This window comes from Poecilia reticulata, chromosome 21 (genome assembly GCF_904066995.2).
Source record: "Poecilia reticulata chromosome 21, P_reticulata-male-v2, whole genome shotgun sequence".
In the NCBI taxonomy this organism is placed as follows: Eukaryota; Metazoa; Chordata; class Actinopteri; order Cyprinodontiformes; family Poeciliidae; genus Poecilia; species Poecilia reticulata.
The window spans coordinates 432,501-485,000 of NC_088850.1; the positions used below are offsets into that span (position 1 = coordinate 432,501).

At 51.6% G+C, this 52,500-nt stretch overlaps 3 protein-coding genes across 4 annotated transcripts in view; 2 read left to right on the forward strand and 1 right to left on the reverse strand.

Moving 5' to 3' along the window:
- nkx2.2b (NK2 homeobox 2b) overlaps positions 1–474 on the forward strand; it is a 1,953-nt gene extending 1,479 nt beyond the window's left edge. The window contains exon 3 of the transcript XR_001776083.2: positions 1–474. This exon is cut by the window's left edge and continues 383 nt beyond it. The gene's annotated coding sequence lies outside the window, so the exon portion shown is untranslated.
- A 17,469-nt stretch (positions 475–17,943) lies between these two features.
- Positions 17,944–20,166, forward strand: nkx2.4b (NK2 homeobox 4b). Its single transcript, XM_017302092.2, has 2 exons — positions 17,944–18,644; positions 19,194–20,166. Exons 1-2 carry the CDS (start codon positions 18,299–18,301, stop codon positions 19,817–19,819), a joined length of 972 nt encoding a protein of 323 aa, XP_017157581.2. The 5' UTR covers positions 17,944–18,298; the 3' UTR covers positions 19,820–20,166.
- Positions 20,167–43,519, reverse strand: xrn2 (5'-3' exoribonuclease 2). Of its 2 annotated transcripts, none has more exons than XM_008396956.3 (31): positions 43,288–43,519; positions 42,827–42,954; positions 42,633–42,744; positions 42,450–42,561; positions 42,010–42,068; positions 41,852–41,941; positions 41,708–41,780; positions 41,350–41,400; positions 41,120–41,277; positions 40,965–41,039; positions 40,742–40,875; positions 39,257–39,314; positions 39,079–39,186; positions 32,013–32,057; positions 31,798–31,941; positions 31,204–31,248; positions 30,872–30,963; positions 30,196–30,331; positions 28,641–28,748; positions 28,471–28,560; positions 28,320–28,392; positions 28,130–28,213; positions 27,254–27,351; positions 27,103–27,182; positions 26,974–27,030; positions 25,401–25,469; positions 25,127–25,255; positions 24,395–24,510; positions 22,666–22,732; positions 20,966–21,152; positions 20,167–20,364 (listed from the first exon to the last, which is right to left on the reverse strand). In XM_008396956.3, the coding sequence occupies exons 1-31, from the start codon at positions 43,360–43,362 to the stop codon at positions 20,311–20,313; spliced, it is 2,907 nt and encodes a 968-aa protein (XP_008395178.2). In that variant the 5' UTR covers positions 43,363–43,519; the 3' UTR covers positions 20,167–20,310. The 2 variants fall into 2 exon arrangements, with proteins under 2 accessions (XP_008395178.2, XP_081458477.1); XM_081602351.1 differs by having other exon boundaries at positions 20,966–21,145; positions 22,665–22,732.
- Between the last annotated feature and the right edge of the window lie 8,981 nt (positions 43,520–52,500).

Sequence of the window (52,500 nt, forward strand, 5' to 3'; positions counted from 1 at the left end):
ATGATTGATTATTGAACAGGCCTAGTTAAAGTACGGGAGCAGGAAAAACAATAAATTCTGTTTTACTTTCTGCAGATTAAATTATTTCTGCTTTAATCCAAAATTATTCTGTCCAACCGGTGAAAATTAATTAAATAATTAATTTCTACACTTGTTGCTGATAAAATGTACAGATTTAATTTTAGGGGAAATTTGATAATTTTTATTTGAAATGTTTTAATTTGACTCTGGTGTCGCGTTCAGCGCAGCCAGCAGGGGGCAGCAGCGGCCCGCTGCAGCCGTTTCAGGTCCCGATAATCGATGATCTTCAATCAATGGCGGAAACTTTCAGATTCCCATAAATCCGGGAATATTTTTCCTCCCCAGATTATAATCCGGAGCTAATAGGATTTAAGAATCGCAGCGATTCATCCAGACAATAATTTATTAAATATTCAGATTAAACAGATTAAATTAAACCTTAAAGATTATATTAAATTAAAAAACATGAAGATTTAAATTAATGTAAATCTGTGATTATTTTTTTGTGGCAGCATTTCAGCCTCAGGATTTAAAAAAAAAAAAAAGTATTAATGTTTTAAGTTTAAATATTGTGTTACATCACTGACATGTTTAACAATAAGATATTAATAATGGGTAAATTCAGGATGGGATAAATTAATAATTATATTTGTTTTTTCCACCATTGTCTCTGAATGTTTTCCACCTGTTATGAACATTTACTTTATTAAACATTTACATTTAGAAAAATAATGACTTTTTCTTAAAAAGAGTCCGTTTTACTAAATAATATGCTTTATTTTTAAATTGTAACATCATGAAGTTATGAATCATTTATGACTGAATTGTGAAGAAAAAACAGTTTTTTACTCATTATTACTGACAGCATTGAAAATATTGGTAATTTTAAAAACTTATATCAATATTTACATTTATTGGTCTTTGATTCCCAACATGGCTCAGAAAAATTCACAGGATTTAAAGTTTCTGTAACAATATTTAATAAAAACATGTGGAATGGAGCATAAAGGGTGGGAATCAAAGTCCTGACGCAGGATTGGCCCAGTCAAAGTACAGGCGGAGTGTTTGTCCTGGTTCTGTTTGGGAAAACAGGTGAAATTCCTGTAGTGGATTTTCCAGGTCAGGAGCTCGTTGTTCCCCTCAGGAGTCAATGGGTTAAACTCTCTGACTTTATGATGGACAAATAAAAATGTCCATAATCTGAAATGTTTCTATTTGACTTATAATTATTACTTTTCACCCTAATTTCCACCTTATTTGGTTCATGAACTTAACAGGCGGAACTTTTCTAACTAATCTGCCTGAAGCTCTTCATGTGGTTTAACTAGTGGTTTAACATTTAACTAGTGGTGGTCAACATTTAACTAGTTAACCTTCAACAGGATAACTGACCTTTAAGGACTAAATATAATATTAGGTTTTTTAAATTCTGCTGAATAAACATTTTCCACAATCTTTCCTAACAGGTGGAACTTTAAGCTTTACAGGTTTTACATGTTTAAATTAATAAAAAGTACAGAGACGGTGACAGTTGAAGCTTAATTTGTTTTCCATGGTTGAATTTAATTTATGTCCATTAAATGGTTTTTATGGATTTTAGACGTTTTAAAGGCAGAAATGAATCATAACAGGGTGGAAAGTTACTGGGACATGAATAATATGAAGAAAATATCAAATGACAAAATAGTTTCAGTAGATTCATTAAGATGCATATTAAAATAAGGTTTAATCCAAAAAACATATATATATATATATATAAAAAAATTCCCTTCTCACCCTCCGCGGGTGGTCTGTTTCATCCTCTGAGCTCGGGTCCTCTACCAGAGGCCTGGGAGCTTGAGGGTTCTGCGCAGTATCTTGGCTGTGCCTAGAACTGCACATATATAAAAAAAAAATTCCCTTCTCACCCTCCGCGGGTGGTCCTGTTTCTCCTCTGAGCTCGGGTCCTCTACCAGAGGCCTGGGAGCTTGAGGGTTCTGCGCAGTATCTTGGCTGTGCCTAGAACTGCACATTTCTGGACTGAGATGTCTGATGTTGTTCCTGGGATCTGTTTGAGCCACTGCTCCAGTTTGGGGGTGACTGCCCCGAGGGCCCCGATGACCACAGGCACCACTGTGGTCTTCACCTTCCAGGTCTTTTCCAGTTCCTCCCTGAGGCCCTGGTATTTCTCCAATTTCTCATGCTCCTTTTTCCTGATGTTGTAATCACTTGGTATTGCTACATCCACCACAACGGCTTTCCTCTGTTCTTTATCCACCACCACAATGTCCGGTTGGTTCGCCATTACCATCTTGTCTGTCTGGATCTGGAAGTCCCACAGGATCTTAGCTCGGTCATTCTCCACCACTTTTGGGGGTGTTCCCCACTTCCAGTCCATATTCTGCACAGATGTTCCTGTACACTATGCCCGCCACTTGGTTATGTCGTTCCATGTACGCTTTCCCTGCCAGCATCTTGCACCCTGCTATTATGTGCTGGACTGTCTCAGGGGCCTCCTTGCACAACCTACACCTTGGGTCTTGTCTGGTGTGGTAGATCTGAGCCTCTATTGCTCTGGTGTTTAGGGCCTGTTCCTGGGCGGCCAGGATGAGAGCCTCTGTGCTGTCCTTGAGTCCAGCTTTCTCCAGCCATTGGTAGGTTTTCCTGACATCAGCCACTTCAGTTATTTGTCGGTGGTACATCCCATGTAGGGGCTTGTCCTCCCATGATGGTACTTCCAGCACCTTGTCTTCTGTTCCCCATTGCCTGAGACATTCGCTGAGCACATCGTCCTTGATGTATTTATGGATCTTGGATGTTTCATCCTGGACAGTGGCTCTCACACTCACTAGTCCTCTGCCTCCTTCCTTACGGCTCGTGTACAGTCTCAGGGTGCTGGATTTGGGGTGGAATCCTCCATGCATGGTTAGTAGCTTCCTAGTCTTAACATCCGTGGCCTTCATCTCTTCCATTGGCCAGCTAATTATTCCGGCAGGGTATCTGATTACTGGTAAGGCATAGCTGTTTATTGCACGGATCTTGTTCTTGCCATTGAGCTGGCTTCTCAGGACTTGCCTTATTCGTTGGAGGTATTTGGCTGTGGCTCCTTTCCTTGTGACCTCATCGAGGTTGCCATTTGCTTGTGGTATTCCCAGGTACTTGTAGCTGTGCTCTATGTCTGCTATTGTTCCTTCTGGGAGTGAGACCCCTTCTGTGTGGGCGACCTTCCCTCTCTTTGTAACCATCCGACCACACTTCTCTAGTCCGAATGACATCCCAATGTCAGTGCTGTAGATCCTGGTGGTGTGGATCAGTGAGTCGATGTCTCGCTCGCTCTTGGCGTACAGCTTGATGTCATCCATGTAGAGGAGGTGACTGATCGTGGCCCCATTCTTGAGTCGGTATCCGTAGCCAGTCTTGTTGATGATTTGGCTGAGAGGGTTCAGGCCTATGCAGAACAGCAGTGGGGACAGAGCATCTCCTTGGTATATGCCACATTTGATGGACACTTGTGCAAGTGGTTTGCAGTTGGCTTCAAGGGTGGTTTTCCACAGCCCCATCGAGTTTGCAATGAAGGCTCTTAGAGTCCTATTGATGTTGTACATCTCTAAGCATTCAATGATCCAAGTGTGTGGCATTGAGTCATAGGCTTTCTTGTAATCAATCCAAGCGGTACACAGGTTGGTGTGTCGGGTTTTGCAGTCTCGGGCAACTGTGTGGTCTACAAGGAGTTGGTGTTTGGCTCCTCTGCTATTTATGCCTATGCCCTTCTGTGCCTTGCTCATGTATTTATCCATGTGCCCGCTTATCTTAGCCGCTATGATGCCTGACATGAGCTTCCATGTTGTAGAGAGACAGGTTATTGGCCGATAGTTGGATGGGACTGAACCCTTCGAGGGTTCCTTCTGTATCAGGATTGTGCGCCCTTCAGTTAACCATTCAGGGTGAGTCCCATTTTGTAGCAGCTGGTTCAGTTGAGCTGCCAGTCGCTCATGGAGGGCAGTGAGTTTCTTAAGCCAGTAGGCATGGATCATGTCAGGTCCTGGTGCTGTCCAGTTTTTCATACCCGAGACTCTGTCTTGGACATCTGCCACAGTGATGGTTACCGGGGCTTGTTCAGGGAGGTTGCTGTGGTCCTCTCGTAGAGAGGTTAGCCACTGTGCATTGCTGTTGTGGGACGCCTCCCTTTCCCATATGCCTTTCCAGTATTGTTCAGTCTCCAGCCTGGGTGGGTCTGCTCTGTTGTTATTACCCTGCCATTGAGAGTACACTTTAGCTGGTTGGGTGGCGAAGAGCCGGTTAATCCTCCTGGCTTCATTCTCTCTCGTGTATCTCTTTAGGCGGCTGGCCAAGGCTTGGAGCCTTTGTTTGGCAGTTTCGAGTGCTTCAGGTATGGGCATCTGGCTGTACTTCTTGGGTACTGATCTTTTCATTGCACCCCTTTGGAGCTCTGACAGTTGACTCACTTCCCTCCTTGTTGTCTTGATCTTAGCCTCTAACCGTCTTTTCCATGGTGGGTATTGGGTCTCATGGTTGCTCTTATAAACCAAGCATCTCAAGGATCACTGATGCTGAGTTGTATATCAGCTCATTGGTTTCTGTTATGGTGTTGGTAGGGATCGTTCTCAATGCGAATTCACATCTTCAATGAGACTTTCTGATGGTACTTCACTCAGCCGTTGTAATTGGCGTCGGGGTCGTCTGGTGTTCATTCGGGCCATGATTCTCTCTCTCAGGTCAGTTGCTGCCTCGTTCAGCTCAGATGGTTCGTTCATTACTGGGGCTACATACCCAGTCTCTGGGCGGGGAGTTGTAGTTGACTCCCTTCTGACCTGGCATCCTGGCTCCTTCCCGTAGCACTTGTGTCGTACCTCGTCAATCTCCAGTTGTGACAGCAGTTGCCGTTTGCGGATGTTGGAACACTGAGCTACTAGTTGTTTGGCAGTTAGTGTTGACTGGGGATGTCGAGCTAACCATTCCTCCCACAGTCTTTGCATGTAGCCCCTCTGACTAGGATTACTTGAGTAGTAGCATTCCAACAGATCCATGTTTTCATCTCTCGCCCATTTCCGTCTTGTTCCAGTAGCCCACTTTTCATCAGGGTGCTCTGGTCCCCCAGCACCTGACGCAGACCTTGTTTGACCGGGCGACGTCTGAGCCGGCATGTCATGCTTATTTGTGTCTCTCATGGTATGAGGTAGGCTATATAGCTCCAAGGGTCTTGCCTAAGGACCCACACTGACAGCTCAATGTCACCGTTGTAACTTTTTGCCCCAGCCCCCAGCCTGGCCTCGAACCCGGGTCTCCCGGGTGGAAGACTGGTGACTTACCTATTGAGCTATACAGTCAGCTATATATATATATATATATATATATATATATATATATATATATATATATATATATATATATATATATATATATATATATATATATATATATATATATATATATATATATATATATATATACAGTTTAAACGTGATGAGGAAGTTTATTACGCTGCACTGAAATGAACATGTTGGTCACCAAAACAAACATTTCATTTAAATTTGAATAATTACAAACATTTAAATGTATAATTAAAATACTTTGTTGTAAATATTTTGCACATTTTATAAAAAATAATTGTAAGCAGAACATGGGGACATGAAATGTAAAAGAATCACCTGATAATGTAATAATTACTGAAGAGAAAAACACAAAATGCTGAATAAACACAAACAGAACAGAAATATTAATATTAAATTAAAAACAAATTAAAACTGTTAATAAATGATATTTATTTTGTTTTATTGAGTTTCTCTGCAGATTCAACTGGAATTTTCTGGAGATGTTTTAACATATTTGATTCTTTTGATTTTAATAATCAGTTTCACCGACGCTTCATGACGGAAATGAAAATATTCTTTCATAACTTTTATTCTTTTACACAAACTTTTGTCTCTTTTTAAACCTCAGAAGCAATTTAATAAATATTTAATTAGATGGATGACAATAATCTCATGAATTTGTTATTGTTTCATGTGAAATGTGGGGTTTATGTTGGTTTTGTAAGATTTTTCCCTCTAAATGTGGAAATATAGTAAAACATGTTTCATTCAGAAAATATTTAATTTTATTTAATGTTACAATAATTCTTGACATTTTAGCTTTTCACTGATAATTTTTATTGATAATTTTCTGCAATTTATTGTCACTTCTGTTTCAATATTCTTTATGAGTTTAACTTGTTGCTGCAAATGTAGTTTTGACATATTTTAATAATCATTCATGTTTCTGTGACACTTTAATATTTAAAAGCTGCTCCGTTGCCAGGTGAACTTCCTCTCCTCACATTTAGATCATAACATCTTCAGTCGTCACAAATTTACCATTAATCTTTCAAGATGGCCGCCATCTTTGAACCTTTAAAGTTATTTTTATAAAATTTTACCCGTTTTGTGACTTGGATGAACTTTATGCTCCATTCGGTGTTTTTGACTTTGGTCGTCGCGTTTATTCAGCTTTAAAGTGATAAAATGCAGCAGAATCAGAAACAGGACTTTGGGTGAGTTTCACACCAGAAGGAGAAGAAGAAGAAGAAACCATTAGCATTAGCTTCTGCTAATGGTTTTATGCTTAGCAGCTAAATGTTTGCATCTGCTTATTAGTTTTATCTGTGTTTAGCAGCTTAGCATTAATTCTACTAGTTATTTTTAGGTGTTTAATTGTTTAGCGTTAGCATAGCTATGACTCTTGTTTAACGAATTAATGGCTAGTGAAGCTAACCTTTTGGTTGATATTTTCTCCATTACAACCATGGCAGCCATTTTGAAAAATGTCCACCAGAAAAGTGAAACACAAAATCAAGAAAATATGAATAATTTCTGTGGTTCAAAATATGTTGGCTAAAATGTTGGTTAAAATTTCTGCAATTTTAAAATTTTGTGCCAAAATAACAACCGTGGCGGCCATCTTGAAAAGTAAAAAATTATCAGTAAATCTGATTTCTATGGGTCTGATTATAATTTGACACCAAAAGTATTCATTTGCGATAACAACTATGGCGGCCATCTTGATTTTTCCGGTGGCTAATGCCATAGACATAATATAAGAGTAAACCCGCATTGGCTGCTCCGGCGCAGGAAATACGGCGGCCATCTTGGAGAGGTCGTCCCTCTTACTTTGGACCAGAACCAGAACCAGAACCAGGACCAGGACCAGACCCAGAACCAGGACCAGGACCAGGACCAGGACCAGGACCAGAACCAGAACCAGACCCAGGACCAGAACCAGGACCAGAACCAGAACCAGAACCAGGACCAGAACCAGACCAGAACCAGAACCAGAACCAGACCCAGGACCAGGACCAGACACAGAACCAGAACCAGACCCAGGACCAGGACCAGAACCAGAACCAGAACCAGAACCAGGACCAGGACCAGAACCAGAACCAGGACCAGAACCAGGACCAGGACCAGGACCAGAACCAGAACCAGGACCAGACCCAGGACCAGAACCAGAACCAGGACCAGACCCAGGACCAGACCCAGAACCAGGACCAGGACCAGGACCAGGACCAGAACCAGACCCAGGACCAGAACCAGAACCAGGACCAGAACCAGAACCAGGACCAGGACCAGGACCAGGACCAGAACCAGGACCAGGACCAGAACCAGAACCAGGACCAGACCCAGGACCAGAACCAGAACCAGGACCAGACCCAGGACCAGACCCAGAACCAGGACCAGGACCAGGACCAGGACCAGAACCAGACCCAGACCCAGGACCAGAACCAGAACCAGGACCAGACCCAGAACCAGGACCAGGACCAGGACCAGGACCAGAACCAGGACCAGGACCAGAACCAGAACCAGGACCAGACCCAGGACCAGAACCAGAACCAGGACCAGACCCAGGACCAGACCCAGAACCAGGACCAGGACCAGGACCAGGACCAGGACCAGGACCAGAACCAGGACCAGGACCAGGACCAGGACCAGAACCAGACCCAGACCCAGACCCAGGACCAGAACCAGGACCAGGATCAGGACCAGGACCAGGACCAGAACCAGGACCAGGACCAGAACCAGACCCAAGACAAGGACCAGGACCAGAACCAGAACCAGAACCAGGACCAGGACCAGGACCAGGACCAGGACCAGAACCAGAACCAGACCCAGACCCAGACCCAGGACCAGAACCAGGACCAGGATCAGACCCAGGACCAGACCCAGGACCAGAACCAGGACCAGAACCAGACCCAGGACCAGAACCAGAACCACAACCAGAACCACAACCAGAACCAGAACCAGGACCAGACCCAGGACCAGGACCAGAACCAGGACCAGGATCAGACCCAGGACCAGACCCAGGACCAGAACCAGAACCAGAACCAGACCCAGGACCAGAACCAGGACCAGGACCAGACCCAGGACCAGAACCAGAACCACAACCAGAACCACAACCAGAACCAGAACCAGAACCAGGACCAGACCCAGGACCAGGACCAGAACCAGGACCAGGACCAGACCCAGGACCAGAACCAGAACCAGAACCAGACCCAGGACCAGAACCAGGACCAGGACCAGACCCAGGACCAGAACCAGAACCAGGACCAGACCCAGGACCAGACCCAGAACCAGGACCAGGACCAGGACCAGGACCAGGACCAGAACCAGACCCAGACCCAGGACCAGAACCAGAACCAGGACCAGACCCAGAACCAGAACCAGGACCAGGACCAGAACCAGGACCAGGACCAGAACCAGGACCAGACCCAGGACCAGAACCAGAACCAGGACCAGACCCAGGACCAGACCCAGAACCAGGACCAGGACCAGGACCAGGACCAGGACCAGAACCAGGACCAGGACCAGAACCAGACCCAAGACCAGAACCAGAACCAGAACCAGGACCAGGACCAGGACCAGAACCAGAACCAGACCCAGACCCAGGACCAGAACCAGAACCACAACCAGAACCACAACCAGAACCAGAACCAGGACCAGACCCAGGACCAGGACCAGAACCAGGACCAGGATCAGACCCAGGACCAGACCCAGGACCAGAACCAGGACCAGAACCAGACCCAGGACCACAACCAGAACCACAACCAGAACCACAACCAGAACCAGAACCAGAACCAGAACCAGGACCAGACCCAGGACCAGGACCAGAACCAGGACCAGGATCAGACCCAGGACCAGACCCAGGACCAGAACCACAACCAGAACCACAACCAGAACCACAACCAGGACCAGAACCAGGACCAGGACCAGACCCAGGACCAGAACCAGAACCAGAACCAGACCCAGACCCAGGACCAGAACCACAACCAGAACCACAACCAGAACCACAACCAGGACCAGAACCAGAACCAGGACCAGACCCAGGACCAGACCCAGAACCAGGACCAGGACCAGGACCAGAACCAGACCCAGGACCAGAACCAGAACCAGGACCAGACCCAGAACCAGGACCAGGACCAGGACCAGGACCAGGACCAGAACCAGGACCAGGACCAGAACCAGAACCAGGACCAGACCCAGGACCAGAACCAGAACCAGGACCAGACCCAGGACCAGACCCAGAACCAGGACCAGGACCAGGACCAGGACCAGAACCAGGACCAGGACCAGGACCAGAACCAGACCCAAGACCAGGACCAGGACCAGGACCAGGACCAGAACCAGGACCAGGACCAGGACCAGGACCAGAACCAGAACCAGACCCAGACCCAGACCCAGGACCAGAACCAGAACCACAACCAGAACCACAACCAGAACCAGAACCAGACCCAGGACCAGGACCAGAACCAGGACCAGGATCAGACCCAGGACCAGACCCAGGACCAGAACCAGGACCAGAACCAGACCCAGGACCAGAACCAGAACCACAACCAGAACCACAACCAGAACCAGAACCAGGATCAGACCCAGGACCAGACCCAGGACCAGAACCACAACCAGAACCACAACCAGAACCACAACCAGGACCAGAACCAGGACCAGGACCAGACCCAGGACCAGACCCAGGACCAGAACCAGGACCAGAACCAGACCAGGACCAGACCCAGAACCGGGACCAGGACCAGAACCAGGACCAGGACCAGGACCAGGACCAGAACCAGAATCAGACCCAGACCCAGACCCAGACCCAGGACCAGAACCAGAACCAGAACCACAACCAGAACCAGAACCAGAACCACAACCAGAACCAGAACCAGAACCAGGACCAGAACCAGACCCAGGACCAGAACCAGAACCAGGACCAGACCCAGGACCAGAACCAGGACCAGACCCAGACCCAGGACCAGAACCAGAACCAGGACCAGACCCAGGACCAGACCCAGGACCAGGACCAGGACCAGGACCAGAACCAGACCCAGACCCAGGACCAGAACCAGAACCAGGACCAGACCCAGAACCAGAACCAGGACCAGGACCAGAACCAGGACCAGGACCAGAACCAGAACCAGGACCAGACCCAGGACCAGAACCAGAACCAGGACCAGACCCAGGACCAGACCCAGAACCAGGACCAGGACCAGGACCAGGACCAGAACCAGGACCAGGACCAGAACCAGACCCAAGACCAGAACCAGAACCAGAACCAGGACCAGGACCAGGACCAGGACCAGAACCAGACCCAGACCCAGACCCAGGACCAGAACCAGAACCACAACCAGAACCACAACCAGAACCAGAACCAGGACCAGACCCAGGACCAGGACCAGAACCAGGACCAGGACCAGACCCAGGACCAGACCCAGGACCAGAACCAGGACCAGAACCAGACCCAGGACCAGAACCAGAACCACAACCAGAACCACAACCAGAACCAGAACCAGAACCAGGACCAGACCCAGGACCAGGACCAGAACCAGGACCAGGATCAGACCCAGGACCAGACCCAGGACCAGAACCACAACCAGAACCACAACCAGAACCACAACCAGGACCAGAACCAGGACCAGGACCAGACCCAGGACCAGAACCAGAACCAGAACCAGACCCAGACCCAGGACCAGAACCACAACCAGAACCACAACCAGAACCACAACCAGGACCAGAACCAGAACCAGAACCAGGACCAGACCCAGGACCAGACCCAGAACCAGGACCAGGACCAGGACCAGAACCAGACCCAGGACCAGAACCAGAACCAGGACCAGACCCAGAACCAGGACCAGGACCAGGACCAGGACCAGGACCAGAACCAGGACCAGGACCAGAACCAGAACCAGGACCAGACCCAGGACCAGAACCAGAACCAGGACCAGACCCAGGACCAGACCCAGAACCAGGACCAGGACCAGGACCAGAACCAGGACCAGGACCAGGACCAGAACCAGACCCAAGACCAGGACCAGGACCAGGACCAGGACCAGAACCAGGACCAGGACCAGGACCAGGACCAGAACCAGAACCAGACCCAGACCCAGACCCAGGACCAGAACCAGAACCACAACCAGAACCACAACCAGAACCAGAACCAGACCCAGGACCAGGACCAGAACCAGGACCAGGACCAGACCCAGGACCAGACCCAGGACCAGAACCAGGACCAGAACCAGACCCAGGACCAGAACCAGAACCACAACCAGAACCACAACCAGAACCAGAACCAGGATCAGACCCAGGACCAGACCCAGGACCAGAACCACAACCAGAACCAGAACCAGAACCACAACCAGGACCAGAACCAGGACCAGGACCAGACCCAGGACCAGACCCAGGACCAGAACCAGGACCAGAACCAGACCCAGGACCAGACCCAGAACCGGGACCAGGACCAGAACCAGGACCAGGACCAGGACCAGGACCAGAACCAGAATCAGACCCAGACCCAGACCCAGACCCAGGACCAGAACCAGAACCAGAACCACAACCAGAACCAGAACCAGAACCACAACCAGAACCAGAACCAGAACCAGGACCAGGACCAGGACCAGAACCAGGACCAGAACCAGGACCAGACCCAGACCCAGGACCAGAACCAGAACCAGGACCAGAACCAGGACCAGAACCAGGACCAGACCCAGACCCAGGACCAGAACCAGAACCAGGACCAGAACCAGGACCAGACCCAGACCCAGGACCAGAACCAGAACCAGAACCAGAACCAGAGCTGCGGTTAGAAAGTTTTCACACTGCTCAAACTTTCCCAAACTTTTAATGTCATAACTGTGAAACTGGAGAAAAAATGATTCCTCAGCCAGAGAAAGATCTGGGTTCAGGTCTGGACTTTGACTAGACCATTTCTGTGCATTGTCCCATGATGCCTCTGGGGTTGTTTTGGTCGGAGCTTTGAGGAAAAGTTTCCACGGTGGGAATATTTTAAGGAAGTTTCCCAGAGTTCTGGGTGGCTTCAATGTTTGGTCGCCATGGAAACACAGATCCTGCTCTCTGCGCTGCGGGGCCCCGCCGCAATTTAACTGACCGAGAGTGAAGGAGAGGCAGGAAACGTGGAGCGGATCAGAACCTGGACTCTCCTGGTTCTGGTTCTGCTGGAGGTTTCATCTGTTAAACAGGTTTTCCTCTCCACTGTCGCTATGCATGCTGGGTAGCTGCAGACATGAAGCTGGATGGGATTTAACTTCTTTATTCCACTGAATTATGAAATCAAATGAAAAATAAATGTGTCAAAATGAAATATAGAGTAAAACGTAGATATAAAATAAAACATTCAGTCTGACCGGAAAATGATTCTCAAACTCATCACTACGTGACGTCACAGCTGATGACGTCTCGTCAAAATTCAGGAAGTTGAACTTTGATTTAATCTGATATCAGAACGTTCGGTTCGGTTCGGTCCAACAGTATCTGACTATAAACACACACACACACACACACACACACACACACAAACACACACACACACACACACACACAACGTGATGCTGCAGGTCAGCAGCTGATTGGTTCTCCAGAGCGCATGCGCGTCGTACATGACCAAAATTCAGAATCGATCAGTTCCGATTTAAAAAGTAACTTTGAAAAATAAAAATCTAAACTGAAATTAGAGTAAATCTATTTTAAATTTACTTCACGGTAAAAGACATAATGTTCCAGAAAATCTGATCAAGTCTGAATAAAAAGCTTTTTGTTTGGATCTTATTTTATTTTCTTTACAAACAGATACATGTTTACTGATTTTATTCATTATCAAGACATTTTTAATTCTCCTGTTATCCTGATTATTACAATTATTTTCATGTTATTAAAAATGTTAAATTAAGCAACAATTATTAAAACACTCCAACAGTTTGGATCCGTAGAATCCTGATCCGGATCAGTTTCTGGATTATCCTGGATTATTTAGGAAAACTGATCATTTTCCCCTTCGGAACCAGAAAAACGTCAAGGATGGATATGGAGTGAAAATAGTCTCAATATCTATGTGTGTGTAAAAATATCTGTGTGTGTAAAACTGGATTTGTAAACCTTAAAAATAAAGTAAACCTTCTCCTACATCTGTCCTCTGAAGTCAGTAGGAGCTAAACCTGCAGGCTTTGCTCTGCGGTTATAATGAGACATGGAGTAATTATAAATGATTTCAGGTTTTATATGGCTGGTATTTTGATTCTCTGCCCTCCTCATGTTTCTGTTAGCGGGAGCTAATGTTTATGTGAGCTATGCTACGTTAGCTGTTGGGAGCTAATGTTTATGTGAGCTATGCTACGTTAGCTGTTGGAAGCTAATGTTTATGTGAGCTATGCTACGTTAGCTGTTGGGAGCTAATGTTTATGTGAGCTATGCTACGTTAGCTGTTGGAAGCTAATGTTTATGTGAGCTATGCTACGTTAGCTGTTGGGAGCTAATGTTTATGTGAGCTATGCTACGTTAGCTGTTGGAAGCTAATGTTTATGTGAGCTATGCTACGTTAGCTGTTGGGAGCTAATGTTTATGTGAGCTATGCTACGTTAGCTGTTGGAAGCTAATGTTTATGTGAGCTATGCTACGTTAGCTGTTGGGAGCTAATGTTTATGTGAGCTATGCTACGTTAGCTGTTGGAAGCTAATGTTTATGTGAGCTATGCTACGTTAGCTGTTGGGAGCTAATGTTTATGTGAGCTATGCTACGTTAGCTGTTGGAAGCTAATGTTTATGTGAGCTATGCTACGTTAGCTGTTGGGAGCTAATGTTTATGTGAGCTATGCTACGTTAGCTGTTGGAAGCTAATGTTTATGTGAGCTATGCTACGTTAGCTGTTGGGAGCTAATGTTTATGTGAGCTATGCTACGTTAGCTGTTGGAAGCTAATGTTTATGTGAGCTATGCTACGTTAGCTGTTGGGAGCTAAGCTGGATTTTTATTCTCTGCAGTTTGATAATCTGTCTCCAGTCTTAACTTTAACCAGGTTGATCTGGTTTTATGATGCTGAAGCATCTTCAGGTTATGGTGTTTATGGTCTTTATCACTGAAACTGTATTTTGTTGCTTCAGCAGTAATGAAGGTAGATCTGGACCTGAGGATCATCATCTGCTGCTGGACTTTATTCACCAGAACAAACCGAAAGGTTTATGTTGACTTTTCAACTTATTTAAGGATTTAGACTAATGTTCACACATAGAATAATCAATAAATCAGATGATAAATTAAAACAAACTCAATCATTTTCATTGGCCTGATTTATTGTTTCAATTTTCTCTTTCTACCAAAAACTGGATAATAAAAGTTTTCAGTTTGGTACTTTGGTCTCGGTTAGACTTTATTTTGAAAAGCAATTTTGTTTAAAAAGACTTAAAAATTCATTAGTTTTATATTAAAAATGTCTCCCAGTTCCAGTGTTAAATGTTCATTAGAATCTGTGTTGCATTATTATGTCATCATTACCATTATATAACTTAAAAATGGCCTCAAAAGAACAATATTATCGTTTGTTGAGGACTTTGGAACCATTTATCATTCAGTAAAATGTTTGATGGTGACAGACCTGTTCACACATCCTCCAGATTAAACTGTTTCTGTCTGGACCCCATTTCATTCACCCTTAAATAAATTTATACCTCGTCTGCAAACAAACCTGCTGCTGCTTCATGTTGATTAATGTAGATGGAAAATATATTCAGATGGTTTAATTTTCACAAGCAGTAAATTTATTAATTGATATTTGACACAATTGAAAGCTAATAAACACTTAATAAATATTTTATGCATGTATTTAAAGCACCGCTGCAAAAATAGCCTTTAGAGCAAAACATTGAATGTAAAACATTTGATCGACATAAAAAGAAACATTTCTACATACATTGTGATGATTCCAGTCATTTCCAGGCTCAGTCATGTTCAGTCAGGTCTGTCGGATCATCAGCTGATCAGGAAAATCAACATCATTTGTCTATTGGTACTTTTCTCTGCATCTTCAGCCAATCAGCTGCTGAGATTCTGGAGGTTCAACACCAAAACCTGAAGCTTCAAACTGAACCAAGACGCCTTTCAAACTACAGCAGCAGTAGAACCCTAACCCTAACCCTTTCAAACTACAGCAGTAGTAGAACCCTAACCCTAACCCTTTCAAACTACAGCAGTAGTAGAACCCCAACCCTAACCCTTTCAAACTACAGCAGCAGTAGAACCCTAACCCTAACCCTTTCAAACTACAGCAGTAGTAGAACCCCAACCCTAACCCTGCTCTGTTGGTCCATGTTATGGTGTCTCAGTCTGTAGACTGACCTTGGTGGTCTTTGAATACACAGCTTTATGGTGTTTTATGTTAATTGATTATAGTCAATATTTGAACATCCATGAAGTTTGAAGACATTTCATTGTTAACTTTAGGTAGCTGTGAATCCACCCGTGTTAATCTGAACTTATTCTGTTAAAGATTCAACAGATTTGTTACAATCTTAAATATTTAATCTGTCCTTTGTGTGCAGTGAAATGAACATTAAATTCAGGAAACACTTTTGTCATCTTCTTTCTACAGTATAAATCAAATGATGTCTATTAAAATCATATATTTGTGACATCAAACTTTTTCCTGTCGTAAAGCCAGAGGTCAAACTGTGGATAAATGTTGGTCATTTACTTTCAACAAATGGAAACCAAACTGGTTTTAAAGTAAAGACACCATGTAAACTCCTCATCTACCTCAACACAGGTAAAGTTTCCACTGTGATTACGAGTGAATGAAAACTGTACAACAGGCTTTAACTCCAGGTCATAAGGGTCGGTGTCCTCCAGCCTTTAGATGTCTCTTCTCTAACACACCTGAGTCAAATCATGAGGTCAGAGGTCATTAGCACGACTCTGGAGAACTTGACTGTCCTAAGCAGCCGTTTAATTCAGGCGTGTTGGACCAGGACGTATAAATGTTGCAGATCGATGCCTGGATCTGAGGATCAGTGTTTTCCTGCAGCAGCTCCATCGGATCAGAAGGTAGATGAGATCTGAAAGATCCTGATGCTCCAGAAAGTGAAATAACACCAGAACCAATCAGTCGGCCATTTTGTCCTGTGTAGAGATAAATATAAAATGTTATTTATACACATGGAAAGTCAATAAACTAGAAACGAAAGATAATTTATTTAACTTAATTATATTCACTTAGTGAATAAAGTAAAAGGCAAATCTGAATATTTCACAAACTATATAAACAAATATCAACCAGCAACATGACTTAAGAATCTGATTGGAACCTTTTGGACAAAACAAACTAAGAACCACAGAGAATAAAAATCCAGTTTAGCTTCCAACAGCTAACGTAGCATAGCTCACATAAACATTAGCTTCCAACAGCTAACGTAGCATAGCTCACATAAACATTAGCTCCCAACAGCTAACGTAGCATAGCTCACATAAACATTAGCTCCCAACAGCTAACGTAGCATAGCTCACATAAACATTAGCTTCCAACAGCTAACGTAGCATAGCTCACATAAACATTAGCTCCCAACAGCTAACGTAGCATAGCTCACATAAACATTAGCTCCCAACAGCTAACGTAGCATAGCTCACATAAACATTAGCTCCCAACAGCTAACGTAGCATAGCTCACATAAACATTAGCTCCCAACAGCTAACGTAGCATAGCTCACATAAACATTAGCTCCCGCTAACAGAAACATGAGGAGGGCAGAGAATCAAAATACCAGCCATATAAAACCTGAAATCATTTATAATTACTCCATGTCTCATTATAACCGGAGAGCAAAGCCTGCAGGTTTCGCTCCTTCAGAGGACAGACCACCGGGACGCTCCGTCCAGACCACCGGGACGCTCCGTACAGACCACCGGGACGCTCCGTCCAGACCACCGGGACGCTCCGTACAGACCACCGGGACGCTCCGTACAGACCACCGGGACGCTCCGTACAGACCACCGGGACGCTCCTACAGACCACCGGGACGCTCCGTACAGACCACCGGGACGCTCCGTACAGACCCCCGGGACGCTCCGTACAGACCACCGGGACGCTCCTACAGACCACCGGGACGCTCCGTCCAGACCACCGGGACGCTCCGTACAGACCACCGGGACGCTCCGTCTGCTTCTGGGTTTTCCTGCCTATTTCTCCGGCCAGCGAACCATTCCGCCACCTAGTGGTCGTTTTTCAGACCACTTGGTCTCCTGTCCGCTCAAAAACGCACAATATGTCTATAAATAAGTTTAGGATATTATAAGGAAGTGCTGAGATCTACCGTTTTCCACCAACTAACGTATTTGCCACTTCGGCTCAGTGAGAAACGTTCAGAGGATAAAAACACGAGCAAAGCTCAGATGTCCCAGCTTTTACTAGCATGTAAACGCACCATCTACACACATCTGGGAGCGAAGCGTGAAAAGAGTCAGAAATATTTGTTCACTCGGAACCGGATCTGTGTGTGAATGCAGTTTAGTGTGAACCAGGTGATGTGTGTACTTTATCAACATGTGTAGGAGAAGGTTTATTTTAGTTTTAAGGTTTACAAATCCAGTTATTACACACACACAGATATTTTTACACACACAGGTATTGAGACCATTTTCACTCCATAGCAGAAAATCCGCTGCATGCGGCAGAACCCCTGGTTCTGGTTCCGAGCATCTGGACCAGTGTTCCCTGCAACAGGTGAAACGTCATGTGGTTTTCCACATGAACGCGCCTCGTGCACGCGCTTCTTCACGCGCCCCGCGTCGCTGAAACCTGAACAGGTGAAAGCTGCACGTGCTGCGCGGTTTCCTGCTGCAGATCTGAGAAAGTTCTGAAGAGTCGAACCGAACCTCTCCGTCACTCCGCCCCCACCGGGACGGGGCCCGCGAGAGGGAGGCGGACCAGCATCCAGCACAGAGCCGAACCGAACCGAACCGGACCGGACCGCGCAGCTTGTCCATGAGCCCGAAGCTGTCCACGCCGTACTCAGTCACAGACATCCTGAGCCCGATGGAGGAGGCGTACCGCCGGTTCGGAGGGATGGAGCCCGGCCCGCTGGGGGCCTACCGGCAGCCTGGGACCCAGAACCAGAACCACCTGTACCACCACCACCATCATCACCTGCCCGCTCCCTCCTCTTCCTCAGCTCTGGGCCCCGGGCCCGCCTACCACGCTCCCCCCGGGGTGCCGCAGTTCTCCGGGGCCGCGGCGGGGTTCGGCGGCGGCGGGGAGCTGCTCCCGGAGCCGGGGCGGAGCGGAGGGCCCGCCGCCTGGTACGGCGGCCCGCAGCCCCGCTACCCGAGCAGTGAGTCCGGCCCGAACCGGTCCTTGATTTATTTAGTGCGAACTGGTTCCGTGTCCAGTCAGGCTGCTGAGATTTAAACTTTTATTCTACTTTAATTAGTTTTATAGCTGGGGACATTTTGGATTTTTGGATGATTAAATCGAAATGATTGTATTTTTGTAAAAACCTTGAAACATTTGTTGTGAATTGCAGCTGAGAATTAAACTGAGTTTAATAGTTTGGGTTTAGTTTTATTAAAATAGTCTCATTTTTATGAATTGAGCTAAAAATAATTTCATGTAAAGAAAATGAATTTTACTTTAAACTTTTGAGTTTTAGTCGGATTGCAGATAAAAGTCTAAATTACTTTTTAATCTGTTTAAAGGATCGAATTTCGTTGCAATTTTGATCATTTTCTTTCAATACATTTTATAAACATTTAAATGTGTTTATAAGTTTTCATTATTTAGAGAATAAAGAAACTAGAATAAAAGTAAAATTAACTATAAATATTTTTTATTTATGACTGGCGGGTTTTTCCAGGTTGGTTTTTAACTCGGTCTCTCCCAGTCTCCAGGCTGATGGGCGCCCCGGGCGCGGTGAGCCTCCCCGGGATGGTGGGCGGCCTGGCCGGCATGGAGCCCGGCGCCAAGCCGCTGCTGTCGCTCCACGCCGCGCCGCGCCGCAAGCGGCGGGTCCTTTTCTCCCAGGCGCAGGTGTTCGAGCTGGAGCGGCGCTTCAAGCAGCAGAAGTACCTGTCCGCCCCGGAGCGGGAGCACCTGGCCGGCCTCATCCAGCTCAGCCCGAACCAGGTCAAGATCTGGTTCCAGAACCACCGATACAAGCTGAAGCGGCAGGCCAAGGACAAGGCCGCCCAGCAGCAGCAGGAGGCCGGCGGCCAGAGCGCGGCCTCCCGCCGCTCCTCCGCCGGGTCCCCGCTCCTCTCCAAGGCAGAGAGGAGCTGCCGGGGCGAACCGAGCCACACCGGGACCCGCCAGCCCGGCTCTGCTGACGCGGTAGCCGACCAGAACCAGAACCAGAACCAGCGGTCCTCCCCAGAGCAGCCGGAGGATCTGTGCCCCAGCCCGCCGCTCGGCCTGCAGCCGCACATCAACCTGACGCAGACGGACGCGGCGCTCATCGAGTACACCAGCAGCATGCTCGGGTCCAATTTACTGTACGGCCGAACCTGGTAGAACCGGGAAAACTGCAGAACATTCCCGACCCCGCAACAGGGAAAATGATCCAGTTTTCATTTCCGCGCGTAAAACCTCCTTCATGCAGAGACTCGACTTCCAGCGGGATGGAAATCAAACCGAACCGGACCAGAACTTCCTCCTGGATTTAAAGGAATATTCCTGAGTTCCGGCTCACCGGTCCGGTCTGCTGATAACCTGGTTCCAGAACTGCTGTGGTTCCGTTCAGGCATGACTGTTTCCTTTTGAAAACGGAATATTTCATGTAAAAAATGGATTTTTATTTTATTTAAAATTATTTCCTTTGTCTCAATGAACTGAATGTAAATAAAATGAGAAAAAAGACATTTAATCCCAGCAACATGTTTTATTCCACTATTTTCTCTCAGAAACAAAACTTCTACATCACGTTTTACAAGCTGGTTTTACAAAGATCAAAATATTGTACAGAGAAAATTAAAACATTAAAAAAATTTCCCATCCTGGAAAATTCAGTTATTCCAGCCGATGTGTCTGGATGGAGGAGGAAGAGGGAATCCTCTGGCCTGGAAAACAAAGAAACCGTTTTCATTCCGACCGGGAAAAAAAATCACATTTTCCTTTAAAACGACAGAAAAACCGTTTAAATCGTTTTAAACACATTTAAAAAATAACATTTTCATTCCAAAAGAGGGATTATTTTGATTTTGATCAGTTGAGGAAAAAACTTCCCAAAGATATTTTGTCCGATGGGAAAATCTGGATGATAATAAAAGCAGGAAAACGGATTGATGATTAACTTGGTTCTGATGTCACCGATGAAACCCAGACTGGGTCCGGATCCGGTTCTGATCAACTGGACTTCCTTGGTCAAACTAGGATTCTGCCAGTTTAAACTGGAGCGCCGCTAAATTGAAGCCACTCGGCTGATCGGACTGCAGGGAGATTCAAACGGCAAAGATCTGAAAATATCACTAATTTTAGTCCGAACTTTAAATAAACTTATTTAAAGTTTCACATTGATTTTTCCGTTTTTTAAAAGATGAAAATCCAGAAAAATCAAAGTGGTTCTGATCTGACTGGCCCGTCGGGATGTGATGAGCAGAACTGGGTCAGAACCAGAGTCAAACTGGATCCATCTGATCCCAGAGGTTTCCAGATGTTTACCTGCTGCTGGCCCCGGTTGTCACGGCGATCGCCCCAGTCTTCCCGGCGCTGGTCGTAGCGCTGCTGGTAGCCGCCCGGTCCAACCCCGCCGCGGCTCAGGTTCTGCTGGTACGCAGACTGCTGAGCCTGGAGGGCCCGGTCCCAGCCTTGGCCCCCGCCGCGGAACGGCTGCTGCTGCTGCTGCTGCCTGCACACACCAACGTTCAGCCGGTTAGCTTCGGCTAGCTCCGGTTAACTCCCGATAGCTCCGGCTAGCTCCGGTTAACTCCCGATAGCTCCGGCTAACTCCTGATAGCTCCGGTTAACTCCCGATAGCTCCGGCTAGCTCCGGTTAACTCCCGATAGCTCCGGCTAGTTCCGGTTAACTCCCGATAGCTCCGGCTAGCTCCGGTTAACTCCTGATAGCTCCGGTTAACTCCCGATAGCTTCGGCTAGCTCCGGTTAACTCCCGATAGCTCCGGCTAGTTCCGGTTAACTCCTGATAGCTCCGGCTAGTTTTGGTTAACTCCTGATAGCTCCGGCTAGTTCCGGTTAACTCCCGATAGCTTCGGCTAGTTCCGGTTAACTTCTGATAGCTTCGGCTAGTTCCGGTTAACTCCCGATAGCTTCGGCTACTTCCGGTTAACTCCTGATAGCTTCGGCTAGCTACAGAACTTCAGCTAGATCACTCGTTAGCTCCGGCCATGTCCGGTAAGTGGACTTGTTCTGGTCGGACAGAACCGGATCCTACAGCAGGGAGCTCTGCAGTTTAGATCTCGCCACTCTGCAGGTCAGAGGTCAACATCTCATTACCGCCGGTGTGTGACGTTGTAAGGAAATCCAGAGTAACGGGAACAACTGAATCAGGAATAAATAATCTGCTTTTATTTCACTTTAAAGGAAAACCTGGATTTCTCCGAGCTCGTCGTTCCCAGAGGCGGTTTAGTTTCACCAAATATTCCTGCAGTTTCAGTAGAAGTGAAAGACGAATGCAGCAGCACAGCTAAACTATTCCCTGCTGTTGATGAAACTCTGGTTCGGAACGCTCCGGTCCTGAAACGGTAGGAATCATTCAATCCGCCCCTCCGTCTGCAGAAACGAGTTCAGAAACCACAGCGCTGGTTCGTGGTGCTTGTCTGAGGGAAACTTTTCCAGCTTCATTTCCTTCCTGAAACCACAGTTTTCCAATCCTGAATATGGAGTTTTTATAAAAACATTCCTGAATCTGGGAATTTCAATGAAACGCAGAGCAGCTGAACTTCCTGTTGGGTTCTGGAGTTCTGGCTCAAGTCGGCTCAGCTTCCGCAGCGTCCGGCCGGATAATGAAGACGCTCCCATCCCTCATTACTGAACCATGTCACACTCAGAGCGGCGTTCCGATCGGAGCGCCGCTCCCTAATCCCCACTCAGAGTTCCTGAGAGGCTTAAGGAAACCGCTCAGCCTCCGGGAATGAGGAGCGACCCGGGGCGACGGGAAGCTGCGTCCAGGAGCCGGATCAGGACCGGAGAGCGTTAGTCATGAAGCTGCACACCTGTAGGCAGGAATACCGACAGGAATGCCGGGAACGCCACAGTTTTACAGGAAAAACAAAACTACCTGGAAGATTGCGCAGTTTTAACAGTTAAACGGAAACATTCCCTGGAAAAACAAACGGCTCCCGTCACTCAGGACAGCAACACAGTTTGCTGGATCAGAACCAGGACCGGAGTGTTGGACTCACCTGGGGAACGGCGGCGGAACGCTGCTGAAGGACGGCGGCGGACGCTGCGGCGCATTCTGCCTGGAATCTGCAGGGAACAGAACAGAATCAGGACCGGTTCCAGGAATATTTGGGTTTCATTGTAAGAACATTCCCAACATTCAGTTTGACTGTAGAAACATTTGGAGCCGTCAGCCGTTGGGTTTTCAGAGTGGGTCGGGTCGGGCCGGGTCCGGTCCGGTGGGGGGTTGGGTCCGGAACGCTGCATTAACATTCTCCAGTTGGGAAAACGAGGGAAGCATTCAGCGGGCGGCATTGTGGACGCCTCAAGTACCTGGGCTGCGTCGCACAAAGAACCGGTTACCACGGCGACGACCAGCTGCAGCGGGCCCGTTTGTTGACAGGAGAGGGGGGGCGGGGTCGAGTGGCTGGGGGGGGTTAGGCGGGTCAGAGGGACCAGGAGCTGCTTCAGTGAAGGTCCAGACCCGAACGCTGGTAGAACCTTCCAGAACCAGGAAACCCGAGCTTCACCATGGACACAGAACCAGAACTCTGAGGCTCGGTCTTTCCTGGTGGGATCAGAACCATCATCATCGCTTCCATGACGATCCAGATTCATCACGCTCCTGCTAGCATGCTAACCCATCATGCTAACATCTACTGATCAGTGTTAGCATGCTAACTCAGAGTGATGGGCGTTAGCATGCTAACTCAGAGTGATGGGCGTTAGCATGCTAACTCAGAGTGATGGGCGTTAGCATGCTAACTCAGAGTGATGGGTGTTAGCATGCTAACTCAGAGTGATGGGCGTTAGCATGCTAACTCAGAGTGATGGGCGTTAGCATGCTAACTGTGATCGATCAGCTGAACTCCCATCTGAGCTGTGGATCTCTGTAGATCCTCCAGAGATCAAGCTGTGATATCATCACAACTTTCGACCAATCAGGCAGCCAGGTTTGAAGTGAAGTAAAGTGGGAACAAGCCGCACTTTTCAGATTTTCTTAATAAAAGTTGCTGAATCCATGAATCCTTTCCAACGTTCTGGACTCGGTTGGTCAGTTTATCAGGCTGATGTGTGTGTGTGTGTGTGTGTGTGTGTGTGTGTGTGTGTGAGTGTGTGTGTGTGGGGTCAAGCAGCAGCCCATTCTCTCTCTCTGGTTGATCTCCAGCAGCAGAGCTGAAGTGGACCACCCACCCACCCAGTCAGTCCAATTATGAGTCCGTTCTGTCCATCGCGTCCCTCCAAGAGGACAAGAGGACAAGAGGACTGCTGTCAGTCTCTGTAATTAGCTTCCCCCTCAGCAGCTGCAGCCTGCTAATGGCGGCTAGCGGAGAGGTTCTGCGGAGAGGATGAAGCCGTCAGTATCTAACCTGTGGTGTGGAGGCAAACGGAGCGGAGGCTCAGAGTCCCGCGGCTCCATCAGTTATTGATCAACTGATTGGATGTCCAGAATGTGAACCAGCTGCAGCTCAGACTGGAGGAGTTCTGATAGGCCGAGAAGTTTTCATCTTTAATGGAAAATATTTAATTATTGCTCAGTTCCTCTTCATTCCCACTCAGCGCGTTGCTTTCAGCAAACGGCCTATACAAAGTCTCTATAAATGCTGTGTCACTTCCCGTCTCATCACATTGCCATCAGCTTCCCGGAAGGTGCTGCCCCCTAATGGAGCGCAGTGGTAACAGCCCGGCAGACGGAGGTTGGGTGTGGTGCGACAGAGGTCAGAGGTCGGGTCAGAGGCGGGGTCTTACGCTGGAAGTGCTGCTGGCCGCTGCCGTGGCGGCTGTAGCTCCCCTGGTGGTAGCTGCTGGGCGGTGCAGCGTTGCTGTACTGACCTCTGAACTGCTGGGCTCTGGGCAGGCTGTGGCTGCAGGGGACAAACCAGTAAAACCAGTAAACCACTGAGCTGTGCTCACTCTCCAACTGGACTCTACTGGTTCTGCCCCTCCCCCCCTAATTGCTGACTAATTATCTCCCAAACAGAAACGTCCAGATGTTCAATTATTCCCATTTCCCTGATGATAATACCAGCCTGCTGCAGACTGCAATCACAGCTGGCTGATGGGGGCCGCGCCCCGCCAGCCGGGGGGGGCGGGGGCAGCGCCGCATCAGACACGCTGATGCGCAGCACAGCTGATGCAGGTTCTGCTGGTTTTCATTTCATCTGTAACTCAGAAATTGAAGCTGCAGAATTTAACTGAATTATTTTGACACATTTGTTCAGATGATCACCACATCGATGTTTCATCCCAGTCCTCCCAGTCAATCAACCAATCAGAGCCAGGAGGAGGGTCTTAGCGCTGTCAATCACACCCATGTACCTGCTGCTACACTGCAGCTAGTTCGCCCTGTATGGATGCTAATGCTGGTTAGCATAGCTAGTTTTCCTGTAACCATTAGCACATTTAGCAGCTGGTCCACGAGGTGATTGGCAGCACTAAGCCCCTCCTCCGTCCCGCTGCTCTGAGCGTTGCCATGGTTACCCCAGCGCCCGGAAGCCGGCCTGGTCCAGGTGGGCCTGCTGCCTGTTGGGGTTGAAGCCCAGCTGGGGCCTCCAGGGGCCCCGGGCCCCCCGCTCATAGTCCCCTGGTTTCAGCACCTTGCTGGGCAACCTGGAACAGATCAACTGGTTAAACTGGTGCCGTCAAAATCCACAAGGACCTGAATGAAATGTGAAACGTCCGTTTCCAGTAAAGCTTCCAGTAAAACCAGCAGCAGAAAGAAGAACCACTGGTTCCTGGAGGGAAACGTTCTCACTTGGCTCCCGGCAGCAGAACCGCTTTGAACACGAAGCCTTCAGCAAACTGGGGATCCCGGAACTTCACACTGGCAGGAAGAGAAACCAGAGGTCAGGACGTCTGCTCCGGACGGACGGACGGACAGACGGACGGACGGACGGACGGACGGACGGACGGACGGACAGAGACGTTTAGACGCAGAACGCTTGAAACGATTCAGTTTAACAGGAAAATTATCCAACTGGTCTGAAGGAGTCAAACCAGCAGAGCGTCTACAGTGGCCCCCCAGGGCCAAACATGCTACAGTGGCCCCCCAGGGCCAAACATGCTACGGTGGCCCCCCAGGACCAAACATGCTACGGTGGCCCCCCAGGACCAGACATGCTACGGTGGCCCCCCAGGACCAGACATGCTACGGTGGCCCCCCAGGGCCAAACATGCTACGGTGGCCCCCCAGGGCCAAACATGTTACGGTGGCCCCCCCAGAAAAGCTACGGTGGCCCCCCAGGGCCAAACATGTTACGGTGGCCCCCCAGGGCCAAACATGCTACGGTGGCCCCCCCAGAAAAGCTACGGTGGCCCCCCAGGGCCAAACATGTTACGGTGGCCCCCCAGGGCCAAACATGCTACGGTGGCCCCCCAGGGCCAAACATGCTACGGTGGTCCCCCCAGACATGTTACGGTGGCCCCCCAGGGCCAAACATGCTACGGTGGCCCCCCCAGAAAAGCTACGGTGGCCCCCCAGGGCCAAACATGTTACGGTGGCCCCCCAGGGCCAAACATGCTACGGTGGCCCCCCAGGGTCAAACATGCTACGGTGGCCCCCCAGACATGTTACGGTGGCCCCCCAGGGCCAAACATGCTACGGTGGCCCCCCAGGGCCAAACATGTTACGGTGGCCCCCCAGACATGTTACGGTGGCCCCCCAGGGTCAAACATGCTACGGTGGCCCCCCAGACATGTTACGGTGGCCCCCCAGGGCCAAACATGCTACGGTGGCCCCCCAGGGCCAAACATGTTACGGTGGCCCCCCAGACATGTTACGGTGGCCCCCCAGGGCCAAACATGCTACGGTGGCCCCCCAGGGCCAAACATGTTACGGTGGCCCCCCAGACATGTTACGGTGGCCCCCCAGGGCCAAACATGCTACGGTGGCCCCCCAGGGCCAAACATGTTACGGTGGCCCCCAGACATGTTACGGTGGCCCCCCAGGGTCAAACATGCTACGGTGGCCCCCCAGACATGTTACGGTGGCCCCCCAGGGCCAAACATGCTACGGTGGCCCCCCAGGGCCAGACATGTTACGGTGGCCCCCCAGACATGTTACGGTGGCCCCCCAGGGCCAAACATGTTACGGTGGCCCCCCAGACATGTTACGGTGGCCCCCCAGGACCAAACATGCTACGGTGGCCCCCCAGGGCCAGACATGTTACGGTGGCCCCCCAGGGTCAAACATGCTGCACATTTAGTCAAAAATAAATAAAACCTTATATTTCATTCATAAACTCATTACCTTAATTTGCATTTATTAGTATGTAACTAATTAATAAGTAGTGTAGCTAAATACAAGAATATTTTTATCATGGACTCACTTGATGGCGCTGTTGACTGAAATGTCTCTGAGCAGAGGAACAGGCGACTTCACCGTCCTGAGGAGCACAAACAGAACCAGCTGGTTTCCGGGTCGGTTCCAGCAGAACTTAGCCCGCTACGGTTCTTACTCGTCTGGAAGGATGGGGTCCTCGTCCAGGTTCAGCGTTCCCTGGATGCCGTGGCAGAGCTCCGCCGGAACCGGCGCCTCCTGGAAGAGACGCAGAGTTGCTGAGCCACCAGAAACCCCAGAACAACAGGTTCTGGTTCTGGTTCTGGTACCTCCTGAGTCTCTGAGCGGTACAGCTCATGGATGAAGTCGAACAGCAGGTGGGATCTGCCCAGGAACAAGACGTCGCTGCCCAGACTGTTCCTCCGCACTGCAACACAAAGAGAATCGGGTTCTGGACGGGTCCGAGGCAGCAGAACCGGGTCTTTTTGAACAAACTTCCTGTATTTGCAGCTTTACGCTTTCAGGAAATGTTTGTTCCCTGCATCCCATAATGCAACACAGCCTGCTGCAGGAAGCCGTTTGAGTCCGGCTGGAGCAGGAGCATCATTCCACCACTAGAGGTCGCCTAAACCCCACTAAACACCGAGACAACCCCAGGTGAGCCCCCCCTCCAGACGAGCCCCCCCAGGAAAGCCCCCCCCCTACAGACGAGCCCCTCCCCTTCAGGTGAGCCCCCCCTCCAGGTGAGCCCCTCCCTTTTAGGCGACCCCCCCCTCCAGGTGAGCCCCCCCTCCAGGCGACCCCCCCCCACAGATGAGCCCTCCCCTTCAGGCGACCCCCCCCCCCAGAATAGCCCCCCCCCCTCCAGACGAGTCCCCCCCTCCAGGTGAGCCCCTCCTTTTCAGGCGACCCCCCCCTCCCCCCAGGTGAGCCCCCCCCCCTCCAGAATAGCCCCCCCTCCAGATGAACCCTCCCCTTCAGACGAGCCCCCCCTCCCTCCCGGTGAGCCCCACCCTCCCTCAAGAATAGCCCCCCCCCCTCCAGATGAACCCTCCCCTTCAGGCGAGCCCCTCCCCTCCAGACGAGCCCACCCCCCTCCAGATGAACCCTCCCCTCCAGGCGAGCCCCTCCCCTCACGGTGAGCCCCCCCCCCCCCCCCCCCCTCCAGGCGAGCCCCCCCTCCAGGTGCGGTGACCTGGTCTCACCTTCGTCGGGCGTCAGGTCGGGGTAAACGTCGGCCAGAGCCCCCCTCAGTCGGCGCTCATCCACAAACGGCAGCAGGGCCACGCCTGGAAGCAGGAACAAGACGGATGGGAGGAAAAAATACCGTCTGCTGAAAGCTGTGCTATGATGTCATAATGATGTCATCAGCATGCTGACAGGAAGTGGCCTCACCCTGCCAGGCGTACTTCTTCCCGTTCAGGTCGATGGCGAAGTCGTCAGGGTAAAAGTCGATGATGGAGGAATCCTGCAGCACAGCAGCGAGTCAAACAGGTAACTTCCTGCGCATCACTTCCTGCGCATCACTTCCTGCTGGCCAACTCACCGCGCTCATCATCAGGTTCCTCCATGTGGGCGGCAGGAAGTTCCCACTGGCGGCAGGAAACACTCCCATCAGCTGCTCCAGAGGCTTGAACTGAACAGAACAGCAGAGCGGGTCAGAACCGGACCGGCGAGCGGTTCCGACCCGACCCGACACACCCAGAACCTCCTCACCGGTTTGGTGTCCTTCTCGAACTCCGAGAACATTTCCTGGATGTCTCTGAAGTCGGAGGCGAACGGAGCGTAGTGGAACGGGAAGAACCACTTCCAGGAGGCGCAGCCCTGCAGGAGGGAACGGGTCAGAACCAGAACCAGGCCTGGCACTGGTTCTGGTCCAGGTCCAGCAACAGTTTAACCAAAGAAATTTCCCGGAAGCATCAAGGAATAAACAATAATCTGGATTAAATTATTTTACCAAGTAATCAGGAAACTGATGAGAATCTCGAATCGATATAAAATCTATAACAGATCCCAGACCAACCAATCAGAAGCTGCGATGGCCAGAGGCTTTTGGACTTCCATTTATTCCCAGGAATAATCCCAGGAATAATCCCAGGAATAATCCCAGCCGGCCTTCATTAGCGGTGCCGTCGCTTTAAGAAGCCGCCGCGGCGCTCAGCGACCCGATCTCCATCTGAGCCCATCAACCTGAGCAAAATGGCCGCCTTCGCATCAGAGCGACCCAACAGAACCAGAACCAACAGAACCAGAACCAGTGAGTTTCATCCATAGATGTGATCACTCCATAAATCAGATCCATAAATAAACTAATTAAAACATAATCAAGTTGAAATGTGATTTTTACATTTTATTAATTTATAATAATCGTTAAATGTTTAAATCTTAACCACTAAAAAGATGAAAGGATCTATAATTAATAAATGTTTAAATAAACCATCAAACATTTTTCACGTCAGATTTTAAATTAAAACTTGAGATTAAACGAATTGGCCGGTTATGGAGCCGTTTCCATGGCAACCAGACGGAGTATTTAAACGCCTCTGAGCGGTTCTGACCCAGAGCCCAGGCTTGGTTCCGATCCGTTTCAGTGTCCTGGCTCAGACGGTTCTGCCGGGTCCTCTGAGGTTTGGGTCGGCCGAGTCGTGCCTGATCATAATCTGCGGCAGTAGAGGACAGGCACGTTCCCGTCCACCGGGGGGCGCCGGGCCCTTCAGAACCGACCCCTGGGACCACAGGCAGAGAGCGGAACCGGGCCGGGCCGATCCGTCCAGGATGAACCTCTGAGGGCCGGCGCCGCAGCGTTAGCACCACTCCTGCTCCCACTCACATTCAGAAAGAGCAGAACCGGACCGGGTCAACACAGGAGTTCATCAGCTGCATTAGAGATTAAGGAGGAGCTCTGGGGTCAAAGGTCACACTCCAACCAGGGCCAGACTAGCTACGCTAACGCTAAAGCATTAATCACACAGACTAGCTACGCTAACACTACAGCATTATTCAAAGATTAGCTATGCTAACGCTAAACCATTAATAACAAAAATCTACGCCAACGCTAAAGCACTACGACAACATGGTATGTAGAGGAAGCTGATGCTAAAGCGCTATGCTAACATTGGGCTTGGTGGAAGCCAATGATGAAACGCTACGCTAACATGATATTTAGTGGAAGTTAATGCTGAAGTACTGCCACAGCACAGGCAGAACCGGCCAGTGATGGGTCCGGTCCTGGTCCCGGTTCAGCCAGAACCGGCCAGCGCATCCCGATTACCTGGTAGTAGTAGCGCAGCACCCAGCACAGCCCCTCCACGTAGGAGCGCACCACCTTCTTCCTGAAGCCGTCGTCAGACACGTCCACGTCGAACTTGGTCTTATAGTACCTCTGCTTCCAGCCGTCCTCCCACAGCCTGCAGCAACACACACACACACACTTACACACACGCACACACTTACACACACGGACACACACAGGGACGGACACACACACACACACACACACTTACACACACGGACACACACAGGGACGGACACACACTTACACACACACACTTACACACACGGACACACACAGGGACACACACATTTACACACATAAGGGGGTAAGTGTGTAAGTGGTGGGGGGGCATCATGAATGCCAATTATCTCGGTGGATTTAGGAGCTTTGACGAGAGCATCACTGAGGAATTTACTGCCACGTTCCTGATTTCCATATTAATCAGGCTGGGAGGGAAGCAGAGCACTGGGAGCACTGGGAGCACTGGGGAGGGTTCAGTGCCTGCAGCTGATCCGATTCAGGAGTGGAATCAGTTCAAAGTTTAGCTTAGAAGCAGTTGTGATGTTTTCAAGGCAGATATTCAGGAGTTGTGACTGAAGCAGTGTCTGGTTCTGACCCGGTTCGTGGTTCTGACCCGGTTTGCAGTCAAACAGAGTGATGGTAATCGCCTGACCTGACGTTGTCTTCGGGCTCCGGCTCGCTGTCGCTGTCCTCAGGTTTCCTTTTGACTCCTCGGTCTGCGCCGTCGCTCACGCCTGCAGACGACTGAGCAGGGCAACAAAACCCACAAACAGCTGCAGTCAGTCGGTTATGGCAAAAATATAAATGATTATTTACTGAGGCCTGTGGCAGAGCTGCTCCAGAACCAGCTGTTCTAGAAACTACTGAGGGTTCCTGAAAATGATAAAATATTCATGCTTCCCTTTGAGTTCAAATGTATAAAAAATATTCTAAAGATGTAAAGAGAGAGAGAGAGAGAGAGAGAGAGAGAGAGAGTCCACACACCCTGCCTCCGTTCCTCATCATGGACTTCAGGGACTGAGCTGCATCCTGCAGGAGAAACCAGACATCCGATTACTACCTGACCGCTAAATGATCGCTAGCTGAACATGAGCTGATCGCTAGCTGAACGCTAGCTGAACATGAGCTGATCGCTAGCTGAACGCTAGCTGAACGTGAGCTGATCGCTAGCTGAACATGAGCTGATCACTAGCTGAACGCTAGCTGAATATTAGCTGAACGCTAGCTGAACATGAGCTGAACGCTAGCTGAACATGAGCTGATCGCTAGCTGAACGTGAGCTAATCGCTAGCTGAACGTGAGCTAATCGCTAGCTGAACGTGAGCTGATCGCTAGCTGAACGTGAGCTAATCGCTAGCTGAACGTGAGCTAATCGCTAGCTGAACGTGAGCTAATCGCTAGCTGAATGTGAGCTAATCGCTACCTGAACATTAGCTAATTGCTAGCTGAACATTAGCTAATCTCTAGCTGAACATGAGCTGATTGCTACCTGAACGTGAGCTAATCGCTTCCCTTTACATGAGCTGATTGCTACCCGAACATTAGCTAATTGCTACCTGAACATGAGCTGATTGCTACCTTGTTGTGCTGCTCGACCGACTGCATCCTCATGTCGTAGGCCTGGTAGCGGGCGTTGTGGACCGGCTCAGGACGGTCCCTCCTGCCCAGGGCCTGGGGGGCGAACTGACCCGAGGTCATAAAGGCCGGACCCTGCTGCTCGGCCTGTGGGAGGAGAAAACGCCATGAGGCACCCAGAGGACGGGTCAGAGGTCGGGACCAGCAGCTGGACTCACCTTCATCCTCTTCCGTTTCTCCTTGTTTCTCCTCTTGAAGTTCTCCTGCAGGAAGAAAGAGGAGGTTTAGAGGAGCCGCGCTCTGTCGCTGCTCCAGAGCGCGGCGGCAGAGCGCGGCTCCAGAGCGCGGCGGCAGAGCGCGGCGGCAGAGCGCGGCTCCAGAGCGCGGCTCCAGAGCGCGGCTCCAGAGCGCGGCTCCAGAGCGCGGCGGCAGAGCGCGGCTCCAGAGCGCGGCGGCAGAGCGCGGCTCCAGAGCGCGGCTCCAGAGCGCGGCTCCAGAGCGCGGCGGCAGAGCGCGGCTCCAGAGCGCGGCTCCAGAGCGCGGCTCCAGAGCGCGGCGGCAGAGCGCGGCGGCAGAGCGCGGCTCCAGAGCGCGGCTCCAGAGCGCGGCGGCAGAGCGCGGCTCCAGAGCGCGGCTCCAGAGCGCGGCTCCAGAGCGCGGCTCCAGAGTGCGGCGACAGAGCGCGGCTCCAGAGCGCGGCGGCAGAGCGCGGCGGCAGAGCGCGGCGGCAGAGCGCGGCTCCAGAGCGCGGCGGCAGAGCGCGGCTCCAGAGCGCGGCTCCAGAGCGCGGCTCCAGAGCGCGGCTCCAGAGAGCGGCTCCAGAGAGCGGCTCCAGAGAGCGGCTCCAGAGCGCGGCGGCAGAGCGCGGCTCCAGAGCGCGGCGGCAGAGCGCGGCTCCAGAGCGCGGCTCCAGAGCGCGGCGGCAGAGCGCGGCTCCAGAGCGCGGCGGCAGAGCGCGGCTCCAGAGAGCGGCTCCAGAGCGCGGCTCCAGAGCGCGGCTCCAGAGCGCGGCGGCAGAGCGCGGCTCCAGAGAGCGGCTCCAGAGAGCGGCTCCAGAGCGCGGCGGCAGAGCGCGGCTCCAGAGAGCGGCTCCAGAGAGCGGCTCCAGAGCGCGGCTCCAGAGAGCGGCTCCAGAGAGCGGCTCCAGAGCGCGGCTCCAGAGCGCGGCTCCAGAGAGCGGCTCCAGAGCGCGGCGGCAGAGCGCGGCTCCAGAGCGCGGCTCCAGAGAGCGGCTCCAGAGCGCGGCGGCAGAGCGCGGCTCCAGAGCGCGGCGGCAGAGCGCGGCTCCAGAGAGCGGCTCCAGAGCGCGGCTCCAGAGAGCGGCTCCAGAGCGCGGCGGCAGAGCGCGGCTCCAGAGCGCGGCGGCAGAGCGCGGCTCCAGAGCGCGGCTCCAGAGCGCGGCTCCAGAGCGCGGCGGCAGAGCGCGGCTCCAGAGCGCGGCTCCAGAGCGCGGCGGCAGAGCGCTGCTCCAGAGCGCGGCTCCAGAGCGCGGCTCCAGAGCGCGGCGGCAGAGCGCGGCTCCAGAGCGCGGCTCCAGAGTGCGGCGACAGAGCGCGGCTCCAGAGCGCGGCGGCAGAGCGCTGCTCCAGAGCGCGGCGGCAGAGCGCTGCTCCAGAGCGCGGCTCCAGAGTGCGGCGGCAGAGCGCTGCTCCAGAGCGCGGCGGCAGAGCGCTGCTCCAGAGCGCGGCTCCAGAGCGCGGCTCCAGAGCGCGGCGGCAGAGCGCTGCTCCAGAGCGCGGCTCCAGAGCGCGGCGGCAGAGCGCGGCTCCAGAGCGCGGCTCCAGAGTGCGGCGACAGAGCGCGGCTCCAGAGCGCGGCTCCAGAGCGCGGCTCCAGAGTGCGGCGGCAGAGCGCTGCTCCAGAGCGCGGCGGCAGAGCGCTGCTCCAGAGCGCGGCTCCAGAGCGCGGCTCCAGAGCGCGGCGGCAGAGCGCTGCTCCAGAGCGCGGCTCCAGAGCGCGGCGGCAGAGCGCGGCTCCAGAGCGCGGCTCCAGAGTGCGGCGACAGAGCGCGGCTCCAGAGCGCGGCTCCAGAGTGCGGCGGCAGAGCGCTGCTCCAGAGCGCGGCGGCAGAGCGCTGCTCCAGAGCGCGGCTCCAGAGCGCGGCTCCAGAGCGCGGCTCCAGAGCGCGGCGGCAGAGCGCTGCTCCAGAGCGCGGCTCCAGAGCGCGGCGGCAGAGCGCGGCTCCAGAGCGCGGCTCCAGAGTGCGGCGACAGAGCGCGGCTCCAGAGCGCGGCTCCAGAGCGCGGCTCCAGAGCGCGGCGGCAGAGCGCTGCTCCAGAGCGCGGCGGCAGAGCGCTGCTCCAGAGCGCGGCTCCAGAGCGCGGCGGCAGAGCGCGGCGGCAGAGCGCGGCTCCAGAGCGCGGCTCCAGAGTGCGGCGACAGAGCGCGGCTCCAGAGCGCGGCTCCAGAGCGCGGCGGCAGAGCGCGGCGGCAGAGCGCGGCGGCAGAGCGCGGCTCCAGAGCGCGGCTCCAGAGCGCGGCTCCAGAGCGCGGCGGCAGAGCGCGGCTCCAGAGCGCGGCTCCAGAGCGCGGCTCCAGAGTGCGGCGACAGAGCGCGGCTCCAGAGCGCGGCGGCAGAGCGCGGCGGCAGAGCGCGGCGGCAGAGCGCGGCGGCAGAGCGCGGCGGCAGAGCGCGGCTCCAGAGCGCGGCTCCAGAGCGCGGCGGCAGAGCGCGGCTCCAGAGCGCGGCGGCAGAGCGCGGCTCCAGAGTGCGGCGACAGAGCGCGGCTCCAGAGCGCGGCTCCAGAGCGCGGCGGCAGAGCGCGGCTCCAGAGAGCGGCTCCAGAGCGCGGCTCCAGAGCGCGGCGGCAGAGCGCGGCTCCAGAGAGCGGCTCCAGAGAGCGGCTCCAGAGCGCGGCTCCAGAGCGCGGCTCCAGAGAGCGGCTCCAGAGCGCGGCGGCAGAGCGCGGCTCCAGAGCGCGGCGGCAGAGCGCGGCTCCAGAGCGCGGCTCCAGAGCGCGGCGGCAGAGCGCTGCTCCAGAGCGCGGCTCCAGAGCGCGGCTCCAGAGCGCGGCGGCAGAGCGCGGCGGCAGAGCGCGGCTCCAGAGTGCGGCGACAGAGCGCTGCTCCAGAGCGCGGCGGCAGAGCGCTGCTCCAGAGCGCGGCTCCAGAGCGCGGCTCCAGAGTGCGGCGGCAGAGCGCTGCTCCAGAGCGCGGCTCCAGAGCGCGGCGGCAGAGCGCGGCTCCAGAGCGCGGCTCCAGAGTGCGGCGACAGAGCGCGGCTCCAGAGCGCGGCTCCAGAGTGCGGCGGCAGAGCGCTGCTCCAGAGCGCGGCGGCAGAGCGCTGCTCCAGAGCGCGGCTCCAGAGCGCGGCTCCAGAGCGCGGCTCCAGAGCGCGGCGGCAGAGCGCTGCTCCAGAGCGCGGCTCCAGAGCGCGGCGGCAGAGCGCGGCTCCAGAGCGCGGCTCCAGAGTGCGGCGACAGAGCGCGGCTCCAGAGCGCGGCTCCAGAGTGCGGCGGCAGAGCGCTGCTCCAGAGCGCGGCGGCAGAGCGCTGCTCCAGAGCGCGGCTCCAGAGCGCGGCTCCAGAGCGCGGCTCCAGAGCGCGGCGGCAGAGCGCTGCTCCAGAGCGCGGCTCCAGAGCGCGGCGGCAGAGCGCGGCTCCAGAGCGCGGCTCCAGAGTGCGGCGACAGAGCGTGGCTCCAGAGCGCGGCTCCAGAGCGCGGCTCCAGAGCGCGGCGGCAGAGCGCTGCTCCAGAGCGCGGCGGCAGAGCGCTGCTCCAGAGCGCGGCTCCAGAGCGCGGCGGCAGAGCGCGGCGGCAGAGCGCGGCTCCAGAGCGCGGCTCCAGAGTGCGGCGACAGAGCGCGGCTCCAGAGCGCGGCTCCAGAGCGCGGCGGCAGAGCGCGGCGGCAGAGCGCGGCGGCAGAGCGCGGCTCCAGAGCGCGGCTCCAGAGCGCGGCGGCAGAGCGCGGCTCCAGAGCGCGGCTCCAGAGCGCGGCTCCAGAGCGCGGCTCCAGAGTGCGGCGACAGAGCGCGGCTCCAGAGCGCGGCGGCAGAGCGCGGCGGCAGAGCGCGGCGGCAGAGCGCGGCTCCAGAGCGCGGCGGCAGAGCGCGGCTCCAGAGCGCGGCTCCAGAGCGCGGCGGCAGAGCGCTGCTCCAGAGCGCGGCTCCAGAGCGCGGCGGCAGAGCGCGGCTCCAGAGTGCGGCGACAGAGCGCGGCTCCAGAGCGCGGCGGCAGAGCGCGGCTCCAGAGAGCGGCTCCAGAGCGCGGCTCCAGAGCGCGGCGGCAGAGCGCGGCTCCAGAGAGCGGCTCCAGAGAGCGGCTCCAGAGCGCGGCTCCAGAGCGCGGCTCCAGAGAGCGGCTCCAGAGCGCGGCGGCAGAGCGCGGCTCCAGAGCGCGGCTCCAGAGAGCGGCTCCAGAGCGCGGCGGCAGAGCGCGGCTCCAGAGCGCGGCGGCAGAGCGCGGCTCCAGAGAGCGGCTCCAGAGCGCGGCTCCAGAGAGCGGCTCCAGAGCGCGGCGGCAGAGCGCGGCTCCAGAGCGCGGCGGCAGAGCGCGGCTCCAGAGCGCGGCTCCAGAGCGCGGCGGCAGAGCGCGGCTCCAGAGCGCGGCTCCAGAGCGCGGCGGCAGAGCGCTGCTCCAGAGCGCGGCTCCAGAGCGCGGCGGCAGAGCGCGGCGGCAGAGCGCGGCTCCAGAGCGCGGCTCCAGAGTGCGGCGACAGAGCGCGGCTCCAGAGCGCGGCGGCAGAGCGCTGCTCCAGAGCGCGGCGGCAGAGCGCTGCTCCAGAGCGCGGCTCCAGAGCGCGGCTCCAGAGTGCGGCGGCAGAGCGCTGCTCCAGAGCGCGGCGGCAGAGCGCTGCTCCAGAGCGCGGCTCCAGAGCGCGGCTCCAGAGCGCGGCGGCAGAGCGCTGCTCCAGAGCGCGGCTCCAGAGCGCGGCGGCAGAGCGCGGCTCCAGAGCGCGGCTCCAGAGTGCGGCGACAGAGCGCGGCTCCAGAGCGCGGCTCCAGAGTGCGGCGGCAGAGCGCTGCTCCAGAGCGCGGCGGCAGAGCGCTGCTCCAGAGCGCGGCTCCAGAGCGCGGCGGCAGAGCGCTGCTCCAGAGCGCGGCTCCAGAGCGCGGCGGCAGAGCGCGGCTCCAGAGCGCGGCTCCAGAGTGCGGCGACAGAGCGCGGCTCCAGAGCGCGGCTCCAGAGCGCGGCTCCAGAGCGCGGCTCCAGAGCGCGGCTCCAGAGTGCGGCGGCAGAGCGCTGCGGCAGAGCGCTGCTCCAGAGCGCGGCGGCAGAGCGCGGCGGCAGAGCGCGGCTCCAGAGCGCGGCTCCAGAGTGCGGCGACAGAGCGCGGCTCCAGAGCGCGGCTCCAGAGCGCGGCGGCAGAGCGCGGCGGCAGAGCGCGGCGGCAGAGCGCGGCTCCAGAGCGCGGCTCCAGAGCGCGGCTCCAGAGCGCGGCGGCAGAGCGCGGCTCCAGAGCGCGGCTCCAGAGTGCGGCGACAGAGCGCGGCTCCAGAGCGCGGCGGCAGAGCGCGGCGGCAGAGCGCGGCGGCAGAGCGCGGCGGCAGAGCGCGGCGGCAGAGCGCGGCTCCAGAGCGCGGCTCCAGAGCGCGGCGGCAGAGCGCTGCTCCAGAGCGCGGCTCCAGAGCGCGGCGGCAGAGCGCGGCTCCAGAGCGCGGCTCCAGAGTGCGGCGACAGAGCGCGGCTCCAGAGCGCGGCTCCAGAGCGCGGCGGCAGAGCGCGGCTCCAGAGAGCGGCTCCAGAGCGCGGCTCCAGAGCGCGGCTCCAGAGCGCGGCGGCAGAGCGCGGCTCCAGAGAGCGGCTCCAGAGAGCGGCTCCAGAGCGCGGCGGCAGAGCGCGGCTCCAGAGAGCGGCTCCAGAGAGCGGCTCCAGAGCGCGGCTCCAGAGAGCGGCTCCAGAGCGCGGCTCCAGAGAGCGGCTCCAGAGCGCGGCGGCAGAGCGCGGCTCCAGAGCGCGGCTCCAGAGAGCGGCTCCAGAGCGCGGCGGCAGAGCGCGGCTCCAGAGCGCGGCGGCAGAGCGCGGCTCCAGAGAGCGGCTCCAGAGCGCGGCTCCAGAGAGCGGCTCCAGAGCGCGGCGGCAGAGCGCGGCTCCAGAGCGCGGCGGCAGAGCGCGGCTCCAGAGCGCGGCTCCAGAGCGCGGCGGCAGAGCGCGGCTCCAGAGCGCGGCTCCAGAGCGCGGCGGCAGAGCGCTGCTCCAGAGCGCGGCTCCAGAGCGCGGCGGCAGAGCGCGGCGGCAGAGCGCGGCTCCAGAGCGCGGCTCCAGAGTGCGGCGACAGAGCGCGGCTCCAGAGCGCGGCTCCAGAGCGCGGCGGCAGAGCGCTGCTCCAGAGCGCGGCGGCAGAGCGCTGCTCCAGAGCGCGGCTCCAGAGCGCGGCTCCAGAGTGCGGCGGCAGAGCGCTGCTCCAGAGCGCGGCGGCAGAGCGCTCAGAGCGCGGCTCCAGAGCGCGGCTCCAGAGCGCGGCGGCAGAGCGCTGCTCCAGAGCGCGGCTCCAGAGCGCGGCGGCAGAGCGCGGCTCCAGAGCGCGGCTCCAGAGTGCGGCGACAGAGCGCGGCTCCAGAGCGCGGCTCCAGAGTGCGGCGGCAGAGCGCTGCGGCAGAGCGCTGCTCCAGAGCGCGGCGGCAGAGCGCTGCTCCAGAGCGCGGCTCCAGAGCGCGGCTCCAGAGCGCGGCGGCAGAGCGCTGCTCCAGAGCGCGGCTCCAGAGCGCGGCGGCAGAGCGCGGCTCCAGAGCGCGGCTCCAGAGTGCGGCGACAGAGCGCGGCTCCAGAGCGCGGCTCCAGAGCGCGGCTCCAGAGCGCGGCGGCAGAGCGCTGCTCCAGAGCGCGGCGGCAGAGCGCTGCTCCAGAGCGCGGCTCCAGAGCGCGGCGGCAGAGCGCGGCGGCAGAGCGCGGCTCCAGAGCGCGGCTCCAGAGTGCGGCGACAGAGCGCGGCTCCAGAGCGCGGCTCCAGAGCGCGGCGGCAGAGCGCGGCGGCAGAGCGCGGCGGCAGAGCGCGGCTCCAGAGCGCGGCTCCAGAGCGCGGCGGCAGAGCGCGGCTCCAGAGCGCGGCTCCAGAGCGCGGCTCCAGAGTGCGGCGACAGAGCGCGGCTCCAGAGCGCGGCGGCAGAGCGCGGCGGCAGAGCGCGGCGGCAGAGCGCGGCGGCAGAGCGCGGCTCCAGAGCGCGGCTCCAGAGCGCGGCTCCAGAGCGCGGCTCCAGAGCGCGGCGACAGAGCGCGGCTCCAGAGCGCGGCGGCAGAGCGCGGCTCCAGAGCGCGGCTCCAGAGCGCGGCGGCAGAGCGCGGCTCCAGAGCGCGGCGGCAGAGCGCTGCTCCAGAGCGCGGCTCCTCCGTCCTGCAGCGTCTCACATCGTCCTCTTTGCGCTTCTTGAAGATGTTATCCTCGGCCACGCCCACCGCCTGCATGATCATCTCCACCCGCTCCAGGTTCACGAACCCGTTCTGTGTCAGGTAGCCCTGCAGAAGAACCCGAGGTCAGAGACAGATCAACCGGACCGGGTCTGACCGGACCGGGTCGGATGCTCACTCCGGTCTTGTGCACCACGTCCTTGTAGATGTTGACCAGCCGGTCGATGGCGCCCTCTCTGTGGGGACGACAGGGGAGGAAGATTTATTAACCGGAACTGGACAGAAGCCGATTATTACAGATTTCAGATCATCTGGGAACCTCAGATGATCAGAACTGGACCAGAACCAGCAGTTTTCTTATTGGTCCGATTCATTCAGATTTTGAACTGTTCAAGTTCATGCTCTTATTCTGAAGTCCATTTAGGTAGCAGTTCTGTTTCCTCTTACATTCTCCACCTGTGATTTGCTGCAGCCGCTGGCGTTTACTCTGTACCCAGAATGCATCACTGTGTGGAGGTCTGCTGATGTCCTGTGGTGAGCTAGGCTAAATCAGCAGCAGAGGTTTGTTCTGAAGAACCATTTCCTGAGGATCAAACCTACAGGAATGACAAATACAGCCCTGCAGGGGGCGATGTGCCATGTTGTAGCACATGTGTTAGCATGTTAACAGTTTTAGCATTAGCCTCCACCAACTACAGTGCTGGTATAATTCTTTAACATTTAGCTTGTGCTACATACTGTGATAGCATAGCGCTTTAGCATTAGCCTCTGCTGACCATCATGTTGATTTAGAGCTTTAGCGTTAGCCACACTACAGCTTATGATCACTGCTTTAAGGTCAGCACAGCTAACGGTTTAGCTAGCGATGCCATAGTTTTCCAGGCTTTTAAAGTTCATGTGGAAACCCGGTCCGGTCCGGTCCGGTCCGGTCCGTGTTTCTGCTTCAGATCATTCAGTTTTACTGGATTCATCAGAAAACCTCCAGAGTTGAACGTCAAACGTGTTTAAAATGTTTCCACAATCAAAAAGTCTCATTTCTGAACCTTTTCAGCTCAAAACCTCTGCAGCAGCAGCAGAACCGGGCCAGAGCAGCAGCAGAACCGAGCCAGAGAGCAGCAGCAGAACCGAGCCAGAGAGCAGCAGAACCGAGGCGCTGATTTAAAATGCTAATTATGGATCGTGATTAAAATGCCAGCGCTCATTCAGAGGATCAGCCAGGATTAGCTGATTAACTGGAACCTCGTCTGAACCAGAACCGCTTCGGACCTGAAACACGGAGCGCCGCTGCAATCAGAACCGCTGCGATCAGAACCGCTGCAATCAGAATCAGAACCGCTGCAATCAGAATCAGAACCGCTGCGATCAGAACCGCTGCGATCAGAACCGCTGCAATCAGAACCAGAACCGCTGTGATCAGAACCTTCTCACTGCAACCACAGGCCGCCTGCTGCCCTCAGACTCGTGTTGAGGTTTTTATTAAACTTGAACTGATCTGCAGTTAAACCATCTGATAAACAGAGAAATGATTAAAATGAACTGAAGCTGCTGAATCTTTTGCTCATTTCTACAGTTTTATAGAGGCGTTTGCCTCGTCAGCAGGGATTAAATAATTATTCCAATGATTGTCCGGTGAGGAAAGCAGCTCATCTTGCTGCAGACTCACCTGATCTCCAGGGACGGCAGGTGAGGCAGGAAGTCGTTCCCCACAAAGAAGCACATGAAGACCCAGTCGTCCACGCTCCGCTCAAAGTCGAAGGGGAAGGGCAGGCTGGCCATGGTCAGCTCTCTGGACAGGTACTGACCACAACACACACAAGGATCCTCCATGTTTATCTGACACCAGCTACAGAACCTGAACTGGGCCGGAGTGATGAAGAGTGACGGACCTCCCTCAGGACGCAGAGCCTGATGAAGATGAACTCCTGCTCGGCTGCAGGCATGGAGCCGGCGAACTCATCATGCTGAAGGAGAGACGGATTCACTTTTACCACCATGTAAAACATTTAAATGGATTTTAAACATGAAGAAGAACGACGCCGACCTCCCCCTGCTTCTGGCGCGCCACGCCCTGGCAGTCCTTCATCTCGTGGCCCGTCTGGCCGCACAGCGAACACGGCCGCGGCTTGTTGGGCTTGAACTCCTCCCTGATGATGGTGAAGTTTGGCTCATGGGTGGCCAGGCCCAGCATGATGAGGTCAGCTGGGGAACAGAGCAGAACCGCAGTAGAACCGGGACCGGAACCAGGTCAGCAGAGAGGGAGGGAGGTCTTACCGTCGGCGCCGCACAGGCAGTGGTGTGTGTTGGGGTCGTGGTTGGGCTGAGCTGTGGAGGAGGCGCCGCGTTAGTCTGTGTGAAAATCTCCTGGTGTTTTTTCTGCTACTAAATATAAAAACTACATTAAATGAGATTAAAAGGTTTTAATGCTGGTTTTCTGCCAGGATTAGTTTTAGTTTAGTTCCATAATGAAGCTCTTGAAACTTTATTTAGCATTTTCGTCATTTCATGTCGTTTTAACTGATGCATTTCAGCTGGTTGGTAAACGTTCTGTGTCTCGTGATGTTTTATGTAAATCTCTCGGTCACATTGGTTTGAAAAGGTTCTGTTTCTGTGCAGAAGTCTCGGAGCGCACCTCTCTGTCTCCTGATGAAATCCATGATCTTGTGTTCTCCCTCCCCTGGAACGCTGGCGTCAGACAGGAAAACCTGGACAGGAACAAACGGATCGGAGTGAAAGGCATCGCGTCCGGAGCGCGGTTCTGTCAGGAGGAACTCACCGCCACGTTCTTCCATCCCGGGTCGTTGCTGAGCCGCTCCGCCACGTAGTAACGCAGACACTGAGCCAGGTTATCCATGAACTCTGTGCCCTGCAGAAACATGTGACCTTTAACCCCGCAGACACCAACCAATCACTGCCGGCCGGCGCAGCACTTACAGGAGTGATGCAGTTGCTGTCGAATCGCTCCTTGATCTCCTCTGGGGGAAGATATCCTCCTGCAACAGGCAGACAGAGTGGGCGGAGCTTCACCTCACAGGTGACCACATCAGTCTGACCAAAACAAACACCTCCTACTCTTCTGCTTGCATCAACATCAGGTGTTTGATTACAACATGATATCTGTTGATCGGCATTTAGAGATATGTGATCTCATTCATCACAGACCAGATTTCTGGTGAAGTAAAACTGATGATTCCTGATTCATGTGAAACATAACTATGTGCAGAAAGAAGAACATGAGCAGCAACGAGTTCAACTAGTCGCCACCTGCAGACGAATGAAAACAGCCTCAGTGGTTTCCATGATGGCCGACTGCTGCTCCTCCGGACCTGGAGCGGATTCTGGACCCCATAAGGCAGGTTAAACACGTCACACACCTCTCTGGATGATCTCCTCCCTCATGCGGCTCTTCTCCTCCGTCAGCTCTGCCCCCTCCTTGGAGGCCCGGAACCGCCGGGAGCGCTGCTGGTTCATTTTGGCCCGGGGAGCCTGAGGAGCGGCCAGGAGAAGGCCCGTGAACCGCGGTTCTCAGAGGCTTGATGCAGACATGAGGGACTCACCACTCCGTCGATGGCCATGTAGAGAACCCGCCTGGGCCGCACGATGTTGAACAGGCGGTCGATGTACTCGAATATGGCCACCATCATCTCGTCCTCATTCTTCGGAGCGGGCCTGGAAAACCAGAAACATCTTTACTTTTTCACCCTGAAGCCAAAAGCTTCCATTTGTGACCGCAGCAGAACCAGCTTCCTACTTGTCCTCCGGGTGGGTGCACGGGTGGATGATCCCGTTCATGTCCAGGTACAGGTTATCAAACTCCACCTCGTTGGGGTTCGGCTTGGTCGTGTCCACCGGGATGCGAACGCCGTTACACTCCTTCCCCTGTGGGAAAAACCAACTGGTTTCACTGGGATGCAGGACCATGAGAAGGCGGCTGGTCGTCCTGAAACACCAGAGCTCATTTCTGCTGAGGAGCTCCGGGAAACCCGCCTGTTCCAGGGGAACCGGACACGTTGATGCGTAAACACAGCTACCGCAGCTGCTGCTTACTGTTTTCAGACTGAAGCTGGAGGATAACCCGGGATATTTCCCTCAACATGTCTCCTTCTCCTGGTTTAAACAGGTTCATGAACGTTAAAAGCTGTTTAATTATGTCTCGAAGCTGGTACGTGAAGCCAACCCGGGTTGTTCTCCGTGCTAACGATGCTAGCTCACCTTCTCCTCCACACAGTGGACGATTATCGACGGGTACTTCCGGCTCAGCCAGCGGAAAAAAGCCGGAACTCCCATATCTGCAGACTTTTTTGTGTCGGTTTATAAAATCCTAAAAGGTTAAAAAGCACCAGGGGTGAACTTCGGTTCCGGTTCTGGGTTCTGCTGCGCTCCAAAGCTGCTGCTACATGCTGTTATAGAAGCAGCTTTGCGAACTTTCTCCGGGTCAAATCCACCACTTCCGGTTGCGGTTTGAAGCGACAGCGCCTGCAGCGCCCCCAGTGGACGGAAGTCTCTCAACAATAGTATTTATTGGATAGAAAAGGATAATAATGGGCATTATTGTTTTATAGTCATCATCACCACTGGATTTACACAATATCATTATTTTTATATATTTTTTAAATAAATTCAATAATCTGCATATTTCTAAATTTCCACACAAACTTACAACTTCAAACTTTGACAGAAATTTTTAAGGTTTCCGTTTCATGAAGTCCCAGTAAAAACCCTGTAGGTTGAAGTTGAACTTCTCAGAAAGGTCCCGTTAACCCGAACACATGGAAAGCAGCCAACAATACAAACTGTTCATGTAATTAGTCAGACTGAAATTACAAAAATACTAAATATTATATAAAGTGGATGCGTGATAACCAATAATGTCTGTGGATTTCTGAGCATCAGTTACATTTAACAGAACAACCTGACTTCAGCCCAAAGTCTTTGTGGCTCTTTATGTTCTTATTTAGCTTCAGGTGAAACTAATTTGGATCAAACTGATACAGACGGACATTTAGCTTGGTAAACACGACAAACATTAAACTTTTAGATGTGAAACAGGCTTAAATGTCCTCCAGCGGGTTTTCTGATCACGGAGGGAAACGAAGCCACCAGATTCTCCTTTGCATGATTATTGCAGCAACAAGCTGCTCGGTCTGTTCTGATGAGACTTTCCATGAACCGTTACCGTGGTTACCGTGGAGCTGCAGGTGATTGGCTGAAAGCAGAGAACAGAAGAAGAGCTGGACTCTGCAGCAGGTTTCTGACGGAGGCAGAGCGCCCCCATGCGGAAGGTTTCCGCCAGAGAGGCTTTCACCGCAGATCAGGACAGAAAGGATCCAGACGCTCCTCTGGATTCAGCAGATCAACTGGGAACAAGTTCATGAAGAGGAAAAGCTCCTGATGTGGAGAGAAACTGGTTCCAGTGTTTTTATAGGCAAAACGCTTCAAAACTGGAGCGAGTCGGACGTTAACTTATAAAGTTCTGCTGATTAACGTTTTTCAAAACTATTTGAAAGAATGAAAAATATATCAAACTGCACAAATTAAAGTTCTACTATTGCATACAGATTATACATTCTAAGATATTTTTAGATTTAAGTTTTTCAAAGTTTCACTTTTGAAATTCTTTTTTTTTTCAAATATTGAAACATTTATAATATTGGAACACATTTTTCTTCATGTGGAGCTTCACTCGGCATCCTGCTCCATCCTGCTCCATCCTGCTCCATCCTGCTCCATCCTGCTCCATCCTGCTCCATCCTGCTCCATCCTGCTCCATCCTGCTCCATCCTGCTCCATCCTGCTCCATCCTGCTCCATCCTGCTCCATCCTGCTCCATCCTGCTCCATCCTGCTCCATCCTGCTCCATCCTGCTCCATCCTGCTCCATCTTGCCCCATCGTGCTCCATCTTGCCCCATCCTGCCCCATCCTGCCCCATCTTGCTCCATCCTGCCCCATCCTGATCCATCCTGATCCATCCTGATCCATCTTGATCCATCCTGCTCCATCTTGCCCCATCGTGCTCCATCCTGCCCCATCTTGCCCCATCTTGCCCCATCCTGCTCCATCTTGATCCATCCTGCTCCATCTTGCCCCATCGTGCTCCATCCTGCCCCATCTTGCCCCATCCTGCTCCATCCTGCCCCATCCTGCCCCATCTTGCCCCATCCTGCCCCATCTTGCCCCATCTTGCTCCATCCTGCCCCATCCTGCCCCATCTTGCTCCATCCTGCCCCATCCTGCTCCATCTTGATCCATCCTGCTCCATCTTGCCCCATCCTGCTCCATCCTGCCCCATCTTGCCCCATCCTGCCCCATCTTGCCCCATCCTGCCCCATCCTGCCCCATCCTGCTCCATCTTGCCCCATCCTGCCCCATCTTGCTCCATCCTGCCCCATCCTGATCCATCCTGCTCCATCTTGATCCATCCTGCTCCATCTTGCCCCATCGTGCTCCATCCTGCCCCATCTTGCCCCATCCTGCTCCATCTTGCTCCATCCTGCTCCATCTTGCCCCATCGTGCTCCATCCTGCCCCATCTTGCCCCATCCTGCTCCATCCTGCCCCATCCTGCCCCATCTTGCCCCATCCTGCCCCATCTTGCCCCATCTTGCTCCATCCTGCCCCATCCTGATCCATCTTGATCCATCCAGCCCCATCCTGCCCCATCCTGCTCCATCTTGATCCATCCTGCTCCATCCTGCCCCATCTTGCCCCATCCTGATCCATCCTGCCCCATCTTGCCCCATCCTCCTCCATGTGCCCCACACTGCGGCAGTATGGGGCAAGATGGGGCAAGAACTTTTCAAGTTCTGGATGTTCCTGTTTGGTTCTGATGTTTTCTGCAGCTTCGTTCTGAAACATAAAAAAAAAGATGATCTGCTTCTAGCAAGAGATTCAGGATTTCTGCTCATTTCAGCAGATTCTTGTTTTGGTCCAGTCAAAGTTACGAGGCTCTTGAGTTTATCATGCTGGCTTCACGTCTTTTGTCCCACATACGGAACACAAACAGGAGACTAGGAATCTGATAAATAAAGTTGACTTTGAGCAAAGGTGAAAATGTGAGATGTGTGATTCTGGTCCTGTGGGAGGAAGCCGGGTTACCGGGTCGCCGGGTCACCGGGTCACCGGGTCGCTGGAGGGAAAAGGAAAGGTCAGGGTAAACTGGACTGCTTGGACTCTGAGAAATGGAGTTCAGTGATTCTGGAGAATAAGAACAAAATGGGTTTTAATTTTCCCATAATGTTTTTAATTATTGTTATTTTTCAACCTTATTTATGCAAATATGACAAATAATGTTTAGGAAATGTAAAGATGCTAAGCTACAGGCTCCCAGCTGCAACATTTTTTAAAAAAATTACATTTTTAATGGACCTGACCCAGAACGCTGTCATCACCATCTGACAAAATAAATATAAAATAATTTTTAATGACCCTGTTAGTGATATTTTTACTCATTTTACAGACAAAATGCTTCTCAAGAAACAAAATAAATATTTAAAATAAACATAAAGTCCATCTGACGGATTGACCCAGAACTGAAGGTGACAAACTGGTGAGTAAAATGAAAAACTTGGTCCATGTGAAGTAATGCAATTTATGTAAAATACATTAAAATGAATTAATTGCACATTTAAGTGAGATTTGACAACAATTTCACTGAAAGAGTCAGAAAAACTGATGGAGTTGACGAAAAGCTAAGCTACCTCCGTTTATATGACGTTATTCTGAAGGAGGCCATGTTGTAGCTCATCAGGTCCATTAAATCTTTACATTTTACCAAAATTTAGCTTTTATTTCACAAAATGTCATCAAAGTTTTGTAAATAGTCAGTTATGGTGTTGACACATCATGGTTGTGATGAACAACTTAGGAATAAAAAGAAGAAAAAACTAAATAACATAAGCTAACCGGAGCTAACTAGCCCTGTTAGCAAAGGAAGAAACAGGAAGCGGTCATGGGGTCCTCAGAAGTTCTGGTGCCCCAATAATGCCTGATTTTTTTTTAACATTCGTTTCATGTCTCACGGTGTTCCCGGTCCTGATGGCCTTACTGCCAATTTCTATAGACATTTCTGGGATTGCCTCAAAGAATTTTTATTCCAGGTTTTTAAAGAGATCCTGTATAATAACTCACTTCCACACGGCATGAAGCAGGGCGTCATCACCCTCATACCCAAACCAGGAAGAGACAGCAAGGTTCTAGACAACTACCGTCCAATCACTCTTCTAAACTGTGATTATAAGCTATTGACGTATATCTACACAAACAGACTAAAGTCTGGGATTAAGGGTGTTATTTCTGAAACACAGACAGGTTTTATGTCCAAAAGGTCTAAACACAGTAACATCAGACTGGTGCAGGATCTACTGGAGTACAGTGACCTGATTGAGGACAAAGGCTTCATCCTTTTCCTGGACTTCTACAAAGCCTTTGACATGTTGGAGCATCAGTTTCTTTTCAAGGTTTTACAAAGGTTTGGATTTGGGTCAAACTTCTGTAGAATAATTGAAAGCTTTTATAACGGTACCTCAGGTTCAGTGGCGCTTCCACACGGTACGTCTCCTCGTTTCACCATTAATAGGGGAGTAAAACAGGGATGTAATATTTCCCCCTTCCTCTTCATCTTGGCCGTTGAAGTGATGAGTATTTTTATAAAAAACTCAAATATACCTAAATTGAAAGTTTTCGATCACCAAATTATAATCAGTCAGCTAGCTGACGACACCTAAATTTTTTTGAAAAATTTAGACCAAACCCCTAAAGTCCTTGAGTTAATTAATACTTTCTCCAAAGCATCAGGATTAACCCTAAACCTGCAGAAGTGTGAACTGATGGCGATTCATGGCTCTGATCTGACAGAAGCTTATAATATTCCCATTAAATCTTCAGTTAAATATCTTGTAATTCTAATAACTAAAGAAGCCAAACTCAGTGAAACTGTTAACATAGAGAATAAGATACAGAAGTGCAAATCTCAGTTAAATAGATGCTCCAAAGAGATCTGACCCTGTTTGGGAGAACCTGTTTAACCAAGATGGAGTCGCTGTCCCGATGCACATACCCAGCTTATTCTATGGCCATACCTAACAGATACATTAAAGATATAAATCAGCTGAACTTTAATTTCATCTGGAAAAATCGTGTTCACTACTTAAAGAAAGCCAATATGGTTAAAGACTTTAAAGATGGAAATTTACAAGCTATTGACTTTGAATGTTTAAATACAGTCTTAAAGGTAAACTGGCTGAAATCATTTTTAATTGATGGAAATAGTATCTGGTTTTGTCTCCCCAAGGGTTTGTTTAAAAAGATGGGATGCATAGATTTTGTTCTTGATGTGACTTTGGTGTTGACAGACTTCCTGTTAAGTTATCTGCCTTTCACAAGCAGCTGTTGTTGTGCTGGAAACTCATGTTTCCTCCTCACCAGACTCCCATCTGGAACAACAGATATGTGCTGCACAGGAATAAGTCTCTGTATTTGGATCACTGGATGGAAAAGGGTATTTGGTCCATAAGACATTTATGACAGTGGAGATTGGTTGTCTTATGATGAATTTTGCTTATTACATAATTTGGACTGTTCGCGCTCTCAGTTTTACACAGTATTGAACTCTATTCCCACTGCAGTCAAATATCTGGTTCAGAATATAAACATTCAATCAGCTGACCTTCAGCTGTTTGGAGTTAACCTTTTGGACAAAAGTAATTCAAACCAAAGGATGCGCCAACATCTAACCAATTTAATATTTCCTGTCCGACCAAATAAAAACTCCATCTTAAATTTGTTTCCTGATTCAGAGGTTAATAAGTGGAGAACAGCTTACCTTCAATTCCCTCTAAGCCCTAAAGCTAAAGAAGTTCATTTTAAAATTCTCAATAATATTTTTCCATCCAGGGAACTTTTACCACAAAGATTCAATTTTGACACTAACAGCTGTACCTTCTGAGATAATGATATTGAAACAACAGATCATCTCTTTTTCTTCTGGGACATTTTGGGGAAACTTTCAGGACTGGATCCCATCAAAACTTTTCCTAAATCATCCTTTAAAAAGAGAGGAGATAATATTTGGGACACAGAGACAAAAGAACCGACTTCATACTTAACAACCTGCTGATCCTGGCAAAATTCTTCATCCACTGATGTAAATGGGGAGACAGAAAACCTGACTTTACAACTTTAAAAACCTTCTAATGGACAAACACTTCAGACTTTAAAACGGATGAAAAACAAGCCTGGACTGCAGGACATGCCTATAATGATGTGAATTTATTTGAAAACTAGTGCCACTTTCTTTTCTTTTCTGTTCTTTTCTTTTCTTTTCTTTTCTTTTCTTTTCTTTTCTTTTCTTTTCTTTTCTTTTCTTTTCTTTTCTTTTCTTTTCTTTTCTTTTCTTTTGTCATCTTATAATTTTATGTGCCTTAAGTATTTGAGACTTTTCGTCTTAATGTATGTACATGCCATGTGACTCTGTACAGCTCCAATTGTTTATAAAAAAAATAAAAAAATGTCTGACGGTGTTGACAAAAACTAGGGACAAATTTCAATGGAGTTGGAAAATATATAAAAATGATTTTTTAATTCAATTCATTGATACTTTTATAATTATTTATATGAATACTTATACTTAATTGTTATAACATATAAGTTTATTATTTCTTTAATTGTTTTAAACCATTATAATGTATTGAGTTCTGCTCCTGGACCAGGGATTTTACAGGCATCATCCACCGACTACAATGTTTAAAATAAAATATATTCATCAAATACCTGGAGAATATACATTGTTGGGTGGTTCTGGTTCTGCTGTGCCCAAAACAAAGAGACACTTTACTGACCAGAACCTCCAGAACCTGTTTAAACCGAGTCTGACATCAGCTGATTCCTCTGACAGAGAGCTGAACTCTGTCCGGTTCGGTTCTGGACCTAAAGCAGAACCTTCTGGTTCCGACCCACAGCAGCCGCATGAAGCTGCTCCTCCAGTGTCCTGCTGCCCCCTGGTGGGAAACAGCAGCAGCTGCAGCCAGAGGCCTCAGATTATTTGGCTCTAAATCTGTTCCAACAAAAACATCGATTTTATTCAACTGCAATTTAATGGACATTGTTAATAAATACAATCATAAATATATTTTATTCTGCGGAAGGAATTAAAATATTGTGGGTGATTTCAGATATTTTCTGTTTCGATTTTTTATTTAATCTTTCATAACAAAACCTTTCTGAAATTAACCAGTAATTTATCTCGAGAGAATAATTCATTTAGGGACTGGAGTATGAAACATGTTGATGGACATTCATTCATTCATCAGATGAACCAGAATTCACGTTTTCTGGAAAACATTCAAACTAAATCCTTCAGATAAATGTGACGATTTTCTAAAAAGAACTTTTATTACATTTAAGCAATAAACTCGGATTAATTTCTGCTGTTAGAGACATTTGATTTTATTTTGATTCAGTTATTAGAATATTATTTTTAAAACGTTTTAAATGTTTTTGAAACAAAATAATTAAATAATATTTATATTTATTGTTTATATTTATTGTGAATTTATCACAAGCAACAGGACTGCAGAAATAAAGAAACAGAAATTAATTCAAAACTAAATCAATAAAAACAAACTGAAAATGTTTTTATTCCATTTAGAGCTGAAGATGGTGATGATGATGATGATGATGATGATGATGAAGGTCCAGGAATTAGAAATGAAATGAAATGAAACGCGGATGTTCCTGGTTCCGCTCCGGTTCCACCTGAAGGGATCCGAACCGCAGCCGAACTCTGGCCTCTTCCTCCTCCTCCTCCTCCTCCTCCTCCTCCTCCTCCTCCTCCTCCTCCTCCTCCTCCTCCTCCTCCTCCTCCTCCTCCTCCTCCTCCTCCTCCTCCAGGTCTCATCTGAGCTTGCCTGGAGGAAAACTTTCCTAATTGTGCTCATTGTTGTGTGAATCTGAGGCTCTGATGTTTGATCGGTGTGTGAGATCCGCCCCCCGCTGACAGCTTCACAGAGCCGGCCGTCATTAGCCGGATCAGCCGGACAAACGACCTGGGCTGGCCGTCAGAAGTGAGGCGGGGAGGGGGCGGCGGGGCCCCGCATCCCGCCGCATCCCGCTCATTATTCACCGATAACAGGAGCAGGGAGGCAGCTGGGAGGAGACGCTGCAAATGAGAGGAAGGACGGAGGAATTAGATCCATCACTTCTGTATTTGTAGCAGCGTTAGCGTTTCCTTTAGCGCTCTTATAGCTTCTTCTTCTCACTCTGAGAGCTCATTTCTTTGGCTGTTTTGTAAAGTTTTAGTTGAAGTTTTGGTTTTAAACTGTTCAGAAATCTTCTAACGTCTAAATACATGCTCTTATTTTGAAGTGGTGAAGCTTGTTTATAATTCAGGTTTTGTCGTTTTGTCTAACTTGAATTCAACAAGACATAAAGTTCTTGGTTATGAACAGGTTTCCGCAGTCAGATGAGGCTCCTGCATGCTGGTGTCCCGCTAAATCCTGATTATGCTGTTTGGTTGTCTTGGCCGTTTTATGCAGCCTGTGAGTTTTTCCTGAACGAGAACAACCTGCTGAATGTGACAGGTAGCCAATCAGAAAGCGCGGTGACGTCAGAACAGAGGGGAATCCCAAACAGGGTTACCCGTTGTGTTGTCGTCTAACTCGGACTATGACGTCACCAGCTCGAATTTACCAAAATTAGTAACTATTGTCACTATTGTCTCTGCTTTTAAGAAACAGCGTCTGTTACCTTCCCGGCCATAGACATGACATAAGGATAGACCCTCATGGCCGCTCTCGCCTGTTGTCGCTGACGAGATTTAGGGCGGCCATCTTGGAGCGGGCGGCCATCTTGGAGCGGTCCACCACTCCACTCAGCGTTATGTGTTTAGCAGCTCAATGACGTATCAGAGCATTTAATCGATCATAACAGTTTATTTGTTTCTATGTCTATGTTTTTCAGTTCTAGCCTCAGAGATTCACCAGCTGAGACTGAGTCCAAAATCCGATGTGAGAATCTCTGAAGCTGGAACTCATCGGCTGGAATATATATATATATAAACATGTATCCAATATAATATATTATTCAGTATTAATCATTATTTATTTGTTTGTATAGTTATATAAATATGTATTGATATTCCTAAATAATGTATTAAATAAATGATGAACGGCTGTGTGCTTTGTAATCTGCTCATCATTCATCAATATCAGAATATTCCATCCTATTCTATTGTTATAGCCACTAAGCATATTTAAATATGCTGAACTATTAAAACATACTTAAATAATACAATTGTTTATAAATGCAGCTTTGATAGATGATTGAATATGGATTCCAGTAACAAAAAAGCGTGTTATGATTGAGGGTCTATCCTTACATTATGTCTATAAGGTTTTACATCACACATCTGAAAATTGATTGGATAAATTA

Bases quoted from the DNA above. Each gene is read 5' to 3' on its own strand.
- nkx2.4b (XM_017302092.2), top strand. From the start codon at position 18,299: ATGAGCCCGAAGCTGTCCACGCCGTACTCAGTCACAGACATCCTGAGC. The intron at 18,645-19,193 runs GTGAGTCCGGCC...GGTCTCTCCCAG, and splicing joins GCAGCCCCGCTACCCGAGCA to TCTCCAGGCTGATGGGCGCC.
- xrn2 (XM_008396956.3), bottom strand. From the start codon at position 43,362: ATGGGAGTTCCGGCTTTTTTCCGCTGGCTGAGCCGGAAGTACCCGTCG. The intron at 42,955-43,287 runs GTGAGCTAGCAT...TTTTTCCCACAG, and splicing joins TCCACTGTGTGGAGGAGAAG to GGGAAGGAGTGTAACGGCGT. The intron at 28,214-28,319 runs GTGAGGCCACTT...TCCTGCTTCCAG, and splicing joins GAAGAAGTACGCCTGGCAGG to GCGTGGCCCTGCTGCCGTTT.